The sequence below is a fragment of the Neoarius graeffei genome, chromosome 9 (genome assembly GCF_027579695.1).
Source record: "Neoarius graeffei isolate fNeoGra1 chromosome 9, fNeoGra1.pri, whole genome shotgun sequence".
Classification (NCBI taxonomy): Eukaryota; Metazoa; Chordata; class Actinopteri; order Siluriformes; family Ariidae; genus Neoarius; species Neoarius graeffei.
This window is the reverse complement of record NC_083577.1, coordinates 11,560,140-11,632,228: the sequence shown is the minus strand read 5'-3', so window position 1 is coordinate 11,632,228 and position 72,089 is coordinate 11,560,140.

Below are 72,089 nucleotides of genomic sequence, written 5' to 3'. Positions count from 1 at the left end.
AAAGGGAGCTCTCTCCCCAACCAGAACATTTGTGTGTGTGCGTGTGTGGCTGGGAGAGTGTGGAAAGCTGAAAAGCTAAGAATAAAAAGAGTTTTTTGTGAACTCAGTTCTAGCCTGCCGTGCTTCTGTGCTCCACCCACCTGGTCAGATACAACATTTATCTTTCAGTAGTCTATAAACAGAGAACTCTGATTTCTTGTTAAAGGCATGTAATGATTGACCCAATTCACAATTTGGTTCAATTCTCAAGATTTGGTTCAGGATTCAATTTTCCAACAATATTTTTGGAAAAAAATTAAATGAAGAAAATTGTATTAGCTAAACAAGTAAGTAAGTAAGTAAGTAAATAAAGAAACATTTATTTTCCTATTCTTTATCAGCTTAAACATTCCTTTTTTAATTTTCATTTTCTTAATAATCAACAATAATTATTTACCCACATTTGTAAAAGTTGCAGTAAAATATAATAGCCTATTAAATAAAATATTACTTTTATTATTTTTTAAAAAGTTAATAATAAATATACCTTTTCTTAATAAACCCTTATTAACATTTGTACTTCCTCCATTTGATTCTCTTTTCTTTATCTTTCAGCAGTATCTAAAAAGACAGCCCTGATTTCTTGTTAAAGGCATGTAATAATTCACCCAATTCACAATTCAGTTCAATTCTTGATATTGGATTCATGATTCTATTTTACAACAATATATTTGGGAAAAAAAAATAAAGAAAATTGTATTAGATTGTATTATTTAATAAATAAATAAATAATGCAACATTTATTTTCCTGTTCTTTATCAACTTAAACATCCATCCATTACCTGTACCTGCTTATCCTGTGCAAGGGTCGCAGGCAAGCTGGAGTCTATCCCAGCTGACCATTGCTGCTTTTCCACTACCAACGCGGCTGAGTTGGGCTGAGCCGTGCGGTGCTGAGTTGGGCTGAGTCGAGCTGAGTGGGGCTGTTGGGGTTGCATTTCGACTACAACCGTGCTGAACCGTGCTGGCTGGAAGTGGGTGGACACATTGGGTGGAGTTAGCGAAAGTGGGTGGACATCACGTGATGTCGTTAGGCAGCGCAAACAGTGACATCAGTGACCTTTTAAGCGGTAGTCTCACGACCCAAATAGTAAACAATAAACATGGAGGACATGGAGTCGTTAGTGTTGCTGGTCTTGGTGCTGTGGCTTGTTGTCGGTGACAATGCCAACAGATACTGGCAAGAGCATATAGATGAGGTGAGGCGCATAAGTCTTCATAATTCTCATAATTCTTCTTCTTCCGGGTTTACGGTGTTTACAGATCCCAGCGTGCTCGCAGGGCGTGTGTGGGCATATGAGGACACTCCTCCTCACCAATCAGTGCACAGGGGAGTGTCTCCTCATGCCCCTAGCCCCACTTGGCTCGGTTTGGCTCGCTTCAGCCCTACTCCAAAACCGTGCGAGTTTTGGGTGCTGGGTAGGGCTGAAGTGAACTCATTCGTGCTGCTCTGAGGTAGTCGAAACGCGAGCCGTGTCGGGCTGAAGTGAGCTGAAGTGAGCTGAAAAAGGGTAGTGGAAAAGGGCCAAAAGGGAGAGAGGTGGGGTACACCCTGGACAAGTTGTCAGATCATTGCAGGGCTGACACATTGAGACAAAAAGCCATTCACACTCACGGTCAATTTAGAGCCACCAATTAACCTAACGTGTATGTCTTTGGACTGTGGGGGGAACCGGAGCACCCGGATGAAACCCACACAGGAACGGGGAGAACATGCAAACTCCATACAGAAAGGCCTTTGTCGGCCGCTGGGCTCAAACCCAGAACCTTCTTGCTGTTAGGCGACAGTGCTAACCACTACACCACCGTGCTGCCCAACTTAAACATCCCTTTTTTAAGTTTTATTTTCTTAATAATCAACAGTAATTATTTACCCACAATTATAAAAGTTGGAGTAAAATACAACATATTAACTAAAATATTCCTTTTATTAAAAATGAAAAAGTCAATAAGTTATTTTCTTAAACTTTTATGAACATTTTACTACTTCCATTTTCCTCTCTTTTCATCTTTCAGCAGTCTGTTAAAAAAAGCTCTGATTTCTTGTTAAATCTATTTTAACAAAATAAGATCCCCCAGTTGAGTGTACTGTAATGTCATGCCTCATGTCCAGGGTTTTTGCAGTATATTTTGAAATTTTTATACAAAGAGAATGGCAGTGAGGTTTCTTCATCCCTTCTGATGGAAATTTGCCTTTGTTAGATCTCACAAGCTACTGAGATTTCCAGCAGGAGAGATGAAATTGTTTGCCAGACACCCAACTGTGTTATCTCCACTGACCTGCCTCACAGGTTCAGATCAAAACACCATACTGTGAATTACAATGACTGCGAGAGTCAATTATAGATGTTGATTCATCTTAGATGGTGGAATTGCAGCAAAATAGTCCTGATACTACACTAATGAAATAACATCCTGGGCCTGAATCATCCTGTTTCAAAATAATGGGCTTGCGGCTGTTTGCTCTGAGAGATTGGTACCGTTCCTGAACTGTAAGAGGTTTTTTTTTTTTTAAATAAAAGTTTTTATTGATTTTCAAATGGGGGGGGGGGGGGGGGGGGGGTTTACAGACCTATCCAAAGTCATTGTAAACAGCAATGGCAGACAACTCTTTGAATTATTGCACTACAGATAAATTGGCAGGTGTACAGTACAATAGTTATTTACTGTCTCATCCAAAAAAATTATATTAGTAGGCATATCAGGTGAAAATTCAAATTCAATCCAAATTGCTTGAAACTGCTCTTATTTAATTCAGAATTGAATGCAGAACAACATACTTTTTACAGAAATAAAATGTTTATCCATTCTTGAGATATTACAAATCAAAGATTGAAAAAAAGGCTTAATTTTTAGAAAACTGCTGTAATATTATGTATTAGGATAACATAGTCCAAAATGGGCCTCATTAATGAATGAGATCAAATGTTTTTTCTTAATAACTTTGTATTTTTCAAGATATTTACATGGAAATTGGCAGGCACAAAGATAGTTGTATACTGAATACAAATTCTAAAAAAAAAACTTAGTAAAACAAATTATGCACTCTAGCATTTAATTAATATTAATTATGCTAATTAGGCTTTAAAAAGTTTAATTGGTACATTTAATAAAAAAGTAATAAAAGATTATTTCTAATATCCTCTTTGTGCTCTGTAGGCCTTTGTATTTCTCAAAAGTAGGGCCTACTAGTGCTTATATGAAAGAAGATAAATGATAATATTCACAGCTTTCAAGGTGAACCTCGAAAAAACTGTGTGAGCCAAATTCAATAAACAATTCCATTTAATTGAATTGAAAATGACACTCGCGTTTCTGACTTCCATTTTTAAAAATATAATTCTGACCACGAAGATCTCAATATTTTTCATCAAACAACTACAGTTATATCCCCCATACGAAAAAGAACAGTAAAGAACTTATAAGAGTTTATCACTGTCTTAGTAGTAAATCCTTATAAATAAGGATAAATCCTTATAAGGATTTATAAATAAATATATATGCCATGTATGATTTACTCCTGAAAGTGGCCCATTTTGCATTTTCCTCATACAATTTTTTTATGAAAAGCTAGTATGTATGAAGTGAACATTGTGCATGGTTTTTACAGATAATGTGTATGATGAATTACACCGTCTTTGTATGCTTCATGTAATGTTTGTAGTTTTAAATTATATTTACAGTTTAAAATATATATGCCTTTTATATGTAAATCCAACACAAACATATGTGGATTTACATATAAAAGGCATATACATTTTAAACTGTAAAATATAATTTAAAACTACAAACATTGCATGAAGCATACAAAGACGGTGTAATTCATCATACACATTATCTGTAAAAACCATGCACAATGTTCACTTCATACATACTAGATTTTCATAAAAAATTTGTATGAGGAAAATGCAAAATGGGCCACTTTCAGGAGTAAATCATACATGGCATATATATTTATTTATAAATCCTTATAAGGATTTATCCTTATATTTATAAGGATTTACTAGTAAGACAGTGGTAAACTCTTATAAGTTCTTTACTGTTCTTTTTTGTATGGGCCTCCTGAGGACCAACTCAGAGACTTGTGTCCTCTGTAGTTGACATTTGCTTTACGTGCACACCCTCTTACTCTTTCAAGCTATTCACTTGAATCCTGGTGTCTTGTAAAGAGTACATCCTGGGTTTTCCAATGATATATCATGTGACTAGGAGGGTTGCTGGGAAATTCCTAGTAAGGATATCACAACAAAAGAGAAATTGAGACATTTTTTTCTTGGTTCCCAGGAGGATATTCTAAAGTAGTTATTTATTTACATGAATCAGTTTTATTTGGAAAAAAAAGTCAGTAAACCTATGAGAACTCACTTCAAAGTCTCCCATGAATCATAACATCAAAACTAGCAGACGGAATATTTTACTGAATACTTCATCAGAAACAGTGAACATCCCTATAAAAGTTATCTGATTGATATTCACAAGTAATCCAGTTGGAAACCGATCAGAAGAGAGAGAGTCTGATCGCTTTCTTGTGATTCAAAAAAGCACCAGCAGTTTCCCGACATCACTTGAGCAGAGAGTGTACTCTGTTGTACCAACTTCAACCTGCCATTACTCCCAAATTACTGAACAGATCTTAATGAGATACATTTCTTTGGAGGGCAGAAATTCTAAGTTTTTTTAATTATAGTATTTATGATAGAAAATATTCAAGAGGTAATCAATGACAGATTTGGAAACTCAGATGAGCGTCTGCATGCACAATTTTCATAGCACGGCCAGCGAGCGTCTGGTATGCCTAATATACTGTATGGCACCAAACATGTTTATTCCCAGAAATGACCAGGAAGGTTGAAAAAATGGTTGGCTACCACATAATAAATTCAGGTTTTGTCACAGTGGTGTGTTCTGACAGAATTTAAATGGGCCGCCCATCCATCATTCAGCCTTCTTCTGCATGTACAGAGTTTGCAATGATGGGTCTGAACTTGGTGTTAATTGTTTTGGTTGTTATACTTGAGAACAGAATGTCTTGCAGCCTGTACAACCTTAGCAGATTCAATCATTTTCCATGGAGATGTAGACCCTGGGTTAATCCATGTGCTGAGCGCCCTGATTTGAAATGACCAAGGATGTTCATAGTTTGGTACTGCCAAACTACCCAACAATTTGTGCCACTGCAGTGTTGTCAAATGAATCCTGGGCCTTCTCCCATCTCAGATGAATTTGGAAATGATAGAGTAAATGTATTTAAAGTAATTTAGAGGGGGAAGAGATGTTTTTTAAATTGCAGAGGGGTACAGAGATCTGATCCCAGGTCCTGTATACAGTTATGGTTAGAAGTTTACATACAGTGACATGAATGTCATGGCAATATTTGGGCTTTCAGTAATTTATTCAAACTATTCTTTTTCTGTGGCAGAATGTACAGCATACATATTTAAAGGACCCATGGCATGGTGGTTTGTTGATGCTTTAAACGGGCTTGTGGAGGTTTCCTGATGTTATATCTGGAGCCTTTCTCGAAATGAACCCTCGGCACGTAGATATAGCCTCCTGGGAGAAAGCCCCATTTCAGCGCTTTTCCCAGTGTGTCGTTTTGCTAATGAGAAGCAGGAGGCGGGGAAGGGTAGAGGGTGGGGGCAGGTCTTATCATTAATATTCATGACATGTAAACGTGTTACCTCTGATTGGCTAACAGCACTGTGACACTACCTCCAGTGGGTCAGAACAAGCGGATGTGGGTGTCTTACTATGGCGAGAGAGAAGGAACAAACCGCGAAGGGAAAAATACCGCGCGCTGACATCATTAAGGTGCGACGTGAGTAAATAAAATAAATTCAACAAATGTTTGGGTTTTTACTGAACAAACAAACAAATAAAATGAACGAGTGACTTAAAAAATGTGGGTGTCTTTGTAAAAACTGTTTTGATTGGCTATTATAACAGAGCATGCTGCATGCTTTTTGGTTTTGTAGCGCAGAGTACCTGGCTAACTGCAGGAAGCGGTTAGCTGCACAGCTAATGTAGCCATTGCAAGGCTAACGTGGCACCGATTTTAAAACACGGCAAAACATAAGCTCATAAGTTACAGTCAATTTCCAGACTAAACTCAGTTTAACAGAGCATGCTGCATGCTCTTTGGTTTTGTAGCGCAGAGTACCTGGCTAACTGCAGGAAGCGGTTAGCTGCACAGCTAATGTAGCCATTGCAAGGCTAACGTGACACCGATTTTAAAACACGGCAAAACGACTTAACAGTTATACACTTACTTGTTCGCTGTTTGTGGCTGATGCGGCAGGGATGCTTGGTACGGACCCAGGCTTCAGTGACAGTTGATGTGCAAAACCTGCCCTGTACTGTCCCAAGTTGTGGAAACATTCCTCAGGAAAATGCTTCCGACAAACATACACTGTCTTAGGTAGACTCGACGGCGTATTATTGAAGTAAATAAAATTAAGCCACTGCGTCTTCAGGGGCTCTCCTGTCGGGAGTAAAAACAGACTCTTTTCTGTGTTGTCACATCCATGTACAGCGCAATTTCCATGTTTCGCTCGCTTAGGTGATGCCATGTTGTTGTGTCCTCTATGGTCTCCTCACTACAACTGGGCGGGCAATTCATACAGTGGGTGGGAATCCAGAGGGGGGGCGTGGGGATCATCTCCCTTGCTGACGTAGTAAAGGGAAGAGTTTATCAACGCGCCGTTTTGACGCGCCATTCTCAAATGTTGGGCATAGTTTGGTTTACACATTATGAAATTTCTAGCCACTGGGGTGACTTAAGAAGGTCAGAGGAACTCATTTTAACATTAAAAAACCTCAGAAAGTGAAAATTTCATGCCATGGGACCTTTAATTAAAATAAAAAAAAAACCACTAGAATTTGGTGCACAACTTTTAATTTTCTTTGGGTTTTCTGAAATCAACACAGGGTCAAAATTATACATACAGGGTCAAACATAGACATACAGCAAACTTAATATTTGGGTACAATGTCTCTTCACAACATTCGTCTTGACCAAACATTTTTGTTTACCATGAAAGAGCTTCTGGCAGAATTCTGGTTGGATATTTCATGACTCTTCATGGTAGAATTGGTAGAGTTAATTTTTTTTCCCTTGGCATGGACTTGACTTATAAGCACAGTCCATATGTTTTCAATAGGGTTGAAGTCAGGACTTGTTTCAGTGGAGCTTCTGCACGGGCCAAAGGCCCGTGTGAGTGGAGCCCCATAGGCATAGAGCATGGATACATAAAGAAACCCATTGAGTAGTTTTCTGATGGTTTTGGTCCTGTGCGTGCGTGCCTGCCACCACAGGAAACCCAACAGCTGAGTAGTGAGTAACCCCATCGAGTTGTTTTCTATTGTTTTTGGTCCTGTGTGTGTGTGCCTGCCACCACAGTAAACCCAACAGCTGAGTAGTGAGTAACCCATTGAGTTGTTTTCTGATGGTTTCGGTCCTGTGCGTGTGTGCCTGCCACCACAGGAAACCTAACCCAAAGTGAGTAGTGAAGTGTGAAGTAGAGTAGTAGTCGGGACAGTATAGTAGTGAGTAACTTGTCATCGTTGTTGCCCGATGTTTTATACAACATAAGGAAACAGTATAGTAACTGTAACGGTAAAGAAATAAAACAAAATAGGCTGGCTATGATAAAAGAAAATTCTACAACCCAGAAACAGATGGGAGCTCTGCTTTTAGGCAGTGCCTAAATCTATATATTAAGCTTAATATAAGCCCGCTTTATCCTTCACAACCAGCTCTGATGCGTGTTTAGGTTCATTGTCCTGTTGTGACTCCCAAGTCTCAAGTCGTGTTCAAGTTTCTGATGGTTAATGCTGAATAATTCTGAGGTAGTCCTCCTTCATTATTCCATTCACTTTGTGCAATGAACCAGTTCCACTGGCAGCAAAACAGCCCCAGAGCATGATGATCTTACCACCACCACCAGCTGGTACAGTGTCCCTCTGTACATGGTGGTCATTGTGGCCAAACAACTCAATCTTTGTCTCATCTGACTATACAGCTTTCCTCCAGAAGGCTTTTTCTTTGTCCGTGTGGTCAGCTTCAAACTTTAGTTAAGCTTGAAGATGTCAATTTTGGAGCAGGGTGTTATTTCTTGGATAGCAATCCATGGTGATCTGAACTGTAGACAGTGATCCATCAGATTCCAGTTCATGGCAGGGCTGTGCCATGGTGGTTCCCAGGTTGTCCCCAATCATCCAAACCAATTTCCTTTCAGCTGAGGGTGACAGTTTGGGTTTTCCTGAAGCAAAGTGTTTGGCAAAGTGACTACACCTCACAATAACTTGGATACAATTGTTTGAATTGATCTTGGAATTTGCAGTTGTTTAGAAATGGATCAGAGACATTATGGAGTTGTGTATATCTGTGATCCTCTTTCTCAGATCTGCACTGAGCTCCTTGGACTTTCCAATTTTACTGTGTGTTGGTCAATCCAATGAGTGCTGTAAACAAACCCTTTTTATGAAGGCACAGAGAAGCTACCAGCTGTAATCAATCATGATCACTAACAGGGAGTTAAGAGACCTCGGCCTTGGCAAGATAAGAGACATTTTGGAAGTGTCATCACCTCTGAATTAATAATCTAAGTGAGCGTATGTAAATTTTTGACCCTGTATGTATAATTTTGACCCTGTGTTGATTTCGGAAAATCCAAAGAAAATTAAAACTTGCGCACCAAATTCCAGTGGGTTTTTTTTTAATTAAAGATGCTGTACAATCATTTGTCCACAGAAAAAGAACAGTTCAAAGAAATTACTGAAAGCCCAAATATTGCCATGACATTCATATCCAAGATGACATTCATGTCACTGTATGTAAACTTCTGACCACAACCATATAACTGTTGTCTGGGTTGCAGTCCACATCAGGTGTTCTCAGCACTGCATTCATCCTGTTTCAAGTTTTGTGATGGTGGAGTAAGGTTGTTACTTTTAATAGAGGAGTTATGCAATTTTGTGTTAAAAGTATGCTGCTACAAATATGCAAAAAGAACTGTACACTCTCAGAAAATAAAGTACAGTATGGTAACTTTAGTCATACAATGGCTTGTCACTGGATCAGTACCCTCTAAGGTACTTTTCTGTACCCTTTATATACTGCTTGGGAACATATACAGTGGCATGCAAAAGTTTGGGCACCCTTGCTGAAAATTTCTGTTACTGTGAATAGTTAAGTGAGCGGAAGATGAACTGATCACCAAAAGGCATAAAGGTGAAGACAACACATTTCTTTAATATTTTCCACAAGATTACATTTTTATTTCCATCATCTACAGGCGTAAAATACCAAAAAATTAAAAGGACCTGAAGCAAAAGTTTGGGCACCCTGCATGGTTAGTACCTAGTAACACCCCCTTTGGCAAGTATCACAGCTTGTAAACACTTTTTGTAGCCGGCTAATAATCTTTCAGTTCTTACCTGGGGGATTTTCACACATTCGTCCTTGCAAAAGGCTTCCAGTTCTACAATTTTCTTGGGCTGTCTTGCACGCACTGCTCTTTTGAGATCTATCCACAGATTTTCAGTGATGTTTAGGTCAGGGGACTGTGAGGGCCCGGGCAAAACCTTCAGCTTGGGCCTCTTGAGGTATTCCATTGTAGATTTTGAGGTGTGTTTTGTATCATCGTCTTATTGTAGGACCCGTCCTCTTTTTAACTTCAACTTTTTTACAGATGGTGTGATGTTTGCTTCCAGAATTTGCTGGTATTTATTCGAATCCATGCTTCCCTCGACCAATGAAATGTGTCCTGTGCCACTGGCTGTGACACAACCCCAAAGCATGATCGATCCACACCCATGCTTCAGAGTCGGAGAGGTGTTCTTTTCCTGGAATTTGGCACCCTTTTTTCTCCAAACATACCTTTGCACATTGTGGCCAAAAAGTTCTATTTTGATTTCATCAGTCCACAGGACTTGTTTCCAAAATGCATCAGGCTTGCTTAGATGTTCATTTGCAAACTTCAGACGTTGAATTTTGTGGTTTGGAGGCAGGAAAGGTTTTCTTCTGATGACTCTCCCATGAAGGTCATATTTGTTCAGGTGCCGCTGCATAGTAGAACAGTGCACCACCACTCCAGGGTCTGCTAAATCTTTCTGAAGGTCTTTTGCAGTCAAACAGGGTTTTTATTTGCCTTTCTAGCAACCCAACGAGCAGTTCTTTCAGAAAGTTTTCTTCATCTTCCAGACCTCACCTTGATCTCCACTGTTTCTGTTACCTGCCATTTCTTAATAACATTACGATCTGAGGAAACGGCTACCTGAAAACACTTTGCGACGTTCTTGTAGCCTTCTCCTGCTTTGTGAGCATCAATTATTTTATTATTCAGAATGCGAGGGAGTTGCTTAGAGGAGCCCATGGCTGTTGATTTTAGGGACAAGTTTGAGGAGTCAGAGAATTTATACAGCTTTGAAATTTGCATCATATGACCTTTCCTAACGAAGAATTTGAACAAGCCACAGCTCAATAAGCTAATTAAGGTCTGGAACCTTGGTAAAAGATACCTGAGAACTCAAATGTATTGGGGTGCCCAAACTTTCGCATGGTGTTCCTTTTCTTTTTTCACTCTCCAATTGTACAAAACAAAAATAATACACAAATCTCGCATAAAACACTGAAAAGAAATGTGTCGTCTTTACCTTTATGCCTTTTGGTGATCAGTTCATCTTCTGCTCACTTAACTATTCACAGTAACAGACATTTTCAGCAAGGGTGCCCAAACTTTTGCATGCCACTGTATGTACCTTTTTGGCCCTAAAGCAGGGCACATAGTTACCTCGCGGTCCAATTATGAACCCTAGGGGGATACATTAATGTAGATTGTACCTTGGGGGACAAAAATGGACTCCTGCTGTACCCCTATTTCTGACATTGTATTTTTCCTGTTTGTGCTTTGCAGTCTCCAACATTAAATGACACCCTGGAAGCCCTGCACAATCACATCTCATCACAGAATTGCATCACTGATCCATGATCCATAGTTTGGAAGGAATTCTTAAACCTGTGATTATGAGCCCGGACCTAAACACATCCTAAGACAGAATTTAAAACATTTAAATGAAGGATGTATTGTTTGAACTTTTATGCATATATGCTCCAGTTTATAAAAGTGCACTGACCCAAATGACTCAAATGTCAAATGATTCACATCAAAAGTTCTTCCAAGCACCAAGTATCTGTCTCACTGACACCTGACCTTTAATGGAACATACTTCATTTCTCAATATGCTTCCTATTCAGTGTGACTAAAGGTTAACGTGATTGTTTTAAGGATGATTCCATGATTGGGTGGCTTCTGTGCCACGCTGATGTGATATTTAACAATATGGATTTGACATTTTAAACCTAAATTGGATACCTATATTCATGTTTCAGATAAATCACTTAAAACCAACAAAATCGACAGCACTTAGAAAGCAATTGTACTCACTACAGTTCATACACTCATAAGAACTGCACTTTAACTTGAAATATAATTATTAAAACACTTCAAAAAGTCATTATTTAATGTTTATTATTATAAATACAGGACAGTTTTTTGATGGAATAAAAACATGTATTCTATTCCTTCTAGCGGGTTTCACTTATTTGGTTTGATAGCATGCAATATTGCTAGCATATCGCTTATCCTATGTGTATTACATCACTCTACCCAATGGAATGAGTTCTGAATATGGTTTATTGCATGGTTGTCAAGACAACATGATGTCACACGTCAGAGCTGATACAAATATTCAATGAGAGAGTTTTCTGCTGTGCATGCACAGAAGCATTTCTTTGTCCGCTGGGAAAGAGGAAAGATGAGGCTACTGCTAGGATTAGCTATGCTTTAATTAAGCATTAAATAAATAAACTGAAAACTGAAATGAAAGATGTGTTAAATAACCAAGAGGCTACTAAAACTTCATTAGATGTTCTTCACACATATTTACAAGAGAAAAAACATCGAAAAACTGGAAACGAGACACGTCGGAGATGTAAATCTTCCATGCTAGTCAGCGGCTGTGACAATTTGTAAGCAAACATGGCCACCAGGTTTGCTTCATTAACCCCTTGGCTGCCACCCATAATTAATTGTAATGTGCGAGTACGTGCATTTTGGTACGCGAGAACTTTTTGGGGTTATGGGTAGCAAACCACTGCTGAGCCATCCTGTTAGTCTCAGTGATAAAACGGTCTACCAGTTCATTTGTGAGGAAAACTTTGAAATAATCCTCAGGATCACAGACAGCTGTGTCAATTTGTATGCCAGCATTAGGCACAGTGAAATTGTGTTTATTTGGCTGTTCCATATGTGCTTCTCTAAAGATTGGCTGATATACATTTTGGTTTCCCTGATTATCATCATCATTATCATCATCATCATTGTGGCAGCGGGGGCGTGGTCAAGCTCCAGTCTGTGACAGGAGGGCGGAGCCAGGGAAGGTGAGTGGCAGAATCACTACACCTGACGGTAATTAACCTGTGTCTGTGTGTCTTCCCAGTACCGCACCCTATTTAAGGAGGCAGAGGGAGAGCAGAGGAGAGCTCTTCCCGGGACAAGAACACAGCGTGTGTGTGTGTGTATTTACCTGAGTAAAACTGTTGTTAAACTGAAAAGTCTGGCAATAAAAGCCTATTCTTACCTGAAGCGTTGTCCTGCCATCCTCTGTGCTCCACCCACACCTAAGAGAGCTCTACAATCATCATTATGATCTTCATCATCATGCCTATCATCACCACCACCTCGATCCCTAGCCTCACCATCACCTCCTCCACCAGCCCCAACAGCATCATTATCATTCTCATCATCATTCTCAGTCTCACTATCTCTCCTCTCATACCATGTCCTCCATCATGTGCACCACCACGTACATGCACCCTACCACCTCGCCTGAGTGGCCTTTTCCCTCTAGGCATTACTCTTCCACCACCTCTAGTTCTACCTCTACCTCTACCAAGGCCTCTAGCTACAGCTTGCCTCCTACCTCTGATGAACAAATCAGGTATGTCTGTCCTCACTGCCATCACTAGATGATCCATCAACACCACTGGTTCCTGAGTTGTTTGCGCCGAGTCCTTTTTTCCCGCGAGTGCTGGAGTTAATTACTAATCCTTTTGTAACTTTTTTCTACAAATAAATTCCCAGTATCCTCTTTATTTTTATTGTACTGTCGCTTTCCGTTTTGTACTTTTCACTTTCACTTTCTTTTTTCCGGTTTTTCTCTTTCTTTTTTCGGAAGAACGCCGAGACCGGAAGCTTTCTTTTTCTCTCCTCCTGTGTAAAGACCACAAGTGGAGGCCATCCACATCGGATCTGCTTTAATATCAACAGATCTTCGTTTAAGGTACGTGAATCTTTTCATCATGGCACACCTTCTGCCTGTTCAGTGTGCTGAGTGCAGGATGTTTAGTCATTCTTCCTCCGTCGCTAGCGATAGCTTTATTAGCTTTATTTGTGATAAGTGCAGATTAGTTAGCTCTCTGACGGAGAAGATTACAGTGCTAGAAGCGCGTGTCCAGGCTTTAGAGCAGGTTAGTGAGCGTGAGAACAGTGTAGCTTCTGTAGGGGAAAGTCTGGATGCCCTAGGTGGAATTAGTAATCCCCCAACTCCGGCATTAGAGCCCTTACAGCGGGGCGAATGGGTGACGGCTCGGCGGCATAAGCGTAGAGCCAAAGCTACCGCTGAGGCTCACCCACGGGAGCACCACTCCTCTCCGCGTCACGTGCTGAACAGGTTTGCTCTCCTTAGTGATGCACCCACTGAGAAACCTGAAAGAGCTCTGGTTATAGGGGACTCTATCATACGGCATGTGAAATTAGCTCAGCCTTTAGGGGCACCAGCAGCTTTAGTCAGGTGTATTCCGGGAGCCAGGGTGCCGGACATAGCAGGTAATCTTAGGGTCCTAGGCAAGCACAGGTTCTCAAAGATAGTTATCCATGCAGGAGCTAATGATATACGCCTCCGTCAGTCTGAGGTTACTAAGAGTAACTTTGTAGAGGTGTTTAAATTAGCGAAGGTGATGTCCGATGCTGTAGTATGCTCTGGCCCCATCCCAATGCGGCGTGGCGATCTAGCTTACAGCAGGTTATGGTCGCTGAACTGCTGGCTGTCCAGGTGGTGCTCTGAAAACAGTGTGGGCTTTATAGATAATTGGGCTAATTTTGAGGGCACTGCTGGCCTGTTAGGGCGGGACGGTATCCATCCCACTCGGGAAGGTGCTGCTCTCATTTCCTGCAGCATAGGTCATAGTCTCAGAACAGGCCTAGTTAATTTCTGACAATCCAGAGCCAAGGCCAGGGAGCAGACAAACAGGCTAAACCGACTGTCTGCTAGCTGCACAGAGTTGTCACTCAGGGCCCACTACATCGAGACTGTGTCTGTTCCCCGAGCTCAACAAAAAGGTAGAAATTTTCAGAGAGTTTGTTCCAGTAACCTAATCAATATAAAATTAGATCATACTGACTGTACAGCTGCTGCCAGCACCTTTGATCTGAAGGTGGGGCTATTAAATATTAGATCTCTTACATCTAAAGCACTAATCAGGCATGCAAACTGGTCAGGGGTGAAAAAGGTGAGAAGGATGCACGGGGACACGGCACACGCGCAAAAGTACATTTCGTAGTCTACGTTACAAAAAAAATTGCAACCAGTGACATCTTGAATTTAATACAGTACAAAATAACTTTCCATAAACATGTCTTAATAAGTTACTGTTGAGTGGCCGGTAAATTGTACCATTTATTTGTCAGTGGCCGGTAAAGTTTGATATTTTGTGAAGTTAATTTTCACCCCTGTGTACAACACAGTGGGCTATTTACAAAAAGGTATATATTACTGCCTGTGCTATCTAACAGACCTACCCCAGAGGACACACCTGGCCAATCCCTGTCTGTCAATTTTCTTAAAGACATCACCTATGTGAAATCAGGGGCGGATCTAGAAAAATATTTATGGGGTGGCAAGAGGGGGGCAGGAATTTTTGAGGGGTGGCAACGTATTACAGACATGTATATATACTGAATTTAATCACAGTTTGACGACAAATAGTATGTACACACTACAAAAGGGCACAGACTGCCATTTACAAACTCATACAGATAAACTTAATCTCATGCCTTTATTGTTCACGAAGAACACATTCTCAGATGAGGTCTATACCGTTTCTGGACAGTTTTATACTGTATATGCAAAAGAACAGACACTAAAAAACAACAATAACAACACTGCTTCAAGTTCAGCATGATTTAAGCCATTTCCACCAGCGTCACATTTTATAGTTTTTTTCCTCACGCTTTGTAAAGGCTCACCAGTGAGCATAACATGAACTTGTCATGCCTACAACAGCTGAATGCGGCGATTTCCATGTTGCTCAGCAAAACGCTTTACAAATTTATCAAGATCTAATGCTTTTGTGCGCTTTGATTCAATGCTGAGTACAGCCAAACTTGATAGTCTCTTTTCTGTCATAGTCAACCGCAAATAAGTCTTTATGAGCCTGAGAGATGAAAAACTTCATTCACAGGATGCTCACAGGCAAGACAACCGCTATTTTACACAACCTGAACAACTCAAAAAAAAACAACATCATCATCTTGGTATGGGTCCAAAAACAGTGAACTCCATGAGAGTGGTAGGACTCTCCTGTTCCCCCTTTTTTCTGTCTAGTACTCTCCTCGTCTGATGTAACTCATGTTTAAGATCCTCAATATTTGAATCATAAGCTTCAGCCAATAGCAATGTTTTCCTTGACAGACGGTGAATCAATATTAACTTTTGTGGCCGACTTTACACAAAACTAATGTCAGACCTAGCTAACATTAGGCCAAAAAAAAAAAAGTGTGTTTCAGGTAACATGAAATACTAAAATAAGGTCGGTAGGTAGGACATTTTTTTTTCTTAATTTGTTTTATTTTGTTCGAAAAAATTAACACAAGTAAACATCTTACAAAATAGTATTTTGGCACAGAATCCTTTATACCACACATCATAATAAAATAAGTGTTTTAAATCTTTAAACGAATAAAAAAAATATCGCAAGAGTTCGAGTTATGATCTGCGGAATACGGAAGCGTATTAGGGCCACTTGGAGAAAATATTTTTTTCTAAATTCCGAGATTAAAAGTCGGAAATTTCAAGAAAAAACTTGAAATTCCGAGATTAAAAGTCGAAATCTTCGAGAAAAAAGTCGAAATCTTCGAGATTAAAAGTCGAAATCTTCGAGATTAAAAGTCGAAATCTTCGAGATTTAAAGTCGAAATTTTCGAGAAAAAAAGTCAAAATTTTCGAGATTAAAAGTCGAAATCTTCGAGAAAAAAAGTCGAAATTTTCGAGAAAAAAAGTCGAAATTATGACATACAAAGAACGCATGCTCTAACTGCTGCCATGGCAACGAATGGCCACCGGAAAGGGAAGTCGTGGAAAGTGGCTGCCAACCGGCCTGGCCCTGAACATGTGAACTTAGCGACGCTGACTCTGAATGCAAGACACAAGGGATGCAGTTGAAAGGTAAGATTATCATTCTGTTCTGTTTGATGTTACATTGCGGATATGGTTAAGGGTACGTAATATCAATTAGGATCAGAAGTGACACTTACTACCATGCAGGCTGCATGCTACAACCACAAGGCGTACTGCTAGTTTAGAAACCTGGACATGACATTACCCTTAGTAGCCGATCATGTCCGAGTGCTAAACGTTTGTGCGTACAGTGAAACGACACACTTGGTGTCCGTATAATGACTGCAGAAACCCGTTTCATCTAGCTAGTATTGCTAATATTATGCTAACGCCACTACAGTAGGCCTAAGCCTCGTCTGTAGAGCAGAAGGGTTTCCAAGTCACCTCTAATATTTCAGTCTAGAGACATCAAACATATAATTTGCCTCGGCAGGCTAGATGAATAATTCCACTTGTACCTACCTGAAGTGTCATGAGTCCAGGAGTTAAATTCCTATTAAACGTTTTCTGGTGAGATTAGCCCACTGAATTGTTTTCGTTTTGGATTAATTGGCTATGAAAGTAGTTTAATCAAGGAAGATAACGTTAGCCTAAATTTGGGCTCAGCATGGGATGACTTTTGATGTTATCAGGGAAGCCTGTGGGGATAAGATGGAACAGGCATATCTGTCCATACAATGTGATAGTAAAATATTGTGATTTCTACAGAAAGTATCTCATGTGAACGTTCTGTTATGACTTTTCTCAGTTTAACGCACTGATTTTCATATTTTCCTGTATGAAGTAGTGTTATCACACATGAAAATTAAATACATGATGTCAGAAGCACTTTGCAAATATTATCTGGTGCTACTCAAATTCTTCAGTGTTATAATTTAATGCACTTGATCTGAGAATTAATAATGTATATATTTATTGTAGATTGATTCCAGCATCATAAACCTAATGACAGATGACCAGCTAAGGGAATATCTGCCTTCCTATGGTGACCGACTGGCTGTTTTTGGATACTGCAGACGGAAGGAAAAAGAACCCAGAAGTCACAAGTCAAAGGTCTTTGAGCGGCTTAAAGCAAAGATTGCAGGGAAAAAAAGCTGATCGCGTGTCTGAGAGTGAGTGTCAAACCACAGCAAGAAATGCTCAGAAGAATGAGAGAAAAATTGAATTGGGATGGTTGCATTTTAGGAAAGGGGAATTTGTGCAGGTACGAACCAAAAAAGGAGGTGGAACCAGAAAAACGAGTGTTCAGAAGGAAAGTAAAAAATCAGACTTGATTGATAAAGCTGTGCAGTTGTTTTTTCCAGGTGGAAGAAATGCAGAGGGGAAGCTTGATGATTTTGACTGTGAGTTAACTGACTTTCAGCAGCATTCACTAGATGTTAGTGTCACCGCCTTGTTGACCACTTTTTTTTTTTGTATTTTGTTTTTGAGTTTACTTTACACACTTTAAGTGGCATGAACTTTAAGTGGTATGCTGCAGAGAATTGTGAATACCTGTTGTGTGCTTTAAGGACAACAAAATGCCTTCTAATAATGGATTAGGCCTACTGTTGTACTGTTGTTTTGTCTGCCTGGGAAGAGTTATTATCAGCAGAAAATTCCAGTTATCTTTATAAATAATTTCAGATGAGATGTCATGGATTTTAGTCGGAATTACCAATGTATGACTACTTGTTTACATTTCTCATGGCGACCACTGTTTTACTCCATACAGTTGCTGTTTACAAAAAAAAAATCTTACTTTTGAAGGCTTCCTTCTGTAAAGATTTTAAGGTGGCATTACAGTTCCAATGAAATGATATAGTTTTGCATTCTTTGTATTGTGATCTTTTAAATATCTGAATAAATAATTCAGTTAAAACTGGTTAGGATTTTGCATTTTTATTCATATTTGCAAATGTTGTATGGTAGAACAAAATAACTTGACTGCTAATACATTTGATGTGAAAATAAGAAGCTACATCTTTTAAAGCAGGTATTACAAGTAAAAAAAAAACATTTTAATTGGCAATCAGTTAAACTGCAATATTTCAAATTGTGAATAAAATGGGCAAAGGAAAAAACAAAAAGACATCTCTGAAATGGCCTGTGCCTGTTGAGGTGTCCACGATCATGGCAACCTTGACATCATGTGTATCTTGTTGTGGATGTTACGGGATGCTTGAATACAGTACTATCTCACCTTACAACAGGTGACAAGACCGCGTCCAATAAAATTAATGATTTACATCAAGATCATTGTTTATCAGCTGTCTGAGTGTGAGATACAGGTTAACTGTTTCAAATATATTTGTTAATGACAGATTATGCTCTGACATTAGGTCCACACAAATGTGAAACACATCCTCATCACATGGAAAGTCTTTGAACATACACTCTTCAAGGCAGACTTCAACTTTCTCCAGGTCCACATTCTGCAAATCATCTCTGCATCCGTACAGCTGAGGGACTGCATGTAATATGGAGGGACGTCCATGAGGTGAACGAGAGTTGTGGACTTAACGGACTCTGTGGTCATTCCAAGTCGATACAACCCCATCAACTTCTTCCTAGAGATCAGACATAATATTCAGTATATAAATTCTGTATTGCAGTTTCAGTAACAGTATCCTGATTATTTAAGATGGAGTGGTTGAAATGGTTTCATTTGGGTGGGAGAGGGGGTGGGCACAATACAAACAAACCAGGAGCAGGGGTGTTGAAGTGGGAGGCAAAGTGGGATTCATTATCCAGGACCCAGTAGTAGGGGCCCTGGGCTAAGGGATGGGACGGTTTTTTAGGCCGAGGCACTATTGTGTAATGCCATGTGTAACAAATTCTCAGATCAAGTGCATTAAATTATAACACTGAAGAATTTGAGTAGCACCAGATAATATTTGCAAAGTGCTTCTGACATCATGTATTTAATTTTCATGTGTGATAACACTACTTCATACAGGAAAATATGAAAATCAGTGCGTTAAACTGAGAAAAGTCATAACAGAACGTTCACATGAGATACTTTCTGTAGAAATCACAATATTTTACTATCACATTGTATGGACAGATATGCCTGTTCCATCTTATCCCCACAGGCTTCCCTGATAACATCAAAAGTCATCCCATGCTGAGCCCAAATTTAGGCTAACGTTATCTTCCTTGATTAAACTACTTTCATAGCCAATTAATCCAAAACGAAAACAATTCAGTGGGCTAATCTCACCAGAAAACGTTTAATAGGAATTTAACTCCTGGACTCATGACACTTCAGGTAGGTACAAGTGGAATTATTCATCTAGCCTGCCGAGGCAAATTATATGTTTGATGTCTCTAGACTGAAATATTAGAGGTGACTTGGAAACCCTTCTGCTCTACAGACGAGGCTTAGGCCTACTGTAGTGGCGTTAGCATAATATTAGCAATACTAGCTAGATGAAACGGGTTTCTGCAGTCATTATACGGACACCAAGTGTGTCGTTTCACTGTACGCACAAACGTTTAGCACTCGGACATGATCGGCTACTAAGGGTAATGTCATGTCCAGGTTTCTAAACTAGCAGTACGCCTTGTGGTTGTAGCATGCAGCCTGCATGGTAGTAAGTGTCACTTCTGATCCTAATTGATATTACGTACCCTTAACCATATCCGCAATGTAACATCAAACAGAACAGAATGATAATCTTACCTTTCAACTGCATCCCTTGTGTCTTGCATTCAGAGTCAGCGTCGCTAAGTTCACATGTTCAGGGCCAGGCCGGTTGGCAGCCACTTTCCACGACTTCCCTTTCCGGTGGCCATTCGTTGCCATGGCAGCAGTTAGAGCATGCGTTCTTTGTATGTCATAATTTCGACTTTTTTTCTCGAAAATTTCGACTTTTAATCTCGAAAATTTCGACTTTTTTTCTCGAAAATTTCGACTTTTTTTCTCGAAAATTTCGACTTTTAATCTCAGAATTTCGAGTTTTTTCTTGAAATTTCCGACTTTTAATCTCGGAATTTAGAAAAAAATATTTTCTCCAAGTGGCCCTAATACGCTTCCGTAGCGGAAGCGTATTGCTGCCACACTCAAAAAAAAAATTGGCTTAGACTCAAGTAATTACGTGAAAAGATATTGTTAACAGAGTTATCACGTTTTTACAATATATTTATCATGTAATAACATAACACGTAATTTCATGATATTTTCATGTGATAATGTGAAAACACCTTATCAAGAAATAACGTGAAAATATGGTTTAACGTCCTAGGCTAGGCTACTTCCATTAAAAGCAGACGGCCTCGCCTAGCCTACTGTAGAACTTGGGTCGAGCAAAAACACGGAGCAAAAACATGGCTGAATCCTGAATGACTCCTATTTGTATAAATAGGGGACTACATAGGCGGCAAAATGTAGTGTTTTTCCCTGCCATGGAAGTGCACTTGTATACTGAAGAGGAAGCAATTTGCATTACAGCCAGGAGGGCTGATAAAAGTGGCAAAACATTTTACTTTTTATCGTTTCTTTCACAACTTGAATGCGTTGAAACAAAAAAATTATGACAAACTAACGCTGCTTACACTAAAATATCGAGGGAAATTTGTAATAAAAACTTTACGGTCGGCAATTTCGACGCGGAAATTCTCGATCGGTCGGGTTACCGGAAACACACTTTTTTTTTTTTGCCTTACATGTATAGTTAACTAAATAACCTTCTCCAACCTGATTTTTATCCTCTCAAAATCAGCATCGCAACTATACTAGCACTGTTCATTCATTATAATTTCATTTTTTTGATAGATAGTTAATCAGCTTTTACCCCTTTCCTCCCGTGTCTCCTTTCCTCGCGACTCCTGGCTCCCTCGCTTCGCGCCTCTCAATTTTCCAAAACAACCAATCTCTGGCGTTATCTCGTGCTGCATTCGCCACAGTCGGACATTGGAAATTCGCGCACGTAAATGTCAAATTGGCCGTAATTTTTCTTTGAATTCGTCGCTGCCAACTGGGGTAGCAGCAGGGGTGGCAAGGCTTTCTTTTAGAGTGGCATATGCCACCCCGGTAGATCCGCCCATGGTTATTCACCCCCGAGCGCGCTGGAAACTGTTCCATTGGTATTCAGATTCAGTCGCGAGATGAGGTTGCCAGATCACTCTATAAAAAGGTGACTTTGCGGTCTGAATCTGTGGAATATTCGTAAGCGAGGACTGGCAACCAGCAGTGGGTTGTGCACCAGCTGATCAGAACTCCAATGGAAAAGAAGCGTGTTAGTAACTGTTTATCTTGATTGGCTGTAACCTTGTAAGTGAAATGTTTGGCAACAATAGCGTTGTAGCCTGCCTACCCCCCCCCCCCCCCCCAAAAAAAAAACTCTTCGGATCTACACGATTCACACAAGTGACCTATTTTGGGACCAAAACGGCGAATTTCGCCGAAAGGTGAGGAGTTTGCATGTGTGACTAATGGTTAATGAACTCATTACTGATCAGGAGTTTAATGTACTTTGTTTAACTGAAACATGGATTAAGCCAAATGAATATATAGCATTAAATGAAGCGAGTCCTCCTGGATACAGTTATATACACCAGCCTCGTCAAACTGGCAGAGGAGGAGGTGTTGCGGTTATTTATAACGATTATCTAGGTGTAACACAAAAACCTGGTTATAAATTTAATACATCTGAAGTTCTTCATACTCATATAATGTATGTAGCCTCGAAAAATAAGTCTGCCCAGTTAATTCCATTGCTTATTATTTACAGGCCCCCGGGGCCATATTCTGAGTTTCTTTCTGAATTTGCAGATTTTATCTCAGATCTGGTTATTTCCTTAGACAAAGCTTTAGTTGTCGGAGATTTTAATATTCACTTCGATAACCCAGAAGACCCTTTAAAAACAGCGTTTGTGTCCATCTTAGATTCAGTCGGGATTAAGCAGAATGTCATAGGACCGACCCATAATGGTGGTCACACCCTTGATCTAATACTAACATTCAGATTAAACATAGACAATATAGTCATACTTCCACAGTCTGAAGTTATCTCAGATCATTATCTCATCTCATTCAAACTATGTCTGAGTAATAATATATGCACCTCACCAAGCACGTATTAAACGTACTTTCACGTCAACTACTACACAGAGCTTTATAAATGTGACCCCTCACCGAATCCAGGGACACATGTCGGCCGAAACAAATCCGAGATAATCGCAAAAGAAGGTTTTTTTTTCGAAATTTGTGATTTTTGTTTTTTTTCCATCATGTGCAAGTTGAGATCTTGAAGAATGCAATCAGTATTTCAGATAATAGATTGTTTTGTTGGAAAAGCATAAATTTTTTGTTGCAAATTGTCTCATTTTTGTCAGGACTGTAGCCTGCTGGGGGGTGTGGGTAAATTACCATATGGGCCATTCACATGATGATTTAAGTCTTTTGTTTTTTTTTTCGTGAATCAGCTGTATGATATGAGCTGAGCTTGTGGCTACTTAGCTGCATACAGGCGTGTAATTTCACTATGGAATGAGTTACTAAACAGAGGGCAGAGGAGCTGAAACACCGCGAAGCAAACAGACACACGGTATTTACATCGGAGATAACCATTTCTAGCAAAAAAAAACGCAACCTCGTTTTCCAGATTGAATGGAATACTTGAATGATCGGATGATACACGGACCGTTCTAGGACTACATTCCATCGGAGGCATTGGTGTGTGCAAGGCGCTGTTTCTCTTTCTGATGGGGTAAGTTTATTAATCTAAGGCTGTGTGGTTATTTTTGCATGTAACGGAGAGTGTTGTGGTTTGGTTAAGCCTAGGTCACAACCCGACGTATGATTTTTTGGCCGTGCGATTTTTGGCGTTTCCCAAATCACTGCGGTTTTTTTTTTGTTCACGGAGAAAGATGCGCGTTGGCCGTAAGTTTGTCTTGCAACCTGAAAAAAACGTAAGCGCCCGTAGAGTTTGTTTGACATGACAAAGAACCTCTGCGGCCGGTCTGCAGCTTGAAAATCAGCACATCACACACGCGCTCTCGTGCGTTTCATGCACGCCCTCCGTGCGTTTCTTGCGTTTTTTGCATGTAGACCGGCCATAGGAGCATGGTACGGCCGGTTGTGACCGAGGCTTTACATGAAACTAATGTTGTGTTAGTTGTGTCATCATCGTGCTATCTTTCTTTCTTACGGTGTGAGTAATTTTTCAACCACAAAACGTTAAAGTATACTTTAGGACTTATTTTTGTAGTTCATAATTGTTTTGGGCATACTTTGCATGGAAGGAAAATTGACGTGGTGATCTTTGTTTACATGAAAGTCGTATCGTGCTAGCTAGTAGGGGGTAGGGCTTTCCTTAATATCATGCAAATGAGCACCATTATGTGCCCGCCCTACACCCAGAGTAGCTGAGATGGAAAACTTTGAGGGCGATTTTCTCCCTTTTCTGTTTTAAGAAGTATACACTTTCAAAAGGCCACACATTCTTCAAATATTGTCAGATCTCCACATGGAAGGCATCATTGGAAAGCTTAGAAACTGTACTTTCTGAATCTGTCAATAACTCAAAATGCCCCCGGGCAGACATGTGTCCCTGGATTCTGTTTTCTGACACAAATGATCTCCCAGAGTTGTCAACTTTGATTGGGTCACTGTCAGCCCCTGCAGAACTTGATCAGGCAACTGAATGCTTAGTCAACATTCCACCATACTTTAGATATTGTAGCTCCTCTAAAAAGGAAAATGGTCAGAGAAAAAAATTAGCACCCTGGTATAATGATGACACTCGCACATTAAAACAGACCACTCGAAAATTGGAACGTAAATGGCGTCAAACAAAATTGGTAGTGTTCAAATTAGCTTGGAAGGAGAGCTTCCTGAAGTATAGAAAAGCTCTTAGTGCTGCGAGATCAACACATTTCTCCTCCCTAATAGAAGATAACAAAAATAATCCTAGATTCCTATTTAATACTGTAGCAAAATTAACCAGGAATAAGTCCACTATCGACACATGCACACCTGCAGTATGTAGTAGCAACGACTTCATGAATTTTTTTAATGACAAAATTGAGAATATCTGACAAAAAATTCAAACTACTAATTTAAGGTCAGACAGTGCAAGTGACCGTGTAGTTAACAATATAACTGTATCAGATCATCAGTTAGAATGTTTTACTCCCCTTAAAGAAACTGAATTACTTTCATTAATCTCTACATCAAAAGCCTCAATTTGCACACTAGATCCCTTACCTACACATCTATTCAAACAGATAATGCCTGGAGTAATTGAACCGATTCTAAAAATAATAAATTCTTCTCTTATGATTGGCTATGTACCCAAATCCTTTAAACTAGCAGTTATCAAACCCCTGATTAAAAAACCTGACCTTAATCCCTGTCAGCTGTCCAATTATCGGCCAATATCAAACCTCCCCTTCATCTCCAAGATCCTTGAAAAAGCTGTGGCACAGCAGTTATGCTCATATTTACATAGGAATAACATCCATTAAATGTATCAGTCAAGATTTAGACCTCATCATAGCACAGAGACAGCACTGGTTAAAGTAGTAAACGACCTACTTTTGGCGTCTGATCAGGGCTGTGTCTCGCTACTTGTGTTGCTTGACCTTAGTGCAGCATTTGATACCATTGATCATTCCATTCTTTTGGATAGACTAGAAAATGTTGTGGGAGTTAAGGGAATGGCCCTCTCCTGGCTCAGGTCTTATCTAACTGATCGTTATCAGTATGTTGATATAAATGGTGATATTTCTAGACGTACCGAGGTAAAGTTTGGTGTTCCACAAGGTTCTGTCTTGGGTCCACTGCTTTTTTCTCTATATATGTTACCTCTGGGTGATATTATTCATAAACATTGTATTAGTTTCCACTGTTATGCTGATGACACACAGTTGTATGTCTCTGCATAAACTGATGAGAGACACCAGCTTAATAGAATTGAGGAATGTGTTAAGGACATTAGACACTGGATGCTTATTAATTTCCTTCTGCTTAACTCTGACAAGACTGAAGTACTTGTACTAGGACCACATGCAGCTAGAAGTAAGTTTTCTGATGACATAATAAATCTGGATGGCCTTTCTGTTTCTTCACGTACAGCAGTAAAAGATCTCGGGGTGATTATTAACCCCAGTCTTTCATTCGAAACTCACATTGATAACATTACCCAGATAGCTTTCTTTCATCTCAGAAATATTGCAAAGATAAGAAATTTAATGTCATTGCGTGACGCAGAAAAACTAGTCCATGCTTTCGTTACCTCCAGGTTGGATTATTGTAATGCCTTACTGTCTGGATGTTTCAATAAGTGCATAAATAAGCTCCAGTTAGTTCAAAATGCAGCAGCAAGAGTCCTTACTAGAACTAGAAAATATGACCACATCACGCCTGTCTTATCCACACTGCATTGGCTCCCAATCAAATTTTGTATTGATTATAAAATACTACTATTGACCTTTAAAGCACTAAATGGTCTTGCACCACAGTACCTGAGTGAACTTCTGCTCCTCTATGACCCGCCACGCCTACTTAGATCAAAAGGTGTAGGCTATCTGCTGGTACCTCGTATAGTGAAGTCTACATCAGGGGCAGAGCCTTTTCTTACAAAGCCCCACAGTTATGGAACAGCCTTCCAAGTAATGTTCGGGAATCAGACACGGTCTCAGCATTTAAGTCTAGGCTGAAAACATATCTGTTTAGTCAAGCCTTTTGTTAATGGTGTTTATGAGGTAAAGGTGTAGATCTAGAGGGTCCTCAGACATAGAGTGTTTTGGTAAACTGGGATGTATGGATGCTGTCAGTCCCCACTCGCTTGCTCACTCGAGTTTGTTGACAGTGTAGTGGCTGGCTGCTTTATGTCCCGGGGCTCCCTCCTGCCTGTGTTACCTTCTGGCTCTCTCCTTTTAGTTATTCTGTCATAGTTTGTTGCCGGAGTCCCTGCTTGTACTCGGTGCAATATGTATACTGCTCCTACTTATTCAGGTGACATTGGGCATACCTAACAACCTGTGTTTTCTTCCCCCCCACCCCAAATCTGTCCCTCTGAGTTACATGGAGTCAACAAGAAATCTTTTGGTGGAGAGGGTGGAGACCTCGACTGGCTATCGTAGCCTGCAGGGAATCGGCCGTCAGACTTTCTGTCGCATGTCCCAGACCTGGTGAAATGTAACTGAATTGTCTTGGCCAGCCCTAAGGGTCCCATCTGCATCTCATCATTGCTGAGGAGTGTGCTCCCATCACCCAATCAAGCATTCAGCCAGAGCAGGTCATGATATATTTTTTACCATATTAGCATGCCATTGTTGTGTGTTATGCCTGATGTAAAGACTCTCGTCTCTGCGAGCCTACCACACAGATTTAATACTTGTCATTTTTAGGGCATACCTAACAACATGTGTTTTCTTTCTCTCTCTCTTCCCCCCCCCCCAATCTGTCCCTCTGAGTTACATGTTGGTCCTGGGATTGAGATGCTGGCCTCTTCTGCCCCTCGGACCTGCTTGATCCATCCTGGTGCCCTGTGTCTGGTCGGAGTTTTATCACACTGCTCCTGTGAAGGACGGCCCCATGAGGACAGTTGAGGGTTACACCTGGAGGATGCTCTGGACTCTTACAGTAATGCTTTTATGGCTGTCTTGCTAACTTTAGGACTGCAGTTATCATGAACAGTTTTGCACTCAAGTTTCCATCAATGAAGAGTTATATCATCAACGAAACTGTCCTCATGTTAAAACTGTTAATATTATAGTCAGGCTATCTGTTGTTGCCCAAATGAGGATGGGTTCCCTTTTGAGTCTGGTTCCTCTCGAGGTTTCTTCCTCATGTCGTCTGAGGGAGTTTTTCCTTGCCACCATCACCACAGGCTTTCTCATTGGGGATAGATTAGGGATAAAATTAGCTCATGTTTTAAGTCGTTCAAATTCTGTAAAGCTGCTTTGCGACAATGTTTATTGTTAAAAGCGCTATACAAATAAACTTGACTTGACCACTGCCCTGATCATCACTTCCACTGCTCTCATTTCCACTTTCATCTTCATCACTACTTCCCAGTTCTATGTTCTGTGTCTCCCTAAATATTATGTCCCTCACTTCTCCTGCAGTATTTCTCTTTCTTGCCATAATTTACTCCAAAACACACTAAAAGAGCAAAAAAAAAGTAAATCACGCACTGTGTCAGACAATGACAGCACACCACATGACAAATACAGGGTCATGTGACTGTTTTGTACACCATACCAAAACATATCCAACTGGAAAACTGTTTTAGGCATTGACTGTGAAAATATGAAAATATGTGCCACTGTGAAGTAAAAGTAATGTGTCATGTAAGGTACATAAAAGGAGGTGTTTATGACGAGTAGTGTATGTCATAAGGCACAGCAGTGAAAGATTTCATGATGTATGTGACTCATCCAAGGGCATTGAAGGGGTTAATTATGGAAGCTTCTGAGAGTATTTTGGCTTCCAGGTCGCTCCATTGTGTGTTGTTGTCGATGTTGATTTTAAAAGTAACTAAGTAAATTACACAGGGAAATGAATACTTAAGTATGAGTGAAAAATACTGTGGTGAGCGAGCATGGAAGAAGAGTCTGGAGACAGAAATCTTAGTTTCTCAGTCATTAGCCTGTGCTACTTGGTCTCAATAGCACTGGCTTGAGCGCTTTATGAGCATTCGCTAACACTACTGATGAATGCTACACCGACTGAAAGATGAGTGCACTGTGACACTGATGGTGCCGACTTGCGAGTAAGCTTCCATTTGCCTTCAATAATGTTGAGATGCTGATTTGAAGAGTGTATAATAATAATAATAATAATAATAATAATAATATTGGCTGGTTTTTTTCATGGTATATCAGATATATTCCATTCCGCTACTTGTCTTCGACTTGTTCAATATCATACTAGCTGAATGGAATATATCAGATATACCACTCAAAGCCAGCTCATATTATGTAATTATTATACATACAGGACACTTTTTCCATGGAATAAAAACATGTATTATATTCCCTTCTAGTGGGTTTATTGATAGCATGCAGTATTGTTTGCATATTGCTTATCCTCCGTGTATTACACCACTGTACCCAATGGAGAATGAGCGTACAATATTGTTACAATATTGCACACTGTCAAGACAACATGACGTCACACGTTGGAGACATAAAAGTTCTGTGTTAGCGAGCAACAGTGACAGTTTGTAAACAAATATGGCTGCCAGGTTTGCTTCATTAAAAACGGAAGATTTTCAGACAATTTTGACTGCCAGGTTGTTCCGTTGTGTGTAGCTGTCAATGTAGATTTTAAAAGTAACTAAGTAAATTACATAGGGAAAAAAAAATAATATTGGCTGGGGTGGCACGGTTGTGTAGTGGTTAGCGCTGTCGCCTCACAGCAAGAAGGTCCGGGTTCGAGCCCCGTGGCCGGTGAGGGCCTTTCTGTGCAGAGTTTGCATGGTCTCCCCGTGTCCGCGTGGGTTTCCTCCGGGTGCTCCGGTTTCCCCCACAGTACAAAGACATGCAGGTTAGGTTAACTGGTGACTCTAAATTGACTGTAGATGTGAGTGTGAATGGTTGTCTGTGTCTATGTGTCAGCCCTGTGATGACCTGGCGACTTGTCCAGGGTGTACCCCGCCTTTCGCCCGTAGTCAGCTGGGATAGGCTCCAGCTTGCCTGCGACCCTGTAGAAGGATAAAGCGGCTAGAGATAATGAGATGAGATGAGATGAGATGAGGTTGTTCTGTTGTGTGTAGCTGTCAATGTAGATTTTAAAAGTAACTAAGTAAATTACATAGGGAAAAAAAATAATAATAATATTGGCTGGGGTGGCACGGTTGTGTAGTGGTTAGCGCTGTCGCCTCACAACAAGAAGGTCCGGGTTCGAGCCCCGTGGCTGGTGAGGGCCTTTCTGTGCAGAGTTTGCATGTTCTCCCCGTGTCCGCGTGGGTTTCCTCCGGATGCTCCGGTTTCCCCCACAGTACAAAGACATGCAGGTTAGGTTAACTGGTGACTCTAAATTGACCGTAGGTGTGAATGGTTGTCTGTGTCTATGTGTCAGCCCTGTGATGACCTGGTGACTTGTCCAGGGTGTACCCTGCCTTTCGCCTGTAGTCAACTGGGATAGGCTCCAGCTTGCCTGCGACCCTGTAGAAGGATAAAGCGGCTAGAGATAATGAGATGAGATGAGATAATATTGGCTGGGGCGGCACGGTGGTGTAGTGGTTAGCGCTGTCGCCTCACAGCAAGAAGGTCCGGGCTCGAGCCCCGTGGCTGGCGAGGGCCTTTCTGTGCGGAGTTTGCATGTTGTCTGCGTGGGTTTCCTCCGGGTGCTCCGGTTTCCCCCACAGTCCAAAGACATGCAGGCACGGGCGATTGCTCTAAGACAACGAGGGAGGCTCAGCCTCCTCTAAAAATGACGAACATCGTGTAGGATGAATTGCACTAGGCTTATGTTATAGCCGACCTTATAACATTGCTATTTCAGATCCAGAATCATAGAAATATATGTGCTCAACCCACTACAGTGCGAAATCATTCCCTTATAGCTTTAATGTGTGCGTGAGTTTTTCCCCCTCGTGACAACGCGATGCACCCCAGCCTCAGTGGACTTCAATGGCATTTGGGAGCTATGCGCTTTTCAATCTCAAAATGCAAGACGGTTATTGGACAAATACTGCGAAAACGCCCTCCCACGGAGTCTCACGGACTCCCAGCCTCAGTGGACTTCAATGGCATTTGGGAGCTATGCGCTTTTCAATCTCAAAATGCAAGACGGTTATTGGACAAATACTGCGAAAATGCCCGCCTACAGACTCCCAGCCTCACATGGGAGGGACATGGCAGTTTCCGCGAGGAGACTGGTGATTGGTGAAAGCGGCCAGATATTTTCTTTGATTGACAGCTCGTTTCAAATAGACAGGCAGCGGTGAATTTCAGTTCAGTCCCATGCGGATTCGCAAGCGCTGTGGTGTATTGTAAGAGATCAGCTTACATTTCGATTTCATTCATTACATACGGTTTCAACCAGCTTTTTTAGTTTGTATATATTTTCATTGTAAATAAAGTGTAAATATAGTGTTGTCAAGTTTGCTATCTTAGTTCCAGAAATTTCGTTTATTTGAGTGACTGAACTTGAACTTGAGGGGGCTAGTCAGCTAGCAAGAAAGTTGCGCACGGATGCCAAGCATTGCTGATTTAATTTTGGCAAAGCCATTTTCCAGTCTTCCTTTTGAGGAAAAAATAAAATTAAAGAGCAGGGTAGACCAACGCCTCAAATTGACTTGGTGAAAAAGGTAGGGAATAATACTTGTTCCTTTCAGCTCTCCTGGTACGAGAAAGTGAATTGGCTAACAGCAAGTGACCCACATCAACAACAGTAAATAGGCTACTTTAGTAATATGCCATGGATGGGCCAAAAATATAGAATCTATTTAAAATGTTTATGCTGAGTATATTATATTGGAATATATATTTTTCTGGATATGAATTAAACACAGCTACAATTTTGAAAACATTTTTAAACAAAAACACAGCCGAGAACATTTCACACTACAGACCTGGATTAAAAGTGAAGGGTTATCAAAATTGTCAATAAAACATTTCTCAGTCAAAATAAGTAAAATATAGAGAAAGTGTAATTGAATGAAATGTGTGGCACCCAGCTCTACTGCTGAGGTTCCTGACAAAGAGCTGCTTTCAATAATGATCAATTTTTAAACAACATGCCAGAATTTTAAAATATAAAATGTTAAAATATACCCCTCCCACCCAACACCACCATCATGTATATTGGACAGTAGGCTAATGGGCCAAAAGAACCTGTTATTTCACAGTTTGTGACGCTGCCAACAATCAGCCAGATCAGAGGCAAGAGTATGGGCAAAATTGATGTGTTTTTTCTTTTAAAATCTGGAAATATCGTAACCGACCAGCCTCCCCTGTTTGAAAGACTACCAGCCGCCGCTGCATGCAGGTTAGGTTAACTGGTGACTCTAAATTGACCGTAGGTGTGAATGTGAGTGTGAATGGTTGTCTGTGTCTATGTGTCAGCCTTGTGATGACCTGGTGACTTGTCCGGGGTGTACCCCGCCTTTCGCCCATAGTCAACTGGGATAGGCTCCAGCTTGCCTGCGACCCTGTAGAAGGATAAAGCGGCTAGAGATAATGAGATGAGATGAGATAATAATAATAATAATATTGGCTGGGGCGGCACGGTCGTGTAGTGGTTAGCGCTGTCGCCTCACAGCAAGAAGGTCCGGGTTCGAGCCCCGTGGCTGGCGAGGGCCTTTCTGTGTGGAGTTTGCATGTTCTCCCCGTGTCCACGTGGGTTTCCTCCGGGTGCTCCGGTTTCCCCCACAGTCCAAAGACATGCAGGTTAGGTTAACTGGTGACTCTAAATTGACCGTAGGTGTGAATGTGAGTGTGAATGGTTGTCTGTGTCTATATGTCAGCCCTGTGATGACCTGGCGACTTGTCCAGGGCGTACCCCGCCTTTCGCCCATAGTCAGTTGGGATAGACTCCAGCTTGCCTGCAACCCTGTAGAACAGGATAAAGTGGTTAGAGATAATGAGATGAGATGAATATTGGCTGGCTTTTTTTCATGATATATCAGATATATTCCATTCAGCTACTCATCTTCGACCTGTTCAATGTTATGATAGCTGATTGGAATATATCTGATATCTCACTGAAAGGCAGCCAATATTATTTAAATGTTCAATGTAACATCTCATGCTTGAAACAAGTTGTCTATTATTAAAGTTTATTAGGGGAAAAAAATGTACATTTTACTTTCTGAAAACATTCATCCCGATAAAATATTTGGAATATTCCACAAGTCACATGTTCAAGTTGTTGCATCATCCAAATTTTTCAAAGGATCACAAGAAGAAGAAGAGTATCACATGTGCTTGATGAGCACCCATGATAATTAAGGACATTAAAATACACTCACTGGCCACTTTAATAGGAACTTGTTCTAAATTCTACGATTCCTGTTCTTGGCTGCAGGAGTGAAACCCAATGTGGTCTTCTGCTGTTGCATGCTGAGATGCTTTTCTGCTCACCATGGTTGTAAAGAGTGATTATATGAGTTACAGCTGGAACTGCTCAATCTGGCCATTTTTCTCTGGCATCTCTTATCAACAAAGCATTTGTTTCCACCCACAGAACTGTCGCTCACTCACTGTTCTTTGTTTTTCACACCATTCTGTGTAAATTCTAGAGACGGTTGTATGTGGAAAACCCCAGGAGATCAGCAGTTTCTGAAATACTCAAACCAGTCCATCTGGCTCAAACCAACACCCATGTCACAGTGAAAGTCACACTTTGAGATTACAATTTTCCCATTCTAATATTTGAAGAGAACATTAAGTGAAGCTTTTGATTTGTATCTGCATGATTTTATGCATTGTGCTGCTGTTAAGGGACTGGCTGATTTAGATAACTGCATAAAACAGCAGATGGATAGATGGGTGTTCCTAATAAAGCAGCCAGTGAGTGTAATTTACTGAACATGATTTTTGCTGATTAATAATTTATTTTCAATCTATATGGATAACAAGATTGATATTTGCATGCAATATCACAAGGGAAAAAAAAATATATATATATATATATATATATATATATATATATATATATATATATACACACAGTGGTGCTTGAAAGTTTGTGAACCCTTTAGAATTTTCTATATTTCTGCATAAATATGGCCTAAAGCATCATCAGATTTTCACACAAGTCCTAAAAGTAGATAAAAAGAACCCAGTTAAACAAATGAGACAAAAATATTATACTTGGTCATTTATTTATTGAGGAAAATGATCCAATATTACATATCTGTCAGTGGCAAAAGTATGTGAACCTCTAGGATTAGCAGTTAATTTGAAGGTGAAATTAAAGTCAGGTGTTTTCAATCAATGGGATGACAATCAGGTGTGAGTGGGCACCCTGTTTTATTTAAAGAACAGGGATCTATCAAAGTCTGATCTTCACAACACATGTTTGTGGAAGTGTATCATGGCACGAACAAAGGAGATTTCTGAGGACCTCAGAAAAAGCGTTGTTGATGCTCATCAGGCTGGAAAAAGTTACAAAACCATCTCTAAAGAGTTTGGACTCCACCAATCCACAGTCAGACAGATTGTGTACAAATGGAGGAAATTCAAGACCATTGTTACCCTCCCCAGGAGTGGTCGACCAACAAAGATCACTCTAAGAGCAAGGCGTGTAATAGTTGGCAAGATCACAAAGGACCCCAGGGTAACTTCTAAGTAACTGAAGGCCTCTCTCACATTGGCTAATGTTCATGAGTCCACCATGAGGAGAACACTGAACAACAATGGTGTGCATGGCAGGGTTGCAAAGAGAAAGCCACTGCTCTCCAAAAGGAACACTGCTGCTCGTCTGCAATTTGCTAAAGATCACATGGACAAGCCAGAACGCTATTAGAAAAATGTTTTGTGGACGGATGAGACCAAAATAGAACTTTTTGGTTTAAATGAGAAGCGTTATGTTTGGAGAAAGGAAAACACTGCATTCCAGCATAAGAACCTTATCCCATCTGTGAAACATGAAGGTGGTAGCATCATGGTTTGGGCCTGTTTTGCTGCATCTGGGCCAGGACGGCTTGCCATCATTGATGGAACAATGAATTCTGAATTATACCAGTATAAAGGAAACTGTCAGGACATCTGTCCATGAACTGAATCTCAAGAGAAGGTGTGTCATGCAGCAAGACAACGACCCTAAGCACACAAGTCGTTCTACCAAAGAATGGTTAAAGAAGAATAAAGTTAATGTTTTGGAATGGCCAAGTCAAAGTCCTGACCTTAATCCAATTGAAATGTTGTGGAAGGACCTGAAGCGAGCAGTTCATGTGAGGAAACCCACCAACATCCCAGAGTTGAAGCTGTTCTGTATGGGGGAACGGGCTAAAATTCTTCCAAGCTGGTGTGCAGGACTGATCAACAGTTACCGGAAATGTTTAGTTGCAGTTACTATTACACAAGGGGGTCACACCAGATACTGAAAGCAAAGGTTCACATACTTTTGCCACTCACAGATATGTAATATTGGATCATTTTCCTCAATAAATAAATGACCAAGTATAATATTTTTGCCTCATTTGTTTAATTGGGTTCTCTTTATCTACTTTTAGGACTTGTTTGAAAATCTGATGATGTTTTAGCTTATATTTATGCAGAAATATAGAAAATTCTAAAGGGTTCACAAACTTTCAAGCACCACTGTGTGTATATATATATATATATATATATATATATATATATATATATATATATATATAAATAATCAGCGCACTTATTTTTCTTCTTCTTGTGATGTTTTATGCTAAAAACTCAACCCTGTTACTTACTTATGAACAAAAGGCAGCAAAGAAACCTCATAAATAAACAAAATATTGGTGGATGAGATGGCTCAAAATGTTTCATAGACTTTCCTTTTAACCCAATCCAATCTTCCTTTCAATCCCTAGTTTGGTCCAGATCATATATTCATGATGCACTAAAACTTTTTAAATGCTTATTCATGGTTTGAAAGGTTTTCCCCAGGCTTTTTGACATCCTTTTAAGCCAGTTTAATAATCATTAGAAGCTCCTTTTATGTATAGGAACTGGGTTTAGCATCGTCCTTGAGAGTTTCATTAAGTCAGAGATGTGGTTAAACTTTTCATGTGCTAGCAGAGAGAAGAGATGATAAATATCAATGATTTGTCTGATCAAAGGAGAACATCTCATCTCAAGTGTCTTTTATGAATCTGGCCTTTCTACACATGCAGCATGGCTCAACTCCCAGCCTTCATACAGAACAAGGCTCATTTGTCAAACACCGTTAGCATCTTTCTGGCAAATGTTACGCTCTTTTATCTTCAAGGAGACTGCAGTTGAACATTCATATTTGCTCAGGTGCAGTTTTATTTTTCCGCATTGACCAAGTATCACCAGCTAAGAGAAAATAACTGCAATTTCCATGCCTGCAAAAAGGGGATATAATTTACTGCTCCAACAAGCAGCTAAACTAATGCTGATGTGAGTTAACTGCTAAGATGTCAGCGAATTGGCAGTACACTCGATGCTTTTACATCTCTCTTTTTTTAATCACAATTAATGTATTGTTTTAAGCAGATAGATTTGAAAGTGGAGCATATTTAATGCTCTTTGCATTCTGATAAATGAGCCAAAATTGGTTGCTTGATTATATAACTTACTTATCGACATCACGTCATCATGAAAACTATAAGGTTGAACAGCTAAAAGCCTTTTCAGATAGCTGGTGAAAACATCACTCGTGTCTTTTGTGTGGTGACCATGGTGATAGCAGCGCTAAGCACAGCTAATACATCTCCAGAGCAATCAAAAAACATAAGCTATCTGACACAAATTTACACTTTTGAGCTCTTTATTTTGTTGAGTATGATGTTTGCCACTGTTGTATTTTGGTTGGCACTACTTTGTAAAGTGGAAGGTTACGCTCTGTTATAAAAGCAATAAAGGTGGAGCCTCCCTGTGTTCTGTGTGTTCCAGTCAGAGCAGACAGTGTGGCTATCTGTTAAACAATGAATAATGTTTCCTGTATCCTATGTACCTGAGTAAGTTAACACTTCTTAAAGATGTCTACACAAGCTGCAGATGGTGAGGAAGAGTCAAGAGCCCCCTGTGTGAATAATGAGAGACCTGCTGCAGGAGAGCCAACTGGTTATGGGCCCAGGCAAGTTCAAGGTACAGCGATGCACAGAAGGGGACTGCCGCCGCGGTTTGACGGAGACAAAGCCCGCTACCACATCTGGGAAGCAAGGTTTTTAGCATACTTGAAAACCATCAGCCTCAAAGATGCTATCCTGGGAAGTGAGTTAGCAGCGGAGGCCAATGCACAAGAAGCTGCAGAGATCGGTAGGAAAAATAAACTGGCATATGCAGAACTGTGTGGTTGTTTGGATGATAAAACGCTAACACTAATCCTCTACGAAGCACTGGATGACGGCAAGAAAAGCCTAGAAATATTGAGACGCCATTTTGAGTCAGAAGAAAAGCCGTGGATAGTTGGGTTGTACACAGAGCTAACAAATGTGCTAATGGCTGACGGGGAAGCATTAGTGGACTATCTAGCCCATGTTGAAAAGATAGTGGCCACGTTAAACAGAGCTAAAGAGACCCTCAGTGATGCACTTCTGGCGGCGATGGTGTTAAAAGGACTCACGGATGATTACAACCCATTTTCTGTGCATGTCACTCAGACGAGGGAAACGCTAACCTTCAATGAGTTCAAGGCAAGGCTGACAAGTTTTGAATGCACACTGCGCTACCGCAGCAGGCCCCAAACAGACAAAGTAATGACCGCGAATTACAAAGCATCCAAGCCTAAGTTTAAATAGAAGGAAAGGAAATATTTCAATAGAGAATGCTTTATTTGTGAGAAAATGGGGCATAAAGCAAAAGACTGCAGAAACAAAGACAAGAAAACTCAGCAGAGAGTGACCAACGCACAAAACAGCAATAAGGTGGCCAACATTACAGACACTGGACAATGAACTTTTCATGTTAAAGACAGGCATAAGTCCACGAATGAAGAAGAGACGTTTGTGCTCCAGGTGAGTGAATGGCAACCCTACGGCACACAGCAGCAAGGTCTACTGGTGGACAGGGGTGCCTCTGCCCACATCGTGACCGATGAGGGTGCCTTCATCAGATTCGATGAGACATTCCAGCCCAAGAACCATGTCATGCAGCTGGCGGATGGGACATGGATCACCGGCAGTGTCCTGAGGAAAGGGGATGCGCAGATTGTGCTAACCGACTGCAACGGGAAATTGGTGAGTGTCAAGCTCACAGACGCTCTCCTGATTCCAGGGTACCCACAGAACATCCTGTTTGTGAACGCAGCAGCTTCGAAAGGAGCAAGATTCAACTTTGAGAAGAATAACAACAGAATGGTTCTTCCTGATGGCACAACGTGTAAAATGAAGGTAAAAGACAGACTGTACTATCTGGACATTGTCATAGAGAAAGATGTATGTAAGCAGTGAGGACTCCTGCAATGTATCTTTTGATCTGAAAGCATGACATGAGATACTGGATCATTGCAACTATGGTGATATTGTAAAACTTGAAACAGTTGTAAATGGGATGAAAATCAAAGATAAAATGTGCAGACCCAACCAATGTGAAATTTGTCTAGAGGGTAAATTTTCCCAAAGCAGAAACAGACAAAGTGATGTGAGGGCCAAAGAGCCATTAGAGCTAGTACATACAGACCTGGGTGGGCCTATTGCACCAGAGTCATTTGAAGGGTACAAATATGCTATCACTTTCACAGATGATTTTTCTGGTGCCATTTATGTGTACTTCCTTAGGAACAAAAACAAGGCAGTTGAGGCAACTAAGCAGTTCTTGGCAGACACAGCACCTTACAGTAATGTAAAATGTCTGAGATCAGACAATGGTACAGAGTTTGTGTCAGAGGAGTACCGGTCATTATTGAGAGACAATGCTATAAAGCATGAGAGGTCAGCACCCTACTCTCCCCATCAAAATGGGACTGCAGAGAGGAATTGGCGCACACACTTTGAAATGGTCAGATGCATGCTGATTGAGTCAGGTTTACCCAAGGAGCTGTGGCCTTACGCAGCCAGGACAGCTTCAGTTATAAGAAATAGGTGTTACTGTAAGAGAACAGGGGAGACTCCCTATTTCCTTTTCACTGGAAAGAGGCCAGATCTGTCCAAAATGAAAAAGTTTGCTTCTGAATGTATGGTGTAGTATGAGTAAAACAAGAAGAAGCTTGATCCTAAAGGCAAAAAGGGAGTTTTTGTTGGTTTTGATCATCATTCACCTGCTTATATGGTTTATTTTCCAGAGACAAACAAGGTTCAGAAACACAGACTGGTCCACTTTATTGAAAAGAGCGTGACTGAGAAGCATATGCAGACTGACGGGGACCAACCAGAGGACCACTACATAGAGTGGGTAACTACACCAAGTCAAACTAGTCAGCCACTAACTGAAGAAACAGAACAGGCAGTCACAGACACTGAGAGAGACTCAGAACTGGGGAGTGATACAGATCCAACTACTGACACACAGACTACACGTACTACAGGTAGAGTCAGAAAGAAACCCAAATACTTGGAAGACTATGAATGTGCAGTGCAGAGCAGTGAGTTAACCACTGACTACTGTTACAGAGCTACAGTTGGGCTGCCACAGACCTATAAGGAGGCTATGGCATCGCCAGTATCTGATAGGTGGAAAAAGGCAATGAAAGATGAAATGGTTTCATTTAAAGAGAACAACACCTTCTCACTCATACCATTACCAGAGGGTAGGCAGACAGTGGGGGGAAGGTGGGTATATGCTCTGAAGGAGGATGATAAAGAGAATGAGACATATAAAGCCAGGTATGTAGCAAAGGAATACAGTCAGGTAGAGGGACTTGACTATTCAGAGATGTTCTCTCCGACTGCAAACTTAACATCACTACGTGTGCTGATGCAACTACCTGCACAGCATGACCTTACACTAAACCAGATGGATGTTAAGGCTGCATACTTACATGCACCTATTGACTGTGAAATATACATGGACCAACTCGAAGGTTTCCATGTTAAACCAAAGAGCGGTGTGCAACTCGTATGCAAGTTGAACAAATCTATCTATGGGCTCACACAATTTGGGAGGAATTGGAATATGATGCTCCATGAATTTCTGATTATGAATGAGTTTGTACAGAGCCAGGTTGATCATTGTATCTACACGAAGTTGTCTGACAAAGAAAAGGTGTTTTTGTTAGTGTGGGTCGATGATATAGTTGTGGCTGCAAGCAATGAGATGTGTCTAAGACAGGTCAAAGAGAAACTGAAAAGTAAGTTTAAAATGAAAGACCTTGGGCATCTCACCCATTTTATTGGGATTGATTTCACACAAAAAGAAGGTTCTATCAAAATGAACCAGTCCAAATACATAAAGAAAATACTGGAAAGGTTTGGTATGGCTGAGTGTAAACCCAGAGCCACTCCTAGTGAAATCAAATGTGATCTGATTCCAGAAGGGGAACAAACTGATCAAAGAAAGTACAGAGAAATGTTGGGCAGCCTCATCTACATCATGACCTGTACTAGGCCTGATATCAGCTGGATTGTGAGTAGACTGTCACAGCACATGTCTGATCCAAGGGAGAAACATATGACAGCTTTAAAGCATGTGTACAGATATTTACAAGGGACTAAGAACTATGAGTTGTGTTATGAAAAGTGTGACACTAAACTAGAGCTGATAGGATACTCCGATGCAGACTGGGCCAATGATGTTCTTGACAGGAAGAGCACTACAGCAGGGCTCGACATTAGCACTTGCCCGATGGCCTGGCTGTGTTTTTTACGTCTTTCGGGCCAGTTTGGGCTACTAAATTTGGCCAAACAGTGGCCCGGGCGGGCCAGTACATTTTCGATACAAATTAACACATTTTATTACTCATATTTTACCCAGAATTGTGAAGAAATTGTTCATAAAATGCACCTTTTCGATACGAGGTCCGCCATCTTTGTTTTTGTCACGCTCTGCTCCGCGGCAGGAGTGTGTCATCTTCGTGCATCTTCGGAGATGTTCAGCACTGTTCGGAAGCGTCATTTTGGCGGGAAAATAGCATTTTGTAGATGAAGACGGTTGCGGCAAGGAGACCATCAGAACGGTGAAATTCAAATAGAAATATGTTCAAACTCCACGCTCCCCAACCTGGCCAAAGCCCAGGTAAACAGTTTAAATACAATCATGCATAAATTATCTATCGGGTGTTAACGAACGGCTTCATTTTGAACTCAGCAGCCAATCAGAGCGCGCAACGTCACGCTCGGTTTACAACTTGCCAAATCGTAAAACAGCATTTCAACACATGCGCTTTAGCTTCAGATGGTGTAAAATTGTTCAGACTTGGTATATTAATATCAAAATTTCAGGATACACTGCCAAGAAATATGGCTACATGTGTATCAACTTTTAGTGATTAAAGAATGAAGTATAAATGTTCGTTGCTATGACTGAAATAGAAGAACAGATAAAATAATGTGGTAAATTAGATCTGATCCCATATATTATATTATTCAAATATCCAAAGATGATGAAATCTATCAAAATAGCCAAACTAGGTCTACATTAGTTCATTACAACAAAAATAACTATTCTGACCCTCTCTGGTACAACCAGACCATGCTAAACCCAGTATACCCCCAGTTGCTAGGGTATCTGCTGTTGCCATGGCAATGGTTTATGCAAATGAGCTGAATTTGCAAAAATGTACTACTAGTTCCCCCAAGGACATATCCTGAAAATGTGGTGTTTATATCTTGTCTTATTTAAAAAATACAACATTTCACCCCTTTTTGGCTCACCTGAGCATTCCTGTTAGTTAGCTAATTAACAGGTAATTAGGGTTATAAATCACCCCCGAGCAGGTAAGGCTTTGCAAAAATCTCACTAGATTATTCCCCAAAGTTCACCCTTTCCGGAAATGTATGGTTTGTCAATGATTCTCATGATGTTTTATTAATTAAGAAATAAAACTTCTTCATGGGCATTAAAAATGCCCATTTAAATCCAGCATGATAAGAGTTAGTATGCCACCCTCACCTTTCATCCAGACTTGGGACTGGCCTGTGTGTGTGTCTTGTAGCTATTATATAAAGGTGTATTTAAAAAGTTAATTATACTTCTATTTCTATAAGAATATCTACAGTGGTGAGAATTCAATATCTACAATGTTGAGAATATATGAGCCAAAGTTGAAACCATGACAAAAAAGGAAAATATGTCTACATCACACAGGGTGGGTTACAGGCAAAGCTTATTCTATAAACAAGTTAGTTGCATGGTGAGGCAAAACTTAGCTTATTCTAAAACTTATACAAACAATTAATGTAAAACAGTAATCAACAGCATGTGTTAAACGAACAGAGAACAAGAACAAAGGAAATTTTTAAATGTAACTAAGAAATTGATAGAACAAGAAATGCAAACAATAAAATATCAATGTGAACAAACAATAAAGATACAATAATGTTAGCAAAATATGAATAATCTTATTTTCATTAATTTCACCTTAAAATGCACCAGAATGCATGAATATGAATTGAAAAATCAAAATTTTCTGGGGGAAGGCCCCTGGACCCCCCTCTTTGTACAAGCACCTGTGGTGCTTGCAGTGGCTGCCTGTAGCAGCCGTGGTTCGGGTACCGCGCGCATTCGGGCCACCACATTTTCCTTTTGGGCCAGTAACTTTTCAATTCCACTGGCCCAATGGGCCACCAGTGGTAAATGCTTAATGTCTAGGCCTGTACAGGCTATTGCTTTAGCTTAAGTCAGAGTGGTGCTGTCATTTCATGGAAAACGAAGAAACAGCAAACAGTTTCATTGTCAACATGTGAGGCTGAATATGTAGCATTGGCAGCTACTATCCAAGAAGCGCTCTATCTATCTCAACTACTACAGGACATGGACCACAGTTTTGAGCAAACAGCTAAAGTGTTTGAGGATAACCAAGGGACTATACGCCTTGCAAAGAACCCTGTGAATCGCCAGAGGAGCAAGCATGTGGACATTAAATATCACTTCATAAGGTCCAAAGTTTTGCAGGGTAAAGTTGTTTTGGTTTACTGTCTGACAGAGAACATGGTTGCAGATGTGTTCACAAAATCTGCCACAAAGGCCAAGATTGAAAAATTTTGTTCTTATATGTTTGGAAACTAGTGTTATGGTCAAAGTGTGTGACACCATCGAGTGGGGGTGTTGAGTACGATGTTTGCCACTGTTGAAATTTTGGTTGGCACTACTTTGTAAAGCGGAAGGTTACGCTCTGTTATAAAAGCAATAAAGGCGGAGCCTTCCTGTGTTCTGTGTGTTCCAGTCAGAGCAGGGCAGTGTGGCTACCTGTTAAACAATGAATAATGTTTCCTGTCTCCTATGTACCTGAGTAAGTTAACACTTCTTAAAGATGTCTACACAAGCTGCAGATGGTGAGGAAGAGTCAAGAGCCCCCCGTGTGAATAATGAGAGACCCGCTGTAGGAAAGCCAACATATTTATTTATTATTTCAACAAAATAAATTCAACACTCCCTGGCCACTTTAATAGGGACTTGTTCTTGATTGTCAGATCCCTGTTCTTGGCTTGCATGACTGGAACCCAATGTGGTCTTCTGCTGTTGCATGCTGAGATGCTTTTCTGCTCACCATGGTTGTAAAGAGTGATTATATGAGTTACTGTACAGCTGGAACTGCTCAATCTGGCCATTTTCCTCTGGCATCTCTTATCAACAAAGCATTTGTTTCCACCCACAGAACTGTCGTTCACTCACTGTTCTTTGTTTTTCACACCATTCTGTGTAAATTCTAGAGACGGTTGTATGTGAAAACCCCAGGAGATCAGCAGTTTCTGAAATACTCAAACCAGTCCATCTGGCTCAAACCAACACCCATGTCACAGTGAAAGTCACACTTTGAGATCACAATTTTTCCCATTCTGATGTTTAAACATTGTGAACATTAAGTGAAGCTCTTGATTTGTATCTGCATGATTTCATGCATTGTGCTGCTGTCAAGGGATTGGCTGATCAGAGAACTGTATAAAACAGCAGGTGTGTGGGAGTTCCTAATAAAGTGGCCAGTGAGTGTGTGTATATATATATATATATATATATATATATATATATGAGGATAATTAACAGCTATTCCATGAAATCGGGTCATACACGGGCTACCGAGTTGTCTATAAGCCATGTATGATGAGATTGATTGGAATAACTGTTTTAGTCTGTGCACATTTAATGGATTTTGAGAAACAGAGCATTTTTTTTTTGCAAATTCTCTAAATAAAAACTTTATACAAAACATCTGACAAAATCATTTCCACTTAGAATGTAAACAAATTGGTGAATTGACAGTAGCAATTTGTGAAAAATGCTAGGATAATAATAATAATAATAATAATAATAATAATAATAATAATAATAATAATAATTCTTGAAAAAAAGATATGTTCTTACCATCAAATACTTTTATTCCATATTTTGCTGCTTTTTACAACCCCGATTCCAAAAAAGTTGGGACAAAGTACAAATTGTAAATAAAAACAGAATGCAATGATGTGGAAGTTTCAAAATTCCATACTTTATTCAGAATAGAACACAGATGACATATCAAATGTTTAAACTGAGAAAATGTGCCATTTAAAGAGAAAAATTAGGTGATTTTAAATTTCATGACAACAACACATCTGGGTGGCACGGTGGTGTAGTGGTTAGCGCTGTCGCCTCACAGCAAGAAGGTCTGGGTTCAAGCGCCGTGGCCAGCGAGGGCCTTTCTGTGTGGAGTTTGCATGTTCTCCCTGTGTCTGCGTGGGTTCCCTCCGGATGGTCTGGTTTCCCCCACAGCCCAAAGACATGCAGGTTAGGTTAACTGGTGACTCTAAATTGACCGTAGGTGTGAATGTGAGTGTGAATGGTTGTCTGTGTCTATGTATCAGCCCTGTGATGACCTGGCGACTTGTCCAGGGTGTACCCCGCCTTTCGCCTGTAGTCAGCTGGGATAGGCTCCAGCTTGCCTGCGACCTTGTAGAAAGCGGCTAATGAGATGAGATGAGATGAGATGAGATCTTCCGCTTTATGATGTGCCAAATGTTTTCTATGGGTGAAAGATCTGGACTGCAGGCTGGCCAGTTCAGTACCCGGACCCTTCTTCTATGCAGCCATGATGCTGTAATTGATGCAGTATGTGGTTTGGCATTGTCATGTTGGAAAATGCAAGGTCTTCCCTGAAAGAGACATCATCTGGATGGGAGCATATGTTGCTCTAGAACCTGGATATACCTTTCACCATTGATGGTGTCTTTCCAGATGTGTAAGCTGCCCATGCCACATGCACTAATGGAACCCCATACCATCAGAAATGCAGGCTTCTGAACTGAGTGCTAATAACAACTTGGGTCGTCCTTTTCCTCTTTAGTCTGAATGACACGGCATCCATGATTTCCTTAAAGAACTTCAAATTTTGATTTGTCTGACCACAGAACAGTTTTCCACTTTTCCACGGTCCATTTTAAATGAGCCTTGGCCCAGAGAAGACATCTGCACTTCTGGATCATGTTTAGATACGGCTTCTTCTTTGAACTATAGCTGGCAACGAATTATAGCTGGAATTATAGCTGGCAACGGCGGATGGCACGGTGAATTATGTTCACAGATAATGTTCTCTAGAAATATTCCTGAGCCCATTTTGTGATTTCCAATACAGAAGTATGCCTGTATGTGATGCAGTGCCGTCTAAGGGCCTGAAGATCACGGGCACCCAGTATGGTTTTCCGGCCTTGACCCTTACGCACAGAGATTCTTCCAGATTCTCTGAATCTTTTGATGATATTATGCACTGTAGATGGTGATATGTTCAAACTCTTTGCAATTTTACACTGTCTAACTCCTTTCTGATATTGCTCCACTATTTGTCATCGCAGAATTAGGGGGATTGGTGATCCTCTTCCCATCTTTACTTCTGAGAGCCGCTGCCACTCCAAGATGCTCTTTTTATACCGTCATGTTAATGAACTATTGCCAATTGACCTAATGAGTTGCAATTTGGTCCTCCAGCTGTTCCTTTTTTGTACCCTTAACTTTTCAAGCCTCTTATTGCCCCTGTCCCAACTTTTTTGAGATGTGTTGCTGTCATGAAATTTCAAATGAGCCAATATTTGGCATGAAATTTCAAAATGTCTCACTTTCGACATTTGAGATGTTGTCTATGTTCTATTGTGAATACATTATTAGTTTTTGAGATTTGTAAATTATTGCATTCTGTTTTTATTTACAATTTGTACTTTGTCCCACCTTTTTTGGAATCAGGGTTGTACGACTATTGACCTTTAAAGCACTGAATGGTCTTGCGCCACAGTACCTGAGCGAACTTCTGGTCCTTTATGACCCACCATGCCTACTTTAGATCAAAAGGTGCAGGCTATCCGCTGGTACCTCATATAGTGAAGGCTAGATCGGGGGCAGAGCCTTTTCTTACAAAGCCCCACAGTTATGGAACAGCCTTCCAAGTAGTGTTCGGGAATCAGACACAGTCTCAGCATTTAAGTCTCGGCTGAAAACATATCGGCTTAGTCAAGCCTTTTGTTAATGGTGTTTATTAGGTAAAGGTGTAGATCTGGAGGGTCCTCAGACATAGTGTTTTGGTAAACTGGGATGTATGGATGCTGTCAGTATCTCTTGCTATCTTGCTTACTCGAGTTTGTTGACGGTGTAGTGGCTGCTACTTTGTGTCCCGGGGCTCCCTTATGCCTGTGTTACCTTCTGGCTCTCCCCTTTTAGTTATGCTGTCATAGTTTTGCCAGAATCCCTGCTTGTACCCAGCTCAAAATGTATACTGTTCTTACTTATTCAGGTGACATTGGGCATACCTAACAACCTGTGCCCCCCCAAAAAAAAAATAAAAAATAAAATAAAATAAAAATTTGTCCCTCTGAGTTCCATGTCAATCCTGAGATCGAGATGCTAACCTCTTCTGCTCCTTGGACCTGCCTGATCCATCCTGAAGCCCTTTGTCTGTTTGGAGTCTCATCACATTGCTCCTGTGGTGGACAGCCCCATATGGACAATTGAAAGTCACACTTGGAAGACGCCCTGGACACTCACAGAAATACTTTTATGGCTGAGGACTACAGTTGACTTGCTAACTTTAGGACTGCAGTTGTCATGAAGAGTTTTGCACTCAAGTTTCCATTAATGAAGAGTTATAGCATCAATAAAACTGACTTCATGTTAAAACTGTTAATGTTATAGTCATGTTGTCTGTTGTTGCCCAAATGAGGATGGGTTCCCTTTTGAGTCTGGTTCCTCTCGAGGTTTCTTCCTCATGTCATCTGAGGGAGTTTTTCCTTGCCACCGTTGCCACAGGCTTGCTCATTGGGGATAGATTCGGGATAATGGCTCATGTCTTGGGTCATTCAGATTCTGTAAAGCTGCTTTGGGACAATGTCTATTGTTAAAAGCGCGATACTTGACAAGTGTTTAATATTTCGACATAGTTACTGTAATACCTCAGTATATTGTTCGACTCTAGACATTTAAGACTAATTCCCATGCACCTGTTTCTGATTAGAGCACCATCACAGCACATACATATAAGAACCCTCAGTAACCCAGACTTTCTGAAGTATATGCTCAGTACCCTGCATCTTACATTACTTAGCCTTTTGTTATTATGTTGCTTTTCTGGTTCTGACTCAGTTTTGCATTTTTGGATTTTGACCTCTGTCTTTACCATCGATATCCTGTCTGTGCCTTGTTTGACCATTTCCTGTTTTTCAACTCTTCCTTTGTCTGTTTCAGAAATGTTTGCCAGCCTGCATTGCAATAAAAGTCTTATACTTACAGTGGTGCTTGAAAGTTTGTGAACCCTTTAGAATTTTCTATATTTCTGCATAAATATGACCTAAAACATCATCAGATTTTCACACACGTCCTAAAAGTAGATAAAGAGAACCCAGTTAAACAAATGAGACAAAAATATTATATTTGGTAATTTATTTATTGAAGAAAATGATCCAATATTACATACCTGTGAGTGGCAAAAGTATGTGAACCTCTAGGATAAGCAGTTAATTTGAAGGTGAAATTAGAGTCAGTTGTTTTCAATCAATGCGATGACAATCAGGTGTGAGTGGGCACCCTGTTTTCTTTAAAGAACAGGGATCTATCAAAGTCTGATCTTCACAACACACGTTTGTGGAAATGTCTCATGGCATGAACAAAGGAAATTTCTGAGGACCTCAGAAAAAGTGTTGTTGATGCTCATCAGGTTGGAAAAGGTTACAAAACCATCTCTAAAGAGTTTGGATTCCACCAATCCACAGTCAGACAGATTGTGTACAAATGGAAGAAATTCAAGACCATCGTTACCCTCCCCAGGAGTGATCAACTAACAAAGATCACTCCAAGAGCAAGGTGTGTAATAGTCGGCGAGGTCACGAAGGGCCCCAGGGTAACTTCTAAGCAACTGAAGGTCTCTCTCACATTGGCTAATGTTAATGTGCATGATTCCACCATGAGGAGAACACTGAACAACAATGGTGCGCATGGCATGGTTGCAAGGAGAAAGTCACTGCTCTCCAAAAAGAACATTGCTGCTCGTCTGCAGTTCGCTAAAGATCATGTGGACAATCCAGAAGGCTATTGGAAAAATATTTTGTGAATGGATGAGACCAAAATAGAACTTTTTAGTTTAAATGAGAAGCGTTATGTTTGGAGAAAGGAAAACACTGCATTCCAACATAAGAACCTTATCCCATCTGTGAAACATGGTGGTGGTAGTATCTTGGTTTGGGCCTGTTTTGCTGCATCTGGGCCAGGACAGCTTGCCATCATTGATGGAACAATGAATTCTGAATTATACCAGTGAATTCCAAAGGAAAATGTCAGGACATCTGTACATGAACTGAATCTCAAGAGAAGGTGAGTCATGCAGCAAGACAATGACCCTAAGCACACAAGTCATTCTACCAAAGAATGGTTAAAGTAGAATAACGTTAATGTTTTGGAATGGCCAAGTCAAAGTCCTGACCCGAATCCAATCAAAATGTTGTGGAAGTACCTGAAGCGAACAGTTCATGTGAGAAAACCCACCAACATCCCAGAGTTGAAGCTGTTCTGCACGGAGGAGGATCCTAAAATTCTTCCAAGCCGGTGTGCAGGACTGATCAACAGTTACCGGAAATGTTTAGTTCCAATTATTGCTGCACAAAAGGGTCACACCAGATACTGAAAGCAAAGGTCCACATTCTTTTGCCACTCACAGATGTGTAATATTGGATCATTTTCCTCAATAAATAAATGACCAAGTATAATATTTTTGTCTCATTTGTTTAACTGGGTTCTCTTTATCTACTTTTAGGACTTGTGTGAAAATCTGATGACGTTTTAGGTCATATTTATGCAGAAATATAGAACATTCTAAAGGGTTCATAAACGTTCAAGCACCACTGTACATCCATCTATTGTCCATTACATGACAACTATCAAAATATATCAAAACTGTGAAGAACAACTTCCTGTTGCGAACTTCCTAAGGTACCTCAGTTGCAGGTTTATAAAGGAGTCACTCAGTAACAGATGAAAACAAATGATTAATATTTCTCTGAAAGACAAAACATCAGGATCAAGGACATAACCAAACTAGTTAGCATGTGTTGTGCACATTTACTTCTATTCAAATGCTGACTCCTGATCAACATTGTACCTCGTGACTATGGTAATTAAATAGCTGACTAGCTATGTTACCTAAGTTGTAAGTTTATCAATGAGTCACTCACTAGGAGATAGAAATGGAATTTATATTTGTCCAAAAGGTCAGACAAGAGTATCAAGGATCCAAGTTAGCTAGCTTGTGCTGTGTATATTTATTTATTTCTGTTTATCAACTGACTCATCATCAAAACTGTGAATAAGATAAGATTGCCTTTTATTATCCCACAAGGGGAAATTTACATTGCTACAGCAGCAAAATACATAAAGATAAAAAGATAAGGCAGTGAAGGAGTAGTGCAAAAGTACTAAGTATACAAAAAAGTAGATATATATATATATATATATCATAAATAATCTATGAATTTAGAGATAAAAAAATTAACAAATTTGCATAAATTAACAGGTTTGCAGATATACAGTGAACACAAGTGTATTACAAAGGTGGAATTGCATGTGGAAGTATCACACAGGTATTATTACCAGTATTACCCAGGTAATATTGCACAAGTAAGTAGGCATATTGCACAAGGGCCATTTTAACCATGTGTAGCTAGCAGTTTGCTGTACTCATGCTGATAGTCAGTGCACACAGTATACATTCAGAGGGGTTTCTATGGATGTAGAAGTGATCTGGACAGTATTGTTCATTATTGTGAGGAGTGACTGGTGCTGTGCTTGGTGAGGTGCCGGTTGTACAGTCTTACAGCAGTAGGGAGGAAGGAGCTGTTATATCTCTCCTTAAGACACTGCAGATGGAGGAGCCGGTCACTGAAGGAGCTGCTCAGTGCTGCTACTGTCTCCTGCAGTGGATGGGAGGTGTTCTCCATTAAGGATGACAACTTGATCAACATCCTCCTCTCCCCCACTATGTCCACTGAGTCCAGTGCACAGCCCAGGACAGATCCTGCCTTCGTAATCAGTTTGTTAATTTTTTTTTCCTCTCTGCTGTTGTGATACTGCTTCCCCAACAGACAACTCTATAGAATATGGCTAATGCCACCACAGAGTCATAAAAAGAGTTCAGAAGTGGACCCTGAACTCCAAAGGCACTGAGCCTCCTCAGCAGGTGGAGTCTGCTCTGGCCTTTCTTGTACAGGGCGTGTGTGTGATCAGTCCAGTCCAGTTTATTGTTCAGATGAACACCCAGGTACTTGTAGCTCCTAATGATTTCAATGTCCTTTCCCTGAATGTTTACTGTGGTAGGTGAAGAGAACCTCATCCTGCGGAAATCCACCACCAGTTCCTTGGTTTTATTTGTATTGATCTGGAGGGAGTTCTGTTGGCACCTGTCCACAAAGTTTCTTGTCAGTTCTCTGTACTTGCTAGCATCACCATCTAAGATATAGCCCACAATAGCAGAGTCATCAGAGAACTTCTGTAGATGACAGGTAGTTGTATTGTATCTCAAGTCTGCAGTGTAAAGTGTGAACAGAAATGGGGCCAGGACTGTCCCCTGTGGAGCCCCTGTGCTGCAAAGAATGGTGTCTGACACACAATCCTTCAGTCTCACATACTAAGGTCTGTTTGTGAGATAGTCCATAGTTCACGAGGTAAGATGATGGTCCACCCCTGCGCTCTCCATCTTACTCCTCAGAAGAGTCAGCTGGATGGTGTTGAAGGCACTGGATAGATCAAAGAACATGATTCTAACAGTGCTTCCTATCTTTTCAAGATGAGAGAGAGAGAGCTATGAAGCAGGTAGATGACTGCATCTTCCACCCCAATGCCTATGGTACACAAACTGCAGGGGAGCCATAGCTGGCTCCACTAGTGTGCGGAGATATGCCAGAACAAGTCTTTCCAGAGCCTTCATCAAGTGAGAGGTCAGCGCCACTGGTCTATATCCGTTTAAATCAGTGGGGTGTGCAGTTTTTGGTATCAGAACTACACACAATGTCTTTCAAAGGACCGGCACTCTTTCCTGTTCCAGGCTCAAGTTGAAAAAGTCCCGCACTATTCCACACAGTTGGTCAGCACAATGCCTCAGGAGCCCAGGGTTGATGCCATCAGGACCTGCAGCCTTTCTTGCCTTCATCTTATTCAGTTCCCTCTTGACTTGTTCTCTGTCAAAGGACAAAGAAGAGCACAGCTGAGTGCTCAGTGTTACTCATGGAGGTGTGAAGTACTGAGCTGGAGGTATGATGGTTGAGGGGTGCTGAGAGGGTGAGAAGGAGGTCTGTGAGCTGGGTGATGATGACCAGGAAGAGACAGTAGCAGTAACAGTGGGCTGATCTGGAGGTAGGGCCGGTGCCTGATCAAATCTGTTAAAGAAGTTGTTCAGGTAGTTTGCCCATTGCAACTCACCTCTAAGCTGCCTATTGGACTCCTTAAGCCCTGGGATGGTTTTAAGGCCCCTCCAGACTCCACTCACATTGCTCTGCTGCAGCTGATCCTCCATCCTCCTCCTGTAGCGGTCTTTGCCTTCCCTGATCTTTCTTCTCAGCTCCTTCTGTAGCCTCCTCAATTCCTCTCTGTTTCCTGATCTGAATACACTCTTCTTCTCATTCAGGAGAGCCTTCAGCTCAGGAGTGACCCAGGGTTTGTTGTTTGAGAAGCACCATACTGTTTTAGTGGGCACAGTGTTCTCCACCCAGAAGTTTACATAGTCCATGATGCAGCTCATGAGGCTGTCTATGTCCTCATGGGGCTCACAAAGAACATCCCAGTCTGTAGTGCCAAAGCAGTCCTTCAAAGCCTCATAAGCCTCATCAGTCCAGCTTCTCACCTGTTGTGTATTGACTGGATGTCTGTGAACAATAGGTCTGTAGACTGGCAGGAGATTCACGAAGTTGTGATCAGATTTTTGCCTGGGGGGGTTGATGTACTATATGCTTCCTTGGTGTTGGCATAAAACAGATCCAGTGTCTTATTGTCTCTTGTACTGCATGTTTCGTACTGTTTGAAGTTGGGGAGAGTGGAGGACAGAGAAGCATGGTTAAAATCCCCGGAGATCAGGATGAGAGCCTGTGGATGCTGTGTCTGCAGTCCGCTTGTGACTGAGTGGATGATATCACATGCCGCATTCAAATCAGCAGAGGGGGGAATGTAAATAGTTATGGCAATAACATGCGAGAATTCCCTTGGTAAATAATATGGCCTCATGTGAACGGCTAACAGTTCAATATCTTTACTGCAGTGTTACAGTTCCTGATGTGGGTGGAGCACAGAAGCACAGCAGGCGAGAGTTCGTGTTACACCCAAACACTTTATTGAGCTTTTCAGCTTTTTTCCTCTCACTCACTCACTCACTCACTCACTCACTCACTCACTCACTCACTTACTAACGTTGTGGTCGGGGAGAGAGCCCCTTGTCTCTGCTCCCTCTCTCCTGTTATGCTCCATCCCTGTAACACACACACACACACACACACACACACACACACAATAATTGACAGCAGGTGGAATGACAGCCACTTACCTTCCCAGACCCCGCCCTCCATTCACAGACTGCTCCTTGGCCACGCCCCTGCTGCCACATACCCCCACCACCCGACTCAGGCCAGGGAGCTGTCTGGCCTGAAGCTGACCCCCCCCCCCGAGACGGGACAGGAAGTCCATCACCACCATCTGTGCCCCCGGCCTGTGGATCACCTCAAACATAAATGGCTGGAGAGAGAGATAACAATGGGTGATCTGAGCATTGGCATCCTTCATGCGGTGGAGCCACTGGAGGGGCGCATGGTCCAAACACAGAGTGAAAGGGCACCCCAGCAGGTAGTATCGGAGGGCAAGGACAGCCCACTTGATGGCAAGACACTCCTTCTCAATTGTGCTGTATTTGCTTTCACGCGTCGACAGTTTTCGGCTGAGGTACAGCATGGGGCGTTCCTTGCCCTCCACTTCCTGGGACAAAATGGCCCCCAGCCCTCTGTCCAATGCATCAGTCTGTAAAATAAAGGGGAGAGAGAAGTCAGGGGAGTGTAATAGTGGCCCCCCCACACAGTGCAGCTTTTACCTCAGAGAAGCCCTGTTGGCACTGCTCTGGCCACTGGACCAGATCTGGAGCCCCCTTTATAGTGAGATCGGTTAGCAGGCTGGTGATGTCCGAATAATTAGGTAGAAACCTACGATAATAGCCAGCCAGCCCCAAGAACCATCTCACCTCCTTTTTGGTCTTGGGCCTTGGGCAGGCCGCAATCGCTGCAGTCTTGTTAATTTGGGGATGCACCTGCCCATGGCCCAAGTGTAACCCAAAATACCATACTTCCACCCGCCCAATTGCAAACTTTTTCAGGTTAGCTGTGAGACCCGCTCACCTCAGTGACTTTAGAACAGCCCTCAGGTGTTCCAAGTGTCGCGGCCAATCATGACTGTAGGTTATTATGTTGTCTAGATAGGTGGCTGCGTAGACAGCATGGGGGCGGAGGACCCTGTCCATAAGCCGCTGGAACGTAGCGGGCACCCCAAACAACCCAAAAGGGAGCGTGACAAATTGGTGTAAGCCAAACGGTGTGGAAAAGGCCGTTTTCTCTCAGGATAGAGGAGTCAAGGGGATCTGTCAATATCCCTTTGTTAGATCCAGTGTCGAATAAAAGCGAGCAGCGCCTAACCGATCAAGCAACTCATCAATGCGAGGCATTGGGTATGTGTCAAATTTAGACACCACGTTGACCTTTCTATTAGGGGTGTAACAATTCATCCACTACATCGATGAATCGATTTATTTTCCTACGATCCAACTAAAATGATCTGTGCTCAGCAAGTTGGCCTTTCGGACGACATACATTGATCTAATATTGTTTTAAAAGGTAATCAATCAATTGTATCGATACTAGGAAATAACACATTGGATTTAAGCACATTAGACTTTATATTGATGTGTTTTTTTAGCACTTTTAATGATAAAGGCATTAAACGTTACCCAATTCAGTCTGCCTGTCTGTGACGTCATCGTCACACGCCAGCAGCAGCACAAATCAATACATAGCATGATGGTGGATAGCAGAGGAGAAGCCGGTGAATGGGAAATTTTCAAACCAGCATTACGGTCCAGTGTGCACTTTTATTTTTTATTTTAAAATTGTATTTATTATTTCTATGTTTAAAAAACAACAGGTAAACCTACTGTTATTAATTCAACCTAAAAAAAATTGGTTGCACTTTATTTTTGATATATACACATTTATATTTGATAATATTGTAATATTTTTGTGTTGGAAAAACAAAAGCAGAAGTTTTAGAAGTATTATTATTATTATTATTATTATTATTATTATTATTATTATTTTTCCAACCTAAAGTGTTGGTTGCACTTAATTCAAATAAAATGTCAATGTATTTGCCACTACTTGCTGTTTACTTGTTTGTTTATACCCATAATTATACCTGATTCCCTTACAAGAAACAACAGGAATCTAGAAAACTTCACCTGCACTGTCCAGTATCCAGGTATTTATTTCAGTCACACTGGTTTAATTTTTGGCTTAAAAGTTACTGAATTGATTTCAAGTCACTGAATCGTTTCGGATCGTATTGTTCTAAATGAACCAAAATCATCCTTGAATCGTATCGGCAACCACGAATCGTGATTCAAATCGAATCGTTATTAAAACGAATCGTTACACCCCTACTTTCTATAGTCCACACAGAACCAGACTAACCCATCAGTCTTGGGAACCAGGACCACTGGGCTGCTCCAGTCACTGTGGGACTCCTTGATTATGCCCATTTTGAGCATGGCCTTGAGTTTGCACCGAACCACATTTTTCTTGTGTTCAGGCAAGTGGTAAGGGCGGCTACACACTACCACCCCTGGAGACGTTTTGATGTGGTGTTCTATGAGGTGGGTACAACTGGGAAGGGATGAGAACACGTCGGAAAATTCCTTTTGCAACTTGGCTATCTCCGTGAGTTGGACCGGTGAGAGGTGGTCTCCACAAGGGACCAGAGTGATCCGAGATGTTATCAGCTATGTCTTCTCTGGGACTACCGACGCCAATGCCACGGGGACCCACTCATTCCAGTGTTTTAAAAGGTTGAGGTGGTAGATTTGCAGTGCCCTGCCCCTATCCGTTCGCCTCACCTCATAGTCGATGTCCCCGACTCGCCATGTGACCTCGAAGGGCTCTTGCCACTTGGCGACTAATTTGGAGCTTGACGTGGGCAATAATAAGAGCACTTTGTCTCCTGGTGTGAACAGCTGGCTTTGATGTTCTTGTGCCTGCTGCAAATTCTCCTGGGTTAGGTGTGTGAGGGTGTGGAGTTTGGTGTGCAGGTCAAGAACGTACTGGATTTCGTTTTTACTACGTAGGTGAAGGTCCCTCATCTCAATTTTCTCGTAGTACATCCAGAATGCCACACGGCTTACGACCATATAATAATTCAAAGGGAGAAAACCCCGTGGAGGCCTGAGGGACCTCTCGTACTGTGAATAACAGGGGCTTCAGCCACTTATCCCAATTACGCACATCTTCACTTATGAATTTCCGGATTATGTTCTTGAGTGTTTGGTTAAATCGCTCTACTAAGCCATCTGTTTGTGGGTGATAGACACTGGTGCGGATAGACTTAATCCCTAGTAACCTATACAGTTCACGCAGAGTGCATGACATAAATGAAGTGCCTTGGTCTTTCAGGATTTCTTTTGGAATCCCAACCTGGGAGATAAAGTGGAAGAGCGCTTCCGCAGTACTGCATGCTGAGATATTGTGGAGAGGCACTGCTTCTGGATATCGCATTGCATAGTCCACCAGAATGAAAATAAAGTGATATCCCCATGCTGACTGATCTAATAGCCTGACGAGATCCATCCCAATTCGCTCAAACGGGGTCTCAATTAGAGGAAGAGGGTGCAACAGCACTTTTGGAGTGGCTGCGGGATTTACTAATTGGCATTCACGACATGCCACACACCACCGACGGACATCCCCACAAATCCCTGGCCAATAGAACCAGGCCATTATTCGAGCTAGTGTTGTATCTTGCCCTAAGTGTCCAGCCATGGGATTAAAGTGAGCCGCATGGAATACGAGTTCCCTGTGGCTCTTTGGGATTAACAACTGAGCTATTTGTTCATTAGTTTGAGTGTCCTGTGTCACTCGGTACAATCTATCTTTAATAATAGTAAAATAAGGGAAGGTCGGTGCCGCGCTTGGCTGAAGAGTTTGACCATCGATTACTCTCACTTGGTCAAACACTTGCTGCAGAGTCTTGTCTCGTGACTGCTCTAATGGGAAATCTCCAAGGGAATCCCTGAAAGAGGGAGGAGGAGTGGGCTGCTCCTCGCTCTGACATGGTGTTGGCACAGACGGCTCTGTGACAGCTTCTCCAGTCAATGCCACACCAGGATCTTCCCATGACTTACTAGTGCAGGACCTACTATGTGCTAAATATTCCATCAGTTTTTTAAACCCTGGCCAATCAGTACCCAAAATTAGTGAGTGGGTGAGACGAGGACTAATCACCGCCTTTATTCTATGCATTTGGCCCCGGAATAGAATTTGGACAGACACTAGAGGGTAATTGTGAACATCCCCGTGCACACATAAGACTTTCACTGCTTGTGCTCCCCCCAATGCCTCACCTTGCACCAGGCGTTGGCAAATTGAGGTCTGATTACAACCGGAATCCACCAAAGCATGATATTTATCCCCTTGAATACTCACCGGTATGCGATACATTCCAGCCTGATTGGGGACAGTTTCTGGTGCGTCAGGGATCTGGATTACAGCACCCACCTCCCTTGCAGAGCGCTGACTCTGGAGATGCTCCGATTCCTCGCAGCGCCAGCACACCAGCCTAGGCTTTCCCTCTGCACTGGTGTTATGGGTGTCACTCACCTGAGGGGGAGACAACACAGACATGGAAGAGGGAGATGGGAGGACACTAGGTGTGTGATGGGCCGGGTGGGGAGGAGCCGGCTGCCGCCTCCATGGCAGGGGAACGGGGTGGAGAGGGGGACAAGAGATGGGGGGAGAAGAGAGAGAGAGAAGAGATGTGAGGGGAGATGTCTTGTCTGCCTGCCATCAGAGCCGCCTCCAGATGGTCCTCCGCCAGCTCGATGGCTTGTTCCAGTGACGCTGGGCGATGACATTGGACCCATTCCACTGTTCCTTCCAGAAGTCGAGAGATAAACTGTTCCAGTGCCACCAAATCGATGATCTCATTGGTGTCGCAGTCTTCCGTCCTCAGCCACTGCCGGCAGGCGTCCCGGAGTTGCTGGCCGAATGCAAATGGCCAGCCGAACTCCTCCAATGCCAGTTTACGGGAGTGCTGGCAATGTTGCTCCAGGGAGCATCCGAGCCGCTGCAGGATGGCTTTCCTCAGGTCAGCATAGACCAGTCCACTGTCAGCAGGGAGCTGCTGCACTGCGAGCTGCGCCTCGCCAGTCAGGAGCGGGAGGTGGAGTGCCGTGAGCTGCTCCAGCGGCCACTCCTATGCCTTGGCTGCTTTCACGAAGAGGGCGAGGAGCGCTTCTGGATCGTCCTGCGGTCCCATCTTCATGAGGGTGGTGGCAGTGGTGGTCAACGCCCCTGCTGATGCGAGCAGGTGCTGGAACGCCTGCCGATCTTCCTGCTGGGCCAGCATCAAGGCTTTGAAGCATTGCTCCTGTTCCTTTCGGAGGGTGATCAGCACTTGATGCTGGTTCGACTGTGTGATAGCAAGGGCAAGGATGAGCTCCTCGAATGGGGAGGACTTCATGGGGTGGTTCCCTTCTGTGCTCCCGGGTTTCAGCACCACTGTAACAGTTCCTGATGTGGGTGGAGCACAGAAGCATGGTAGCCAAGAGTTGATGTTACACCCAAACACTTTATTGAGCTTTTCAGTTTTTTTCCTCTCACTCACTCATTCACTCACTAACACATGCGTTGTGGTCGGGGAGAGAGCCCCTTTTCTCTGCTCCCTCTCTCCTTTTATGCTCCATCCCTGTAACAAACACACACACACAATAATTGACAGCAGGTGGAATGATTTAGCCACTTACCTTCCCCGACCTCACCCTCCATTCACAGACTGCTGCTTGGCCATGCCCCCGCTGGCACATGCAGATTTCCTCTTTAATAGTGATGTGTCCCAGGTTACACCATCTATCGTTGATAAACACAGTCAGTCCCCCTCCTTTCCTCTTACTGCTCTCCTTTGTCCTGTCTGCATGCCGAATTTGCAAGCCATCAAGTGCGATGTTAGCATCCGAAGTTAGCTTGGTTAGCCATGTCTCTGTAAACAGCATCAGACTACACTGACAGTATTCCCACTGGTGCTGAGTCAGCCCCGCTAACTCATCCATTTTATTGGGAAAAGATCTTACACTCCCCATGATAATGGATAGAAGGATGGGTTTCTAGCGTCTCTTCCTGACACAATGCTCAGCACTGGCACATTTTCCCCTTCTCTGTCTCCTTAATTCCCATGGTATATATGGAATCTCGTCGAGGATCACAGCAGTGTTATTGAGTGCTAGCAGCTGTTCCCTGGTGTAAACAATAGCCCCATGGCTATGCGCCGGCTCCCTTGACATGAGCGCGAACAGAAGTCCACAAACAAGCAGGAAAAACACAAGTGTTCTGAACATAGTTTGTGTAGTAAAATAGTCATTAAAAGAAACGAAGTAAACTGTGAAAAACTTAAAAAGAACATTAAAAATGGTAAAAAAAGAAAAACAGTAAAAATGAAAAGTAAGAGAGGAGCTGCTGTAACTGGCTGCCACTATCGAGGCAGCCAGTTACAGCAGTTAACTAGTCCACTAGAACTTCCTGCAGTGAACTAGCAAAGGTACCGGAGTTGTAGGTTCATAAATGAGTCACTCACAAACTAACTAACTAACTAACTAACTGGTATAATAGACTTTATTCTATCCACATTCACTGGATATGAGCAATCTGATTGGCTACTCTACTACTAGGCTATCAGCTCACATACCATGAGTAGAGAAAAACAAAATGTTGGCACATGTTGCTGAACCAACCAAAGACAAAATAAAAACTACTTGAAAACAAAACCCTAAAAATTACAACCCCGATTCCCAAAAAGTTGGGACAAAGTACAAATTGTAAATAAAAATAGAATACAATAATTTACAAATCTCAAAAACTGATATTATATTCACAATAGAACATAGACAACATCTCAAATATCGAAAGTGAGACATTTTGAAATTTCATGCCAAATATTGTCTCATTTGAAATTTCATGACAGCAACACATCTCAAAAAAGTTGGGACAGGGGCAAAAAGAGGCTGGAAAAGTTAAAGGTACAAAAAAGGAACAGCTGGAGGACCAAATTGCAACTCATTAGGTCAATTGGCAATAGGTCATTAACATGACTGGGTATAAAAAGAGCATCTTGGAGTGGCAGCGGCTCTCAGAAGTAAAGATGGGAAGAGGATCACCAATCCCCCTAATTCTGCGATGACAAATAGTGGAGCAATATCAGAAAGGAGTTAGACAGTGTAAAATTGCAAAGAGTTTGAACATATCATCATCTACAGTGCATAATATCATCAAAAGATTCAGAGAATCTGGAAGAATCTCTGTGCATAAGGGTCAAGGCCGGAAAACCATACTGGGTGCCTGCGATCTTTGGACCCTTAGATGGCACTGCATCACATACAGGCATGCTTCTGTATTGGAAATCACAAAATGGGCTCAGGAATATTTCCAGAGAACATTATCTGTGAACACAATTCACCATGCCATCTGCCGTTGCCAGCTAAAACTCTATAGTTCAAAGAAGAAGCCATATCTAAACATGATCCAGAAGTGCAGATGTCTTCTCTGGGCCAAGGCTCATTTAAAATGGACTGTGGCAAAGTGGAAAACTATTCTGTGGTCAGATGAATCAAAATTTGAAGTTCTTTATGGAAATCATGGATGCTGTGTCAGTCGGACTAAAGAGGAGAAGGACAACCCAAGTTGTTATCAGCGCTCAGTTCAGAAGCTTGCATCTCTGATGGTATGGGGTTGCATTAGTGCATGTGGCATGGGCAGCTTACACATCTGGAAAGACACCATCAATGCGGAAAGGTATATCCAGGTTCTAGAGCAACATATGCTCCCATCCATACAACATCTCTTTCAGGGAAGACCTTGCATTTTCCAACATGACAATGCCAAACCACATACTGCATCAATTACAGCATCATGGCTGCGTAGAAGAAGGGTCCGGGTACTGAACTGGCCAGCCTGCAGTCCAGATCTTTCACCCATAGAAAACATTTGGCGCATCATAAAATGGAAGATACGACAAAAAAGACCTAAGACAGTTGAGCAACTAGAATCCTACATTAGACAAGAATGGGTTAACATTCCTATCCCTAAACTTGAGCAACTTGTCTCCTCAGTCCCCAGATGTTTACAGACTGTTGTAAAGAGAAAAGGGGATGCCTCACAGTGGTAAACATGGCCTTGTCCCAACTTTTTTGAGATGTGTTGTTGCCATGAAATTTAAAATCACCTAATTTTTCTCTTACATTTTCTCAGTTTAAACATTTGATATGTCATCTATGTTCTATTCTGAATAAAATATGGAATTTTGAAACTTCCACATCATTGCATTCTGTTTTTATTTACAATTGTACTTTGTCCCAACTTGGGTTGTATTTTAAAATCAATACGAAATTTGATTGGGAGCCAATGCAGTGTGGATAAGACAGAGGTGATGTGATCATATTTTCTAGTTCTAGTAAGCAGAGGTCTGCGCGGGTCGGATTTTTCAGTCCCGCTCCCGCCCGCACCCGCATTGTGCAGTCCTGCTCCCACAAAGAATTATGATTTTCAGTCCCGCTCCCGCCCATGCCTGCCATATTTTGTCCCGCTCCTGCCTGCAAATCCCACATGATGCAGACGTTCGCGTTATTTCTCAGGAAAGTTCTTGTCTTGACACAGCGTGATGGTGCCCCACCCCCTACTTTGAGTGGATTTGAGCATAAATATCTACAGCTCACGTTCACGTTTGTTATTATTTACCTTGTTTCTGAATTCGGAATGTTGAAATGGCAACATGTAGACCTAATAATAATAATTATTTAAGTAGGCTAATCATTTAAGTATGCGCTCTCCCATGGTGCGTCTCCTATGAATAATTAGTGTGAAAGGAGAGATGGATCGCACTCTTGAACTTATTCTTTTAGTTACATTTCTTTTCAGTTGTTTTTAGCAGCAGAAGGAGGCAAACATTTCGGCTGTTGCCTTCGTCAGTGTCTCTAATAATAATAATAAACAATAAAACAAGACAGGTGAGCACGTAATTCCAAGTGGAAATTTGGTATATTTATTGTTCAGCCATACAAAACATTAGGCTAACCCAGTTTACATTTGTAAAGCATTTCTAACTAGAATATCCTAGTATGTCAGAACCTTTTGGCACTTATCACAGCAAGCAAAGGGCAGCTGATTTCCCTCCACGTCGTACACGAGTGAGAATGATTTCCAAATGTCCGATTTCAGGACTTGACTTTTTAACGGTAAATGTACCTCTTTTTAAAGCAGCACTTACTTTTGAAGCACTGTGAGCTTCAGTAGAGGAGCTCTGCTCTTCTGCCATGATCGGAGCTCTCAAACACGGAAGAGGAAAGGAATCAGAAACGTACGAGAGATATTTATCCTCTCCTGGATCAGAATCAGAATTCTGATGACCAGCTCATCTAAGGTGTCATTGAGGCATCATGTTAGTGTGGGTCACTGGAGGCTGGGTGTGAACTTTGAATCATTAGAGTGATCAAAGGATTGCCCGTTAGGGTGATCAATGGCAATCTGACTCTCTCTGCAAATTTAGGCATCTTAAAATGTTTTTATTAATGCCAAATAAAATATCCTTCACAAATTATATATGATAGACATAAATTAATAATTTATAAATTTTAAACATGTTTTTAGTTAGCGGGACTGCAGCTTATCACCGCTCCCACCCGCGCCCGCATTGTGCACTCCCGCTCCCGCCCGCGCCCGCAATGAGCTTTCAAAATTTGTCCCGCGCCGCACTGCTTTGCGGCGGGTCCCGCGGGACTCCCGTGGGAGTGCAGGGCTCTACTAGTAAGGACTCTTGCTGCTGCATTTTGAACTAACTGGAGCTTGTTTACGCACTTATTGGAACATAAGTGCATAAACAATGATGTCTCAATGATGCCTCAATGACACCTTAGATGAGCTGGTCATCTAATGCCGTAAGGCATTACAATAATCCAACCAGGAGGTAATGAAAGCATGAACTAGTTTTTTCTGCATCATGTAGTGGCATTAAATTTCTTATCTTAGTGTGACAGAGTGCTAGGGGAGGGGAAGTTAAAACTTCCCCTAAAATGAGCCTGACTACACCACCCCAGGGAATAACTACCACCCCAGGGACCACCCACACAGAGCCCCCAACTGAACCCACACAAGTTCTAGATTGCACGAAAACAGCAGAACATCAGCATTTGGTACTGTGTCTGGTGCAACTTGTCTGATCTTTCCCATTAAGCTCATCAACCCCAAGGAAAACTCCAGCAAGCTCTCACCCTCCTGTTGTTTCCTTGAAAAGGAAGCTTCCTGTAACAACACATGGCACTGCAAGCAACCATACAGCTCTCGCAAAATTGCCAAAATCTTCATGGGATCTTTCCTCTCCCCTACAGGCCTATATTTTATCTCCTCCTTTGCTTCCCCTTCAAGATGGTCAAACAGAAAGTAGGCTTGGTCTGCTGGAACTAAATGGTGGGCCCTCATACAAGCCTGCACTTCTTCCTCCCACTCATCAAACCCCATACCGCTCTTACCTGAAAACATAGGACACTTTTTATCCCATGGAATAAACACAAACTTCTCAGCCATTACATTTGCCGCAGGCTGAGCTGCAAAGGCTGCCCCTGACTCCCCCTGCTGTTGTTGCAGCTAGCGATCCTTCTCAGCCTGAAGCTGTGCAACCTGGTCTCGCAGTTGCTGCACCTCATCCACAGGTGCTAAATTGTCCTGCTGCTGCCCTTCCTGACTCATGTTCGTGTCACAACTTACCAGGACGTTCGTGGCGACCAGCGAAACACTTTACCTCCAACAACAAGTATTTCCCGCTCAGGCTGTTGCTGTTCTGTCCCACTATTACTACACCCAATCAACAAAAACACCCATACAAACACATACCAAACTGGGTTCAAACACACAAAACAAATTAAACAGACAAAAAAACCCCACAAGAATCCACGTCTTGCTTTAAATGCAATCCTGCTGACTATGCCACAATGTGACAGAGTGCTAGGGGAGGGAAAGTTAAAACTTCCCCTAAAGCGAGCCCGACTATGCCACCCCAGGGAATAACTACCACCCCAGGGACCACCCACACAGAGCCCTCAACTGAACCCACACAAGTTCTAGATTGCATGAAAACAGCAGATGTGGATTCCGTTACAACAATATATTTATTATAAATGGTACCACATATAAAACACTAAAATCAACAGTTGGGTTTCCCCATGCACTCACACACATTCACACTCACACTCACTCACGCACCGGCCCACACTCAAGTAGTAAATCTGTACATGTTTGTAGATGCTAGGAGGTGTCCTCCAATCCAGGACAGGCACACCCAGAGGGAGGAAATAATCAGCCCCTGTAAAGGCCTTGTATATACACTCGGTTAAGTCTACACACTCGGTTAAGTCCACACACTCAGTTAAGTCTGCACACTCACACACGTGCCCAGACACACACGGTAAACTAATGCACTCACTGTCAAAGCAAACTCAGTAACACTCCCCTGCACACCACGTGATCTGTAACCCACCACCAGGGGCGACAAACTCCCTCAGGGATCACCTGCACCTATTGATTAAGCAAAATATTAAATAACTGAAGGGCCTGCCACACAACCCACATATTAGGACAAACAAAAAAAAAACAGAAACAAAACACAACAAAATTATATAACCCACAGGGCAAATCAAATACACAGGTCCAGAAAAACAGGGCAAATCAAATACACAGGTCCAGAAAAAGTTGCAATAGGCAAATATTACCCAGATGGAAACTTGCAACTTGTGTAGCACTAAGTCAAAAGCAATGACATGCAGATCATGCAAATGAAGGTGCCGTTAAACACAGGACCAGACAAAAGAAACAAAATCAAGTTAAATTAATCCAAATAACAATATCACGATAAAGAAAAAAAATAACTAAAACATATCAGTCGCGCTCTCACCGCAACCTCTTAACTTGGATTGGAAAGACAAACACACTTCTACTAGTCTCTCATACACACACAGGACCAATCCCAGCCAGCGAACAACCAGCCTCACACTCGTGTTATGGTTAGAGCAGCGATGAGCCACAGAGAACAACACAACGGTGGGTTGACGGAGTGTATATTTAGCGGGGACAAAACAGCAATGCCCGAAGAGATGACTTGGGGTCCACAGCTACACTAATGTGCGTTGGAATATAGTGGAAAACAAACTACAGACCGGCATGCAGGAAGAAATTCCTAAACCCACACTGAGCACGAAGGAAAGGGCCAGCAAGCACAGCTGTGGTGAGCACACACCAACAGAGTAAGGACAGCAGCAGAAGGACAGATGCACTTGCACAATGGCAGGGAACATGAACGCACCAATTAAGATTCCACGACAGGCAAGAGCTGGGAAAGCAATAAAATTCCATAAGCCCAGCGAACATAATAAAACACCAAGCCACCAACGCAATGTGGAGAAAGCACCTACTACAAAGAACAGACAAAACCGCATGAAGTGGAGGTGGAAAGACATGCCGACTGTCAGCTATCCCACTCAGTTCGCGAATGCCTGCCCCTCAGCTGTACCTCACCAGCGGTTAATCAGCTGAGCGATCAGCTGAACAATCAGCTGGGTAAGACGAATGATGTAATGACGCAAGTACCGTGGGTATGGCAAGAAAGCCAATACCCACCTCGCTACAATCTACCCCCGGGATTTGCATCGTCATCCCGACGATGAATCCTTACTTGCTGTAAAGCTATATACCATCCTTAAATGGCATTTCCCACCGATCGTGGAAGATGGTATGGGTTGGAATGTTGACCTGCAGTTACTCGCGCAGATCGTCGTACTCCACCAGTATCATTGGTCTGGGCAGGTAATGGCACAGCAGCCTCAGAGGCCTCACCTTGGAGTGGACTAGCCAAAGAAATGGCCAACTGTTCATTTGTCCCTTGTTCCAAGGGGAGACTACTCTGGGGGCCACGAGATGGAGACAATGTACTGGGATACGGTAGCGCCAAAGGAGCAGTCACCGACTCTGGGAGCAACAGTCGAGAATGGTAGGTATTGCCAGCTAGAGACTGTACACTAGGACGAGCAGTAACCAGAAGCAACACAATGGAAGCAACTGCCGGTCCTGGAAGCAAACATTGGGGGTTATTAGACCCAGTAGCCACCAACAAGCCAATGTCCTCATTGGAATCATCCTGCTGCAAAGCTGGCAAACCTGGGGCAGGAGGGGGAGGACTGTGCACAGGGTTTAAGCCAAGATGAGGTTTCAGCATGGTACGGTGCACATGCTTGGTTTTGCCCAGGGCATCAATGGGTGCAATATTGTAAACGACACCACCTGGCTGTGGGACCTTAATTATCTTATGCAACACCAGATGCCATCGATCTTGAATTTTGTTACGACCCCTAAAACTATGATCACGGACATAAACAAGCTGGCCCTCCTCCAATGGCAACTCCTGCACCCGCTGATCGTGAAGCTGCTGGCAATGTTCTGCCACATTAGCCAGGTGGTCCCTTGCCCCACTGAAGGCAAGGTTAAGTCACCGTTGGTGTTCCACTATCCAGTCTGTTACGGTCCCCGCCACAGGATCGGCTACCCTACCCAGCAAGAAGTCCACCGGCAGTTTGGGGTCTTGACCAAACATGAGGAAATATGGTGATTCACCAGTGGACTGGTGCGGGGTCGTGTTATAACAAAACACCATTTGGGGAAAGCCCGTCGTCCAGTCGCGTTTCTGCGATCCAGGCAAAGTCCGCAACAAATTATGCAGTGTTTGGTTAAACCAGCAGGATGGTAAGGAGTTGTTTGGGACTTCGCAATCTCATACATCTGACAGAGCTGGTGAATTAACGTGATTTCAAAGTTTCGGCCCTGGTCTGAATGGACACGACTGGGAATCCCCAGTTTGTAGAACCATTCATTGACCAGGACTTGGGCCATGGTGGCAGCACGTTGATCCTGGGTAGGGATAGCTAACATATATTTACTGAAGACATCAGTCATTACCAAGACATTTTCAATGCCACTACGGGTAGGCTCCAAAATCGTGAAATCTAGGGCCAAGATTTCATTGGGTCGGGAGGCCAACAAATGCCCCATAAAACTACGAGCCACCGGCTGCGTATCTATACTAACCTGGCAACGCTTGCACTCTTGGCACCACCGCTTGATGTCAGCAAACATCCCCAGCCAGTAGCACCGCTGCTGCACCAACCGGCTGGTCCTCTCAATCCCTTGATGGCCATGATTCTGGTGGAGCTGGGTCATTACCACCGAATGCAAAGGGGAAGGTAGAACTAGTTGGAGGACCTCCTCCCCTCCATCAGGGCGGGAGATCCGGCGGTGCAGCACACCATCCTTGAGCATGAAATGATCCCATTGGCGTAGCAACACCAAAGCCTTAGATGTCAGTGGACGACGTTCAGCCGCACTTGGATGCTTCTTCCATTCCCAGAAGGTCAATATGGGCTGAATAACAATATCGGCCCTCTGCAAAGCCTACAAGTCAGAAGTGGAGTGATTGGGAAGGAGTGAGATGGAGGATTGTGCTGCTACCACGGGACTCAAACCAGCCTCCACTTTTTGCAAAGGTGTAGGAAGGAGTGTCCCACGTGCTCCCTCTAGGCCAGCACCCGAATCCACATACTGTCATGATAATGCATCAGCGTTCCTATTTGTCCATCCTGACCTATACCTCAACTCGTAATCAGAGGCAGCCAACTGGGCGGCCCACCTTTGCTTGGTAGTGCCAAGCTTAGCCGTCGACAGGTGACGGAGAGGATTGTTGTCCGTGAATACAATACACTTCTGACCAAGAAGATATTCACAGAACTTCTCCGTCATAGCCCACTTGAGCGCAACAAACTCCAGCTTCATAGAGCTGTAGTTTAACATGTTGCGCTCAGTGGGCCTCAATCCACAGCTAGCGTATGCAATGGGCCGAACCTGGCCACCCTGTTCTTGGGAAAGAACTGCTCCTAGGCCAGTATAACTGGCATTGATCTCTAAAATAAATGGCAATGAAAAGTCAGCATATGCAAGCACAGGTGCCTGCACCAATTTGCTTTTCAAAACTTCAAAACCAGCCTTACATTCCACTGTCCACACCGATGGCAAGCTCCGGCCTGAGACCTTTCGCAACTTGGTACCTGCCAGTTCAGCCACCACCTTATGCAAAGGGGCTGCCAACTTTGCAAACCCCTTGACAAAGCGGCAATAATAGCTCGCGAAGCCCAAAAATGACTGGAGCTCAGAAATCTGGGTGGGATGTCACCAGTTGGCCACCACCTCAACCTTCTTGGGGTCAGTAGAGACACCCTTGTCTGAGATTACATGCCCAAGATAACCTACCTCCCTCTGAAAAAATGCACACTTCTCTAATTTGGCTTTTAATCCCCCCTGCTGCAACCGGTCGAGCACCACTGCGAGCCACTGCAGATGTTGGTCAACAGAGGAGGAAAACACCACGACATCATCTAAATAAAGCAATAATGATTGGCACTGCTGGTTCCCAAACAGCCACTGCATTAGCCTTTGAAAAGTGCTAGGGGCATTGCAGAGCCTGAAAGGCATCCTGTTCCATTCGAACAAGCTGAATGGGGTACAGAAATCTGTTTTTGCCTTATCTGGCTCTGCAACAGGCACCTGGTTATATCCGCTGGCAAGATCTAATGTTGAAAACCAGCAGGCACCAGAGAGCGCATCCAAAGTTTCCTCGATACACGGGAGTGGAAATGCATCCTTGTGAGTTTTACTGTTCAACTGGCAGTAGTCCACACACAATCATGGGCTACCATCCTTTTTCGGACCAGGACGATCAGGGACGCATACGGGCTGCAGCTCTCTCGGATGATCTGAGCCTCCAGCAACTGCTGGATGTGCGACTTAACCACATCATACTCATAGGGAGGTAGTCGACAGTACTGCTGCTGGACCAGAACATGATCAAGCAACGGAATCTCATGGCAGATGAGACTAGTACAGCCTAGGTCTCCTTCATGGGCAGCAAACACAGAACAATGTTTCAATAGAAGGGAGCGGACTTGGGCCTGCTCTTGGTCACTCAAAGCCGATAAGTCAAGAGCCTCAATTTTGGACAGTATAGGGTCCACAGACTCCTGTGCCTGGACCAAGGTGCATGTTGTCCTAACTTCAACAATACCTGGGGGCATGGAGGTAACATGGACGTCTGCTAAACTGCCCAAAACAGACCATGGATATAACAAGACATCATTAATGCCAACATTGACCAAAGGAACATAAGCAGTGCCCTGGGACACAAAATCTAATGCTGGGGAAGCAAACAACCCCCCTGGCAACCCAGTGGGCAACGGCTCAAAGAGTGCAGACTGGTCAGAGCCAAGGCTACAACATGTGGCAGCAACAAATTTGAGTGTCCCCCCACGAATGCGATATGCTCTTCTACCCTGCACCCGAACAATCCGGTCGGTTGTCAAAGAAGCAGTTATGTTCACTTGATGGCATTGCTGTAAGGCCTCAAAGACGGGACTTGAAACCTGGGCCGATGAAAGAGATTCAACAGAGAAAGCAACCTTCCCACCAAACAGTTCATGACAACACTTACTGATAACATTCATCCCCAAAACACCAGGGACCTCAGACATGGGCCTGCCCAAAGGGTCACTAACTACCAGCACCCCACACCCTGGGACAACCTTGTTACATAACGTGATGTCAAGCTCCAAGACATTCAGAACTGGGCATTGGCCTATTGGCTGCTGGACGAGGGTCACCTTGGACACCATACACCAGGCCATATGTAGAGGGTACAGACTGGCTCTTTACCTTCATGGCCACTGGCATGCCCTCACGCTCCCACCTAATCGCCCCCCCTCGAACATCGAGCAATGAAGCCCTCGGGTGATCTTGAACAAACTGCTGAGAGATCAATTTATAGAGTACGTTATAGATGGAGCGTTGCGTAGAGCCCTCAAGCAGTTTGTCTGAGATCACCCAAGGGCTTCATTGCTCAATGTTCAAGGGGGGGTGATTAGGTGGGAGCATGAGGGCATGCCAGTGGCCATGAGGGTAAGGAGCCAGTCTGTACCCTCTACATATGGCCTGGTGTATGGTGTCCAGGGTGACTCTCGTCCAGCAGCCAATAGGCCAATGTCCAGTTCTGAATGGGTAGAATTGAAGGAGATTTTGAAGCACCAGAAAGAACAGTTGGATCTCCTTACATGTAGCATCAGCCTTCTCTGTGAGGCTAAAGCCTCTGGTAGATCCTTTTTTACTGGTCCTGTGATATGCAGGCGGTGCCAGTAACCGGGACATTTTGCGCATGATTGCAATGGCCCAAGGTGCCCACCACATCCCCGTACAGTCTCCAGCTCTAGTTCCCTCATCTCATTCCAGCCCTACACCCCCCACTCAGGTGCAGGAAAACTAACACCCACCGATCTGTTGAGTCGCAGTTCGGATGGGGTTTCTAAGGGCTCAGGGGTGGTAAAGGGCAAAAAGGGGGGTTTACCACACTTACTGTCATCATGCCCAAATATACAGGTTAATATGGGGTGTGTGAATGTGTTATGCCTATTGGACACAAGTTCAATGGTGTTAACCATTACAGAAACCTTCTTTAAACATCATTTTGAACCCTGGGGACAAGATCGCTTCAGACGGCGTCAGTGGTTGCAGCTACGAGCTGCAAATGGGCTGGCAATTCCATACCTGGGCTACTTGGAGTTATGTAACATGAGCAATATTTCTGAGATGAAAGAAAGCTATCGAATGTGAGCTATTGAATGTGAGCTATCGAATCGAGTTTCAAATGAAAGACTGGGGTTAATAATCACCCCGAGATCTTTTACTGCTGTACGTGAAGAAACAGAAAGGCCATCCAGATTTATTATGTCATCAGAAAACTTACTTCTAGCTGCATGTGGTCCTAGTACAAGTACTTCAGTGTTGTCAGAGTTAAGCAGAAGGAAGTTAATAAGCATCCAGTGTCTAATGTCCTTTATACATTCCTCAATTCTATTAAGCTGGTGTCTCTCATCTGGTTTTGCAGAAACATACAACTGTGTGTCATCAGCATAACAGTGGAAACTAATGCAATGTTTATGAATAATATCACCCAGAGGTAACATATATAAAGAAAAAAGCAGTGGACCCAAGACAGAACCTTGTGGAACACCAAACTTTACCTCATTATGTCTAGAAAAATTTCCATTTGCATCAACATACTGATAGCGATCAGTTAAATAAGACCTGAGCCAGGAAAGGGCTGTTCACTAGAAGTCCCAGAGAGGGGCCATTTGGCCTTTTTACCTAGAAAACCCACAAGAGGGCCAATTGGCCCCAAGTCCCTCCTGTGGACACTCATTTTGTGATGGAAATGTTGGCCCCAAGTCCCTCCTGTGGACACTCATTTTGTTATGGAAATGTGGCTGTTAGTGTGAGTCTGAATCCACCTGAAGGTTGATGTCTTCTCCATCCGAGTCGCAAGGGTTTGCTCCATCCAGGATCATTTCCAATGCCTGTTGAATGTTGAATGTTGAATCTCTGCATCTTCGTTCCTTGGAGAGGAGCTTCTTTCACCACAAAATTCTTGAGGGAACTGAAGCGATAGTCCATGTGCACTGAGGTATTTATCCATCAAACAATTGTCTGGTTGCAGTCACATGAGTCGTTATGGTCACATGGGACATTCACATGTTCACATTTTAGAATAGAATGTGTTTTTATTCCTCATTCTCACATTCACACAGAAGTAGCCAACATGACTTCACCACTGAAGTGTGAAGTGTGTGAAGTGTGACCCCTCACCCCACACACTGCCACTAACAGCCTCATTACCATAACAAAATGAGTGATTAGTGTATTAGGGAAATGCGGTCGGGCCAAATGGGCACCTGAGTGGGGGGTGTCCTGTTTTCAAAGGGTCTTCTGGGTTATCGAAGTGAATATTAAAATCCCCGACAACTAAAGCTTTGTCGAAGCAAATAACCAGGTCTGAGATAAAATCTGCAAATTCAGAATGAAAGTCAGAATATGGCCCTGGGGGCCTGTCAATAATAAGTAACGGAATTAACTGGGTAGACTTATTTTTCGAGGCTACATACATTATATTAGTATGAAGAACTTCAAATGTATTAAATTTATAACCAGGTTTGTGTGTTACACCTAGATAATCATCCACATCGGATCTGCTTTAATATCAACAGACCTTCAATTAAGGTACATGAATTCTTTCATCATGGCACACTTTCAGCCTGTACAGTGTGCTGAGTGCAGCATGTTTAGTCATTCTTCCTCTGTCACTAGCGATAGCTTTATTTGTGATAAATGCAGATTAATTAGCTCTCTCATGGAGAAGATTATAGTGTTAGAAGTGCATGTCCAGGCTTTCGAGAAGGTTGGTGAGCGTGAGAACAGTGTAGTTTCTGTCAGGGAAAGTATGGATGCTCTAGGTGGAGTTAGTAATCCCCCAACTCCAGCATTCGAGCCCTTACAGCGGGGTGAAAGGGTGACGACTTGGTGGCATAAGCATAGAGCCAAAGCTGAGGCTTGCCCACGGGAGCACCACTCCTCTCCTCATCACGTGTCAAACAGGTTTGCTCTCCTTAGTGATGCACCCACTGAAAAACCTGAAAGAGCTCTGGTTATAGGGGACTTGATCATCCGGGACGTGAAATTAGCTCAGCCTTTAGGGGCACCAGCAGCTTTAGTCAGGTGTATACCGGGAGTCAGGGTGCTGGATATAGCAGGTAATCTTAGGGTCCTAGGCAAGCACAGGTTCTCAAAGATAGTTATCCATGCAGGAGCTAATGATATACGCCTTCGTCAGTCTGAGGTTACTAAGAGTAACTTTGTAGAGGTGTTTAAATTAGTGAAGGTGATGTCCGATGCTGTAGTATGCTCTGGCCCCATCCCAATGTGGTGTGGCGATGTAGCTTACAGCAGGTTATGGTCGCTGAACTGCTGGCTGTCCAGGTGGTGCTTTGAAAACAGTGTGGGCTTTATAGATAATTGGGCTAATTTTGAGGGCACTGCTGGCCTGTTAGGGCGGGACAGTATCCATCCCACTAGGGAAGGTGCTGCTCTCATTTCCTGTAGCATAGGTCATAGCCTCAGAACAGGCCTAGTTAATTTCTGACAATCCAAAGCTACGGCCAGGGAGCAGACAAACAGGCTAAACCGACTGTCTGCTAGCTG